We start from the raw sequence: 69,175 nt of genomic DNA on the forward strand, positions 1-69,175 counted from the left end.
TTAGAGATGCATTTTAGGGGAAAAAAAAGACAAGTGAAGCAAAGTTTTACTCTTCATGTAAACTGACAGTGCACTGGGAAACTTGGTGAAACTTCACCACGTGGGAGGTGTTGACAACTGAGCATATACCAAGGGAAGGATTTACAGGCACACAGTTCCACAAATATACCCCAGACTGGTATTTGTCAAGACAACCCATGAGCCTTCAGCACATTCTTTAAAGCCTTATTGAAGTGAGGTGTTATTTTCTCCAGCAGGGCCCTGGTGACAAATGCACTCTCCTCTGGTCAGGCCACCCTTGTGACCTCCTGCTAAACACTAAAACTCCCACTAGTTTGATATTTGCAGGTGAAGAGCGAGGGGTTATGGCTCAGGAGGCTGCCGAGATCCAACATAAACCAGGCAGAATTTCCCCTGCAAAGTAAATTAACCCACCAGTCACCGAGCCACTGTCAGATTCTGAGCATCTATCGAGCACCCAGGCAGCCCTCAGACAGAGAGGGGCCCCAGTGCAGAGAGGTGACAGGTTCAGGAGGCTGCGTGTCACCTGAGAGCCCAGGCTGGCAGCTGGGAGCCTTTGTCGCCACGAAATTATTATTTTGCCCCACACACATTTCTCTGGCTGTACCACAACGTGTGAAATAACAGGCAAAGTCAAGCCGACTCCAATGTGTTTTCTCATTTCTCTCTCCATTTTTAGCAGTGTCAGTAGGGGCATCCCATGAACGGAAAGGAAAAGGAATCTGCATGAGATAAATCACATTTAAAATGACTGAGGGAGCGAGCAGCTGGGAAAGGGAAAGAAGAGAACTCTGTGTTTTTAGGTTAAATAGCACAGACTAGAATCCCACGCCCAGGGTGGTTTGGGTTGTGAGGGACCTTACAGCTCATCCCATTCCCCACCATGGACAGGGACATCTCCACTCTGTTGGGGTGACCCAAGCCTCGTCCTGCCCGGCCCTGGGCACTGCCAGGGGCTGGTTCCCCATGGGGACAGACTGGTTCCACAGAGGACAGCACTGCCAGGGGCTGGTTCCACAGAGGACAGCACTGCCAGGGGCTGGTTATCCCGGAGGACAGCACTGCCATGGGCCGGTTATCCCAGAGGACAGCACTGCCAGGGGCTGGTTATCCCGGAGGACAGCACTGCCAGGGGCCAGTTATCCCGGAGGACAGCGCTGCCATGGGCTGGTTCCCCATGGGGACAGCACTGCCAGGGGCTGGTTATCCCAGAGGACAGCACTGCCATGGGCTGGTTCCCCATGGGGACAGCACTGCCATGGGCTGGTTCCCCATGGGGACAGCACTGCCATGGGCTGGTTCCCCATGGGGACAGCACTGCCATGGGCTGGTTCCCCAGGGGGACAGCACTGCCAGGGGCTGGTTATCCCAGAGGACAGCACTGCCAGGGGCTGGTTCCCCATGGGGACAGCACTGCCAGGGGCTGGTTCCCAGAGGACAGCACTGCCAGGGGCTGGTTATCCCAGAGGACAGCACTGCCAGGGGCTGCTTCCCCATGGGGACAGCACTGCCAGGGGCTGGTTATCCCAGAGGACAGCACTGCCAGGGGCTGGTTCCCCATGGGGACAGCACTGCCAGGGGCTGGTTATCCCAGAGGACAGCACTGCCATGGGCTGGTTATCCCAGAGGACAGCACTGCCAGGGGCTGGTTATCCCAGAGGACAGCACTGCCAGGGGCTGCTTCCCCATGGGGACAGCACTGCCAGGGGCTGGCTCCACAGAGGACAGCACTGCCAGGGGCTGGTTATCCCAGAGGACAGCACTGCCAGGGGCTGGTTATCCCAGAGGACAGCACTGCCATGGGCTGCTTCCCCATGGGGACAGCACTGCCATGGGCTGCTTCCCCATGGGGACAGCACTGCCAGGGGCTGGTTATCCCAGAGGACAGCACTGCCAGGGGCTGGTTATCCCAGAGGACAGCACTGCCATGGGCTGGTTATCCCAGAGGACAGCACTGCCATGGGCTGGTTCCCCATGGGGACAGCACTGCCATGGGCTGGTTCCCCATGGGGACAGCACTGCCAGGGGCTGGTTATCCCAGAGGACAGCGCTGCCAGGGGCTGGTTATCCCGGAGGACAGCACTGCCAGGGGCTGGTTATCCCGGAGGACAGCACTGCCAGGGGCTGGTTCCCCATGGGGACAGCACTGCCAGGGGCTGGTTATCCCAGAGGACAGCGCTGCCAGGGGCTGGTTATCCCAGAGGACAGCACTGCCAGGGGCTGGTTATCCCAGAGGACAGCGCTGCCAGGGGCTGGTTATCCCAGAGGACAGCGCTGCCAGGGGCTGGTTATCCCAGAGGACAGCACTGCCATGGGAAGCAGATCAGAGGCACACACTGCACAGGGTTCAGCGAACAGGAAACGCCCCGATCAGTTCCTCGGTGAGCAGTGACACGGATTATTTGTCACAGCAGCTCCTCGGGGCGGGCATTGCCCCAAACATCAGCATCCCCGGGTGCAGAGGAGAGCCAGCAGCGGCCACTGGGGCCATGGCACACGGCACGGAGCCATAAACCCCCAGGAACAGAGGGCAGGAAGGGCCCCAGCGGCAGGCAGAGCCATCCCCTCCCTGGCATCCAGAGCAATCCCTGCCAACCACTGCCATGGCTGTACCCACCCCGCGGGGAGCACGGGGAAAGGACCTCAAAGGCAGGATAAACCCCGGCTGAAAATGGAGCCTGCAGAGGCAGCAGCCGGCTCCTGCACAGCAAACCCGTCTGTCTGTCTGTCAGCGCACATTCTGCCCCTATTTATATACATCACCCAGGTAAGCACTGATGAATAGGCCCAGGCAGGCGCTAATTAAGGAGCATAGCCCGGCACTCATTAGCAAGCACAGGTAGACGCTAATTAGGGAGCACAGGTAGGCAGCAGCCTCTCCCCTGCTGCCGCACACCGAGGCAGCCCCTGCCTGCGCTGCGCTCCGGATAAAACCTCTCGGCTGCTCGAGCAGGCACAGTTAAAGCGATTTTTACCATCCACACTGCAAAAGGCTAAAAAAGGATAACCCATCCCCGCTGCTTCTGCTTCTGTTTCCCCCTGTGCGCCCTGAACAGCGGCATCAGCCGAGGCGTGATGCATCGATCGGGCCAGGGAAGCACCGAGAGGACAGGGAAGGAAAACAAAATGAAAAAACACCGAAACCCCCCCAAAGGCAGGGTGAGATGTGCTCACCACGTCTCCCCGGCGGCTGCAGCAGTCGCAGGAGCTAAGGACAGCGTTCCCCGGCGGGCTGCGGGCTCCGGGCGCTCGGCGGCGGGATGAGCTCAGCGCCGGCAGCCTCAGCCATTGCGGAGGGACTGCAGCTCCCTCCGGCAGGGAGCGCGTCAGCTCCAGAGCCCTCCCTTCAGCGGGGTCTGGGCTGTCCTGGGCTCCAGAGCCCTCCCTTCAGTGATACCAGCCCTGTCCTGGGCTCCAGAGCCCTCCCTTCAGCGGGGTCTGGGCTGTCCTGGGCTCCAGAGCCCTCCCTTCAGCGGGGTCTGGGCTGTCCTGGGCTCCAGAGCCCTCCCTTCAGCGGGGTCTGGGCTGTCCTGGGCTCCAGAGCCCTCCCTTTACTGATACCTGCCCTGTCCTGGGCTCCAGAGCCCTCCCTTCACTGATACCTGCCCTGTCTGGGCTCCAGAGCCCTCCCTTCAGTGATACCAGCCCTGTCCTGGGCTCCAGAGCCCTCCCTTCACTGTCCCCAGCCCTGTCTGGGCTCCAGAGCCCTCCCTTCAGTGATACCAGCCCTGTCCTGGGCTCCAGAGCCCTCCCTTTACTGATACCTGCCCTGTCTGGGCTCCAGAGCCCTCCCTACACTGAGATCTGGGCTGCTTCTAGGCTCCAGAGCCCTCCCTTCACTGATACCAGCCCCGTCTGGGCTCCAGAGCCCTCCCTTTACTGATACCTGCCCTGCTCCAGGCTCCAGAGCCCTCCCTTCCCGAGATTAGACCTGCTTCTAGGGTCCAGAGCCCTCCCTTCACTGTCCCAGGCTCCAGAGCCCTCCCTTCACTGTCCCCAGCCCTGTCCCAGGCTCCAGAGCCCTCCCTTCACTGTCCCCAGCCCTGTCCTGGGCTCCAGAGCCCTCCCTTCACTGTCCCCAGCCCTGTCTGGGCTCCAGAGCCCTCCCTTCACTGTCCCCAGCCCTGTCCTGGGCTCCAGAGCCCTCCCTTCACTGTCCCCAGCCCTGTCCCAGGCTCCAGAGCCCTCCCTTCACTGTCCCCAGCCCTGTCCCAGGCTCCAGAGCCCTCCCTCCCATCCCCAGCCCTCCCAGGATGCTCCCCCGTGCTCAGGGCACTGTCCCTGCCAGGAGCAGCATTTCCATCCGTTTCCAGCTCCTGAGGAAGCCAAAGCTCCACATCCAGCCCAGCTGGGACCCGCAGGAGCTGCTCCTTGGGCAGGGCTGCCTTGTTGAAAATGGCAGGGGGGATTGAAGGATGTTTGGATTTAAAAACTGTTACCAGGCTTTGCACTTGCTCCTAGCAAAGGGGATGGGATCAAGTTATAGAATCGTGGAATCACAGGCTCTTCTGGGTTGGAAGGGACCTTAAATCCCTCCAGTGCCACCCCTGCCATGGCAGGGACACCTCCCACTGTCCCAGGCTGCTCCAACCCCAGTGTCCAGCCTGGCCTTGGGCACTGCAGGGATCCAGGGACAGCCACAGCTGCTCTGGGAATCCCATCCCCACCCTGCCAGGGAACAATTCCTGCCCCAGATCCCATCCAGCCCTGCCCTGGGCACTGGGAACCCATTCCCTGGGTCCTGTCCCTGCAGCCCTTGTCCCCAGCCCCTCTGCAGCTCTCCTGGAGCCCCTCCAGGCAGGAGTTGTTCCAAGGCCCTGTAAGGTTCGATTTGAGGACTAAACCACACGGATATAAAGCAGGTCTGTAGCCCCCAGTGTGCTGTGTCCCACTAACTCCTCATACCTGAGGAAATAGCCATCATCAATATCCACTCACCCACTGAAAATTCCCCTTTCCATCAGAAATCGATCACAGATATGCATAAAATAAATGTATTTGGGTACAAGACACTTCTAACAGCCCCACACCACAAAGTTCTCTACAAGCCAGTAGGATATAGGGCACAGTTTGACTTTGTGTCTTCCCGACATGAGAGACCAAAGTCTGGGAAGAAGACTGGGAACTGTTCCCGGTGTGTATCCCTGAACTGCTGACAGGAATGACACAGTGATCTGAGTGCAGGGCTGGGGAGCAGAAACCCACCCTGGAGCACAGTTTCACTTTTAGAAAGGAGAGTCTGGGCTTTGGGGGTTTTTTCCCCCTTAAACAATAGCTAAGTAGCTGGAATTTTCCATTGAAACTCTTCATTTTCCCCCCATCCAAAGCTGACAACTGTGCAGGACAAGAAACATGTAACTGGATTCCTCAGAAACTTGTTCCTATTTTTGTGGCTCCCCAATGCTGTGTTCCTCCTGCCTGTTCCCTGCTCAGTGGTTCAGTTATCCTTTGCCAAAGAGACATGGAGTGGCACTTGGAGAGAACAGGACTGGCTGTGGCTCTGAGAGCTGTGGCAACAACGGCTCCGGGATAAATACAGCTGGTTTCTATTTTTAGGGCTGAATTGCAACACTTTGTGGGGGTTTGTAAACAAAACAAGTCATGTCACAGGCGGTGTTGTAAGTGACCTGCAGCAAGAGCCCAGCAGTGGCTTGCATCACTCAAAGAATTGGGGTTTGTTTTTCAGCTGGCGAGTGCCCAGGGGAAGCATTCCTCTGGCAGCTTCCATGGGCTGAGCTGTACAGGAATGGGAATGGATTTAAACAACTCAGAGTCAGTAAGTAAAGAAGAACTGAAAGGGTTTTCATGCTCTGCTGGTCTGATGGACACTGGAAGTAGTCAGTTTTTTCCACGGCAAGACTGGAAAGCAAAGCAGCAGCACTCTGGGCTCGGTTTAAGTGCCCTGTCCTGCTGTGCCAGCACACGGGTCTGAGCTCCCTGTGACACCGAGCACAGGTCAGGCAGGGATCAGCCACCCTGTGCAGCCACCACAGAAACAGCACCCAGAGCGTGGGGACTGCTGAGAATGGGACAGACACGGCCCAGGACACCAGCACAGCCCTGCACACACGCCACACACAGGGCTCCTTTCTTAGCTCTCCAAATGGAACAAAAGCCGAGAACCACAAAATCACAGGCGGCTTTGGGCTGCAGGGGACCTTCAGGCTCATGTGTCCCACCCGTGCCGTGGGCAGGGACACCTTGCACTGTCCCACCTCCACTCCACAGCCTGGGCCAGCAGCAGCAGCTCGGGAAGGACACAAGAGCAGCTGGGTGGTTAATGATGAACCTCATTCCAAGCAAGGCTCAGCATAAAATACACACAGGTTTGATTTCCAGAGGCAGCCAGGGAGGTTAATGACCAACCCCTCGGTGGGATGGAGACAGGGAGTGCTCCGATTTCAGTGGGGTTTGAGCCTTGGAAAAGTCACAGGATCACCGAATCATTTGGGTTGGAAAATCCCTCCCAGCCCAGGGAGTCCCCCTGTGACTGTCCCCACCCTGTCCCCAGCCCAGAGCTCTGAGTGCCACCCCAGGAATTCCTGGGACACTCCAGGGATGGGATCCAAACCTCCCTGGGCACTGCCAAGGCCTGAGCTCCCTTTCCCTGGGGAAATTCCTGCTGCTGCCCACCCTGAGCCTGCCCTGGCCCAGCCTGAGGCCGTTCCCTCTGCTCCTGTCCCTGTGCCCTGGGAGCACAGCCCGACCTGTCCCCTCCTGGCAGGGACTTTAGGCACATTTTCTCAAGTCAGTCCTGCAATTCCCACTCTCTCACACTGTACTGCCAGGAAGTGGGTGGATTACTTCAATTTTTATTAGTAAGAAACCAAAGAAACATCAGTGCATATTATCAATCTCTAAACTAATGCAATTTGTCAGCACTTTGGGATTACAAACAGCTTCTGAGCAATGCCTGAAATATCTGTCCCTCCTGGCTGGGCTGAGCCTGCATGTCTGACCCAAGCCACAGGCTGAAAACCAAACACAAAGTTGAAGCTGTCTGAGCAGTGAGTGTGACTCTGTACCCAAATCATCGCCTTTATTAGTCTGTGGAGGAGATGGGTCACTGTCTCTGGCTTAAATGGGATTGATCAATACAGGACTGGTCTGTGAAATGCAAGTAAATAAGATGAGAGCAAGGCCCAGCTGTGCAGAGGATCACAGTGTAACAAATCAATAACCTTTCAAATGCTTCATCCAACAACAGGAACGTTCACTATTTATCCTGATCACAGCACTGTGGACTTCTGTCAATAACCCAAAAGTTTTTGCCATCAAATTTTACGTGAAAATAAACGCATTCACCCAATGACTGATGAAAGAGAGGCTGTGGCAGTGCCCAAGGCCAGGTTAGACATCAGCCTGGGACAGGGGAAGGTGTCCCTGCCGTGGCAGGGGTGACACTGGGCGGCCTTTGAGGTGCCTCCCAACCCAGACCCTTCTGCGGTTCTGTGATTCCGTGATGGCTGTGTCCCTCCTGTGCCAGGCAGCCTTTGGTGTGCGACCGCAGTGCTGAGCCCGGCTCCTCACACGGCCGGAGCACCGCTGACAGGAGCACATTGCCGGATAACCGGGGTCTGTGCCCGGCTCCTCACACGGCCGGAGCACCGTTGACAGGAGCACATTCCCGGAGAACCGGGGTCTGTGCCCGGCTCCTCACACGGCCGGAGCACCGCTGACAGGAGCACATTCCCGGAGAACCGGGGTCTGAGCCCGGCTCCTCACACGGCCGGAGCACCGCTGGCAGGAGCACATTCCCGGATAACCGGGGGTCCGTGCCCGGCTCCTCACACGGCTAGAGCACTGCTGACAGCAGCACATTCCCGGATAACCGGAGTCCCGGGAGCGGTGTCCGTGGCCGGCGGGCAGCAGGGAGCAGCAGAGCGCCGCGCCATCGGCACGGAGCGCACACACACACACACACTGACACAGGAACCCGCTCCTCCGGGGTTATCCGATAACACTGCTCTCTTCTGCCACGGACAGCTCTTCCCCGAGCTCCTCAGCAGAACAGAACTGGTTCCATTCCTCCCTGTCCATCCACACGGGGTGTGATGCCCGCATCCATCACAGCCCGACCTTCGGGGAACGCCGTAAGGAGATACTCCTCACCAGTGTGTAACTCGCCATTTACTGCTGTATTTCACTGGGGCTTTGGCTCAGCTGCAGAAAGGCGCAAGTGAAAACTATTCCATACAAGACAAAAAAAGCCTGCACGCTTTAATCGAGTTAATACTTTGGCTAAATCAAATCAGGCTTTATGCGTTTGTCTTTACAGAGTCCCAGCAGTAAATCAGTATCCGCTTTCAAATGACAACACGAGTTAAGCGCTGCCGAGAGCCCTGATGGCATCGCGTCAATTAAAGACCAAAAGGAGAAGATTTATTATTTATTATTCTTTATTTGTTATTATTGATTCATTTTCTTGGGGCTGTTCCGGACTCGATGATGCTTGCGGGTCCCTTCCAACTCCACCACTCTGAGATTACCAGTTTGAAGGCCAGATACCGTTCGCTGTCAAGCTGCGATTTCACACCCGGAGGTGAATCCTTTGAAATCCCCTCCGTGGCCGCCGTGAAATCCGCGACGTGCGGGAGAGGCCGGCCGGCGGGCGGGCCGTGCGGAGCACCCAGGGGGCAGAGAGCGGGAGGGCGAGGGACGTGCTGCAGGAACCGGCCTCGTTATCCTGCTTTTCCCCGTTATCCCGGTTTTCCCCGTTTTTCTCCGTTTTTCTCCGTTTTACCCCGTTTTCCCCCGTTCCCCCGCCAGCCCCTCTCCCTCCGCCATCATGGCGGCCTGAGGGGGCACGCGCCCTCCCGCCCCGCCCCTCCGCCCCGCCCCGCCCCTCCCGAGCGGCCAATGGGCGGGCGGCGCGGCGCTGACGTCACGGGGCGGGGCGGCGGGCGCTGCGGCGGGCGCGGCGCGGTCAGTGCGTGTCCCGCCGCCCGCCGGCCATGTCGCGGCAGAGCCCCGCCGAGGAGAACCTGCAGGGTAAGGCCGCGGGCAGCGGGCAGCGAGGGCCGCGGGCGGCTCGGGGCTCCGCGGGGACCCGCCGGGCAGCGCTGGGCGCCGTGTGCCCGCCGCAGTGCGTGTCCGGGCCCCCTTGTCCCCGGGAAGAGGCCGGGGGGATGTGGCTCTGAGCTGGGCTCGGGTCGGGCGTGGGGATCGGCTCTTGGGTGGCGCTGAATTCGCCGGGAAAGGGGAAAATCCCGGTGCGGTTGACACCGTGGTTGTAGTGATTTAAGGGGACATTCTCGTCGCTCTGTGGAATCCTGTTTCCTAATCTTCAGCGTTGGAAGCTGTATGTTAAGAAAACGAAGCGTTCCGGGGCTGATCGGTAGTTGGCAGAGCTGGCCTGTGCTGGGCTGGGATATCGTGACAGACCCCTCTGTCCCGACCCCGTGCCGACCCCGAATGCTGCATCGCCTCTCGTGGGCTTTGGTCTATTTGCATTTCCAGCTCCATAAAAACACAGCTGCTTTTACCTTTAAATGCCGATATCACAGCCTGTTCCGTGCTCCAGCACAGCCTTGGCTCTGAGGAGTGACCAAAAGGAGAAGGAAAAAAAAGGGGAAATTGTAAACCACATCCAGTGTCCTCTTGCTGCCGCAGTCGCAGTCCTCTCCCTGCTTTATCCTGCATTCCCAGCGCCGTACCCAGTAGGATTTCAGCAGATAAACTCTTAATTTGAGCCCTAGTGGTTATGGTCGTTCTTTGGTAACAACTTGAGCTTCCATAAATTTCGGGGGAAAGGGTAGGGAAGGGTTTAACACACTCCCCGCCACATGCCAGGCACTGTCACATGGAGGGAAAATTCCAAACAAACCCAAACAGCAACAAACCGGCTGTGAAGGAAAAGGGCTTTTGGGGAGAAGCGTGTTTCCAACCCCAGTGGCCTGGAATGTTTTTATCCAGGCTGATTTGTGGTGCTTTGGCCAGTGCTGGTCTCTGGATTTAGAAGGGAGTTGGTGCCCATGAGGCAGTTTGGCTTTGTGCTGTTGCCGTTTGGTTTGGGAGCCCTCAGTCTCCTCCCAGCCAGGATATCTGGGGTCTCTTTGCTGCTCTGACATTCCTGCTGATCCCCTGCCCTGGTTTCTCCCCACCCGCATCCCTGTGAGGCCGCTCTGAGCTGTGCAGGGCTGGCAGGGACCTGCAGCCCCAGCTGAGCCCTGAGCTGTGCCCAGCCAGTCTCTGCCTGTCCCTGCTGCTTCCCATCCTGCCCCTGAATTCGGGGAGTTCCCCCTGTCCTCACTGCTCTGTTCCCTGGGCACTGCTGTGGCTGGGAATCCCACGTCTGTCCCGCACTGGGATTCCTCTGGCGTTGGTGTAATTCAGGTATTTTCTGTTCCCTGAGCTCATTTCTGGGGGGCTGGAGGGGCAGGACACAGGGAATGGCTCCCAGTCCCCAAAGGGCAGGGCTGGATGGGATTTGGGGCAGGAATTGTTCCCTGGCAGGGTGGGCAGGGCTGGCACAGGGTGCCCAGAGCAGATCCCTGGCAGTGCCCAAGGCCAGGCTGGACACTGGGGCTGGACACTGGGACAGTGGGAGGTGTCCCTGCCATGGCAGGGGTGGCACTGGGGGGGCTTTGGGATCCTTTCCAGCCCAAAGCATTCCAGGATTCCGTGGGGAGGGACCGGCTGCAGGCCTGCAGTGAGCTGGCCCTGCCCAGGAGGAGTTGTTATTCCCTCCCGTAGGAAAACAAAGCCCATGTGACCGTGTTAAATATACTGCGAGGAGCGAACCCATGACAGCCATTGCCACACTGCCGCTGTTGCCTAACAGCAACACCTACAAACGGGACTGAAAAAACTGCACAGAGCAGTCCCCGGGCCCTGGAGCCCGAAATAGTGGCAATGAACGAATAACTGAACTTTGGCAGCAAAACTCCTTGAGATTATTTTGACTGCCACCTATGGTGAACAATAAAAATCGAGTCTATCCCAAAATAAAAGATCTGGATGTGCAGAGAGAAACACCATGTACTGAGCAGCTGCTTCCCGGGCCTGTGAGCCTTCCCAGCTCAGCCGCCTGCACTTGGCATTCCGTCGTGTTTATGAGCTGGGAGGCAGGGCTGGCTCGGTGTGCCTGCGGTGTCACTCGGGGCAAGGCAGGGTCCGTGTCACTGCACTGTCACTCGGGGCAGGGCTGGCTCTGTGTCCCTGCGGTGTCACCCGGGGCAGGGCTGGCTCCGTGTCCCTGCGGTGTCACTGGAGGCAGGGCTGGCTCTGTGTCCCTGTGGTGTCACTTGGGGCAAGGCAGGGTCCGTGTCCCTGCGGTGTCACTTGGGGCAGAGCTGGCTCTGTGTCCCTGTGGTGTCACTCTGTGTCCCTGCGGTGTCAATCGGGGTAGAGCTGGCTCTGTGTCCCTGCGGTGTCACTGGGGCCAGCAGCCCAGGGTCCTCGTGTCCCTCATGGCTGTAGCAGCCCCTGAGGCCCTGGGCTGACTGTGCCTTGTGCCCAGCAGGGTCCTGGGTGGAGCTGCACTTCAGCAGCAATGGCAGTGGCAGTGGCAGTGGCAGTGGCAGCTCGGTGTCTGGGGGCAGCCAGGAGCAGGTGCCAGCCTCCATCCACAACGGGGACATGGAGAAGATCCTGCTGGACGCCCAGCACGAGTCGGGCAGGAGCAGCTCCAGGGAGAGCTCCCACTGTGACAGGTGAGCAGGGGCTCAGCCAGGGTCACCACGGGGCGTCCCAGGGCAGGGACAAATGTCCCAGGGCTGTGTGGGGTATTCACATACATGAACACACATCTACACAGAGGTGTATTGTGTGTGTGCTCTGTGTTCCCATGTGTGCAGGTGTGTGCAGAAAGCAGAGCACATCTCCAGCAGTGGCACACCACAGCTCAGCCCTGGGCAGGGGCTCAGGAGTGCCAGTAATGCACTGGCTGGACTTGGATGGGCTGGGGGGTCTCCAGCCTAAACTGTGTTTGGAAAGACCCAAACTCACAGCAGGACCTGGAACTGCCAGGCCTGGCCTGGCCTGTGGGGATTCAAACAAACCAAGCCCCACTTCACTCCTGTGGTTTCTGTGGAAGTGCCAGGGCGCAGCAGGAGTGTGTGCAGAGGGAGCAGAGCTGTGGCTGGGCTGTGCCCCTGCGGCCCCTGGGCCATGGTCAGGGCAGCTGTGGGCAGAGGTGCCCAGCCCCAGGGTGTCCCAACAGCTTCACCTCCTTCCCTGTGTTCTGTGTGTGCAGCCCTCCTCGCTCCCAGACGCCCCAGGACAGCCACCGAGCCCTGGAGGTAGAGAGCCACAGCAGTGGGGAGAAGAACAGCTTCCAGGTAAGGGCCTCACCTCTGCCTCCTGTGCCCGGGGGGGACAGGGCCCTGGGGCAGACACTTCACACCTCACAGTGACCCTGGCAGACCCGGGCTGGCTGTGTTTGTTCTGACACGTGGGCTTGGTTTGGTCTCTCCAATCTGTGACTTTTCCAGAAGGGTTTCACCCTCTCCCTTTGGCTGCTGACGGGGTTCATTTCCTACATCCCCCACCAATGCTGAAACGCCCCTCCAGCAATTTAGTAGGAATTTTAAAAGTTATTTTGACAGCAACAAGAGTTTCTAGAGTCACTTAAATATGGCAGCCAAAAATACACAATTCCCAGGCCCTGTCATAGCTTTGATTCAGGTATTTTAACAACTAGTGCCAAGCCTGAATACAAGCTGCTCTGGAAAACTCCCTGTTCTTTCTGATTTCCCTTTGGAGGTTTGTTTACCTTGCAAGGAAAATGGATAAACACATTTGCAACGAGAGTGGAGGAAAGGTTGTACATTGACCATATTTAATCAATACAGGGCTTATTGCAGGATGACAGGCTGAAATCTGGAGCCTTCACTGTAATAAATCAGCTTTTAATATGAAAAATAATAACTTACGAAACATTATGAGGAAGGAAGTAATTCAAGGAAGTGAATTTTTCTGCATCATTTCTACAGCTGCTGCCAGACTCTGGGGGCTCAGCTTTAGGTTAGCTAAACGTAGTACTGCAAGTTAATTATTACTGGAAATTATTCTTTTTGTATAGTCAGAAACACCCTTCAGCTGTTTACGGATCATTATTTAGACTTTGAGAACAAATAACCCCAAGTCAGAAAGCCATCAGGATGCCTGGACAGTTTTATTTCCATCCTGTGTGTGTGTGTGTGTGCATGGAGAGCTGCTGGAATTCTGGGAGCAGGATCTATTTTTATCCCAAGGCCTGGGCTGTGTGGAATGGAGCCCAGCTGAGCCAGGAGCTGTGCCCTGACTCAGCGTTTGTGCTGTCACTGCACCAGGGCCGGGGGCTTGTGCTGTCAGCACACACACCACCACGGCCCAGGGACTGCAACTGTCCCCTGCCAGGACCTGCCCAAGGACTGCCAGTGACATCTGCCAGCTCTGGGCCTGGGCACCCCTGTGCCAGTGTCCTTCGGGGCAGGGATCCCTGTGCCAGTGTCCATCTGAACTGGGACAGGACAGGGATCCCTGTGCCAGTGTCCATCTGAACTGGGAACTGGGATGGGGCAGGGATCTCTGTGCCCAGTGTCCATCTGAACTGGGATGGGGCAGGGATCCCTGTGCCCAGTGTCCATCTGAACTGGGATCCCTGTGCCAGTGTCCATCTGAACTGGGATGGGGCATAGATCCCTGTGCCCAGTGTCCATCTGAACTGGGATGGGGCATAGATCCCTGTGCCCAGTGTCCATCTGAACTGGGATCCCTGTGCCCAGTGTCCATCTGAACTGGGATGGGGCAGGGATCCCTGTGCCAGTGTCCATCTGAACTGGGATAGGGCAGGGATCCCTGTGCCCAGTGTCCATCTGAACTGGGATAGGGCATAGATCCCTGTGCCCAGTGTCCATCTGAACTGGGATCCCTGTGCCCAGTGTCCATCTGAACTGGGATGGGGCAGGGATCCCTGTGCCAGTGTCCATCTGAACTGGGATAGGGCAGGGATCCCTGTGCCCAGTGTCCATCTGAACTGGGATAGGGCATAGATCCCTGTGCCCAGTGTCCATCTGAACTGGGAACTGGGATGGGGCAGGGATCCCTGTGCCAGTGTCCTTTGGGGCAGGGATCCCTGTGCCAGTGTCCATCTGAACTGGGAACTGGGATGGGGCAGGGATCCCTGTGCCCAGTGTCCATCTGAACTGGGATGGGGCAGGGATCCCTGTGCCCAGTGTCCATCTGAACTGGGAACTGGGATGGGGCAGGGATCTCTGTGCCAGTGTTCTTTGGGGCAGGGATCCCTGTGCCCAGTGTCCATCTGAACTGGGATAGGGCATAGATCCTTGTGCCCAGTGTCCATCTGAACTGGGAACTGGGATGGGGCAGGGATCCCTGTGCCAGTGTCCTTTGGGGCAGGGATCCCTGTGCCAGTGTCCATCTGAACTGGGAACTGGGATGGGGCAGGGATCCCTGTGCCCAGTGTCCATCTGAACTGGGATGGGGCAGGGATCCCTGTGCCAGTGTCCATCTGAACTGGGAACTGGGATGGGGCAGGGATCCCTGTGCCCAGTGTCCATCTGAACTGGGATGGGGCAGGGATCTCTGTGCCCAGTGTCCATCTGAACTGGGATGGGGCAGGGATCCCTGTGCCAGTGTCCATCTGAACTGGGATCCCTGTGCCAGTGTCCATCTGAACTGGGATGGGGCAGGGATCCCTGTGCCAGTGTCCATCTGAACTGGGATCCCTGTGCCCAGTGTCCATCTGAACTGGGATCCCTGTGCCCAGTGTCCATCTGAACTGGGATAGGGCAGGGATCCCTGTGCCCAGTGTCCATCAGGACTGGGAACTGGGGATATTTGGGATCTGTGCATGAGGATTAAAGGCTGGACTCTGTGATTTCACTGCCAGGGCAGCCTTGTCTCAGGCACACAGGGGATATGGGACATGGGACATGGGACATGAGGTGTGGGCTATGGGACATGGGATGTGGGGTTTGGGTTATGGGACATGGGCTATGGGACGTGGGCTATGGGCTATGGGACATGGGTTATGGGACATGGGCCATGGGACATGGGACATGGGACGTGGGCTATGGGACATGGGACGTGGGCCATGGGGCATGGGCTATGGGGTGTGGGCTATGGGGTTTGGGCTGTGGGACATGGGCTGTGGGCCACGGGCTATGGGACATGGGACGTGGGCTATAGGACTTGGGACATGGGCCATGGGACGTGGGCTATAGGACATGGTCTCTGCCATTGTCACCCCACTCTGAGGATGGATCCCGGCTCCCCGCCTTGCTCTGGCAGTGAACACTCCGGAAGGGGCACGGGGAGGTGTCAGGGCTGGCTGGGGGTGTCCCTGCTGCAGGGCAGGAGCTCTCCCAGCCCTGCAGGCTCCCGCTGAGCCCTGCCTCCTGGTTGCAGTCTGAGGAGGATTTCCTGGAGAGGAGGAGGGAGGTGGAGCGGCTGCTGAGGAGGAACGCCGATTGGATCTGGGACTGGTCCAGCCGGCCCGAGAACATCCCCCCCAAGTGAGTGCTGGCCCTGCGGGGGGAGCTCCTGCTGCAGGCTGCACCCAGCCCTCACACTCCTTCCCCAAATCCAGGGAATTCCTCTTCAAACACCCGCGGCGCACCGCCACGCTCAGCATGAGGAACACCAGTGTCATGAAGAAAGGGGGGATATTCTCTGCCGAATTCCTGAAGGTTTTCCTCCCATCCCTGCTGCTCTCTCACCTGCTGGCCATTGGACTGGGGTAAGGTTCCACTGGAAAAAAACAGATGTTTTTACCTGCTTTCATTGTGGTCTGATTGTGATTCCCAATTCTCTCTTTGTCCGAGAGAAGAGTAACTTTTCTCCATGAACGGGGGAGGTGGTGCTTCCTGCCTGTGGTATTGCTGGATGCTGGAAGTTTTCTGCTTTTCTCTCTGGCTGAGAATTTCTCAGAATAATTAAGGAGCAGGGAAATGAGGAATTCTGTACATTGGAACTGTAGTCATACATCACTTGGCTCCACTGGAGATGAGACTCTTAATCTCACAAGTAGGAGACCAGCGAAGAGAAAACCTAATATTGAATAGATTTTAAAATTCCATAGACATAGATTTAAAAATATTTAATACAATTTTCAATTACTCGATATATTATTAAATTCCTTCCTGGGAGGGATGGGGGGGGCCCTGTGACTGTCTGAGGCCATTAAACAATGGAAATTTCCTTCCCACATCGGCGTGGGGGCAGTGCTGGGGCTGGGGAGGGGTCCCAGGGCAGGGGCACTCCCTGGGGCTGGTCCCGGGGCAGGAGCACTCCCTGGGGCTGGGGCTGGGGCTGGTCCCAGGGGCTGGTCCCGGGGCAGCTCCGTCCTGCTGGCTGCAGTGGACATTGCAGAGGCAGTGAGCCGGCAGGGAGTGTTCCCTGCACAGCAGCACGGCCTGGCTGAGCCCTGCCCTGGCTGAGCCCTGCCCTGGCTGAGCCCTGCCCTGGCTGAGCCGTGCCCTGGCTGAGCCGTGCCCTGGCTGAGCCCTGCCCTGGCTGAGCCCTGCCCTGGCTGAGCTGTGCCCTGGCTGAGCCGTGCCCTGGCTGAGCCGTGCCCTGGCTGAGCCGTGCCCTGGCTGAGCCGTGCCCTGGCTGAGCCCTGCCCTGGCTGAGCCCTGCCCTGGCTGAGCCGTGCCCTGGCTGAGCCGTGCCATGGCTGAGCCGTGCCCTGGCTGAGCCCTGCCCTGGCTGAGCCGTGCCCTGGCTGAGCCGTGCCCTGGCTGAGCCCTGCCCTGGCTGAGCCCTGCCCTGGCTGAGCCGTGCCCTGGCTGAGCCCTGCCCTGGCTGAGCCGTGCCATGGCTGAGCCGTGCCCTGGCTGAGCCGTGCCCTGGCTGAGCCCTGCCCTGGCTGAGCCGTGCCCTGGCTGAGCCCTGCCCTGGCTGAGCCCTGCCCTGGCTGAGCCCTGCCCTGGCTGAGCCGTGCCCTGGCTGAGCCGTGCCATGGCTGAGCCCTGCCCTGGCTGAGCCCTGCCCTGGCTGAGCCGTGCCCTGGCTGAGCTGTGCCCTGGCTGAGCCGTGCCATGGCTGAGCCCTGCCCTGGCTGAGCCCTGCCCTGGCTGAGCCGTGCCCTGGCTGAGCCGTGCCCTGGCTGAGCCGTGCCCTGGCTGAGCCCTGCCCTGGCTGAGCCGTGCCCTGGCTGAGCTGTGCCCTGGCTGAGCCGTGCCATGGCTGAGCCGTGCCCTGGCTGAGCCGTGCCATGGCTGAGCCGTGCCCCATCCCGCAGGATTTACATCGGGAGGCGCCTGACCACCACGGCGTCCAGCAGCACCTTCTGAGGCCCGTGGGATGGTGGAGCCGGAGCAGAGCAGGCTGAGCTGGAGAGCAGGAGGTGCCGAGGAGGGGAGCTGGTCGTGGCGCCGTCGTGTGTGTGTCCTGTCCGTGTCCTGTTTTAGTTTAGTCTAAAAATGGGAAGGGAGACGCTGGAGCTCCCGTGTCACATAGAGCCTTCTGGATCAACCCCTGCTGGATCAATCCCAGAGCACGTGGCAGATGCTGTGATGTCCCTTAGTGCTTTGTAGTGAAGTACCTGAGAATTAGAGCAGCCCCGTGTTTGAAGCAGTGCCAGCTTTCAGCAGCCCTTGTGCTGGGCCGTCCATGCCGCCGCTCCTGTGCCTGTGGAGGCAATGTCCCTGCCCCTGCAGTCCCCACAGGGACGGGGAGCCCAGGCTGTGGTGGCCTTACAGATCCATCCGGGGATTCCAGGGGCTGGCACCGCCCCGGGGCACGTTTTCCTCTGGTAGGTGTTGCTTAGTTCACTTCGGTGGGAGGTGGAAAGTGTTGAGACACAGTGGGAAGAGATGAGCACGTGGGTAAAACTCCATCAGTTTGTCCTAGTTCAGAGGTAGAATTTGGATTTAGTGCCTACTAAAAGCTGCTTTTGCCAGGACATTTATTTAACCCCTAGCAGTTACTGCAAGTTCTCTGCTGTACCTACTGCAGGCTGTCGCTTCACAGGCTTTACCCGTCCCACATAAACCCGCACCCGACCCCAGCCCTGGGCAGATGCACCACAGGGTGGCTTCTCCTTGGTTTTTACTGATGCAATGCCTTTCCCCTCAGTGATTTTACCTTATTTAATGAGAAAATGAATGTTTGCCAAAATATCATGTTTTATATATTTAAATAAAAAGGTTCCTGGTGAACTCAGAGTTTCCTCATTCCTTTTTCTCCAGTAATGGTTGACAGACTGAGGCTCTTGGCCTCCACCTGCCCCTTTCCCTCTGCTCACTTCCTGACCTGGAATGGAGAAGTTTCCATGGGAACAGCATCAGACAGCCCTCGGCAGGCCCTGGGTGCCCTGCACACACACACACACACACACACACACACACACACACACACACACAGGGCTGTGATGCTCCTGGGGAGCTGGAAACCATGGAATTGAGGCTGGAAAAAGCCTTGTCAGGCCACGGAGTCCAACCAGCCCAGTGCTGTCCGTGTCCCCAAGTGCCACATCCCCAGGGCTGGGAAATGCTGCCAGGGCTGCCCTGGGCAGCTGTGCCAGGGCTGGGAGCCCTTTCCAGGAAGGAATTTCTCCTAATCCCCAATCCAAACCTCTCCCCCGAGGCTGGAGCCAAGGCAGAGGTGGGATCAGAACCCCCGAATGCTGCGGTGCCACTTCCATTTCCTGCGGGCTGGGAGCAGCAGGTCACTGCTGAGCAAACCTTTGGGCTTTGCCTGGGCAGGGTTAAACCACAGTGTCCCCTTTTCCCTGCCCTTGTCCCCCAGCTCCTCCCTGGAGCCCTGGCTCCCTGTGGGAGCCCAACGCCTCGGGCAGAGACACAAGCCCTCAAGGCTTTGGGCTGGGAGGCACCTTAAAGCCCCCCCAGTTCTGCCCCGTCCCGTTGCCCCCCTTGCCATGGGGGCACAACCTTTCACTAGCCCAGGCTGCTCCACGGGCAGCAGTTTTATCAAACTTGACATGAAAATCTGGTTTTAGAGAAAAGGATAAAAATTCCATGACAACAGTCAAAAGCTAATTGGAAGTGGCACAAGCAAACAGGGCTGTAGAATAGGAGACTCCATCCTCTCCTTTTTACTGATACTTCCATGAAATCCAGCTCCACAGCAGGATCTGGGGCAGGGGCAGCAGCCCTGGCCACTCCAACCATCCCAACTGGGAGCACTCCCCCGGGCTGCCCCATCCAGCCAATTCCCACCCCCAGGAAAGGCAATGTCAAAACACAGGGAGCACGGCCAGGTAAACATTTAAAATTTATTAAACTTTTTGGTCAAAAGAACTGAACAATTATGTACAACCCCACGGATCGGCTCGAGCGGGCATTGGGAACACGGTCGGGTCAGCGACCCCCCCCCCAGTTCCACATCTCCAGAGTTCCAAAGTGTCACAACCAACGGGGCGGGAGTGGCCGAGCCGACCCTTTCCTGGGGACCCTCGGCCTCGGTGCTTCCCTCCGTGCGGGGACTCGGGGGCGGCGCCGGGAGGGGCGGGACGGCCACGGTTTGCTCTTGGGGCTGGAACACGCTTTGTTCCAGGGAAAACGGAGTGTAACCACGCTTGGGACTTGCTGGGGGAAAGCCTGGGGCTCTGGGAAGGAGTTCCCAGGCTGCAGGCACCTGGCAGAGGGCAGCCTCTGGCTGCGAGGGCTGCTGGCTGTGCCCTTTTGGCCCCGGGCTCATCCGGGGGAAGGGGATGTCATTTAGGCCTCTTTGGAAGAAAAAAAGAAAAAAAAAAACCAACCAACCAAAAAAAAAAACCAAACGAAGAAAGAACCAAGTACCTAAGGCTTAAAACAAGTGAGCAAGAGCGCTCCAGCAGCTGCCGTCCTGCCAGCCTGGGCTGGGCCTGGCCCTGCTGCAGCACAGCCCGGGCTGCCCCTGGAACTGCAGTGGGACGTACAAGACACTACGCCAAAGACTTAAAAGAAACTATTCCCTTCGTGACAAATACTAAAAAGGTTAAAAACCGTAATGCACGTCAGGTCTGTCTCTGGCTGAGGGTGAGATGCATTTTTTACCCTCAGGGCAGAGAAGGTGTCGATGTTTTGGTTCCCTCCGTGCAAGGCCGACACTTGGTTAAGGCTGTGGATGTTTCTAGGACCCTTTCCATCTCCTACTTGGCACACACAGAGCCTTTGACAACAAATCCAGTGCAACTCCAACTCTATGACAATGCCATGGAAACTCTAAAGTTAGAATCTGAAATACTACACAAAAAAGTTCGGATTAGTCTGCCAAAAACTCGGTGTTTTGGGGCAAACCCTGTCAGAGGTGCCACCAGAACTGTTCTGCACCAGCTCAGGACATGCAATACAAAAAGAAGACTGAATACATCCCTCCAGCTCTAAGAACACGTTTGATAGGCTGTTATTTATTAAGTGGTTTCCACCAGAAGGTGTGGTTATAGGTACAGTTGGTGAGTAAATAGCCATGGACACCTGCCTAGACCCCACCTGAAGCCCCGCAGTGCTCCGAGGTCAGAGCTGGCCCCGGGCTGGGGAGGAATGTACAGGCATCAAGCACGAGAAATGTTCTGAAAGGCCCAAATATTACAGCAGAGAGAGCGAGAGAGAGCGAGAGAGAAATTACACTTTTATGACAACTTTTTCTTCTCAGGTGTTAAATTTGTTTTTGGTCTATAAACTGGAAAGGAAGGCTCAGACATCAATAAATACATTTGTTTTTGAGTGTTGGCCTCATTGAGCACTGTCCTCCACCGGTGCCTCCCCGAGGGGCGCGGGCGCTCCCACCCAGCACGGCAGAACCACGCCGGGAACTCCAGGCCAGGCCGGATGCTCTCCGACAGCTCAAGGGAAGTTAAGTGCATCAATGTTCCTCACGGATGGGACAACAAGGCCTTCTGTTACAGATAAACAACTGAGCTGAACTACGCGAGACCAGACGCCGTCCGCGGGCAGCCAGCCTTAGTTAACCTTCTCCTGGAATAAATACAAGTTATTGGTGGCAGCCACGGCGATGATGTTCTCCATGGGGTGCCACGCCGTGTGCAGAATCTTCTTGTTGAAGTCCAGACTGTCAACGGTGATTTCGTCCTTCTTCCTCTTGCCGCTGGTGCAGACTTTGCGGGGCTTGAGCACGGCGCGGGGCTTGCTGCTCTCCCGGGACGCCTCCAGGGTCACGTCCCGCTGCGCCTCCCGCTCAAACGTCCGGAAGAAGTTGTTGTAGGATCCAGTCATGATTGTACTGGTTCGAGGGAAAGGAAGGCACATCTTGTGAGAAATATAATCCACTCCCTCCTCTCTCTTACACCTCCACGTTCAGCACCAGGCCGTGCACTCCATGGCACTCCGTTCCTCTCCTCTCACGGGACACCTGCCCTGTCCCTCTGGGACTCAGCACTGCTTCTGTTAGCAGCTGTCCCCTCCTGCCACGGGCACTCAGCTGCAGGTACACTTGGTTCATCTGCACATCACCAAAGCAGGTTTTCCTGGTGCTCCTCTAGCCCTCTGTCCCTTGTCAACAGAAGTCACTGACTGCTCTGGAAGGGAGCTCAAATCCCCCCCAGTGCCACCCCTGCCATGGCAGGGACACCTCCCACTGTCCCAGGCTGCTCCAACCCCAGTGTCCAGCCTGGCCTTGGGCACTGCCAGGGATCCAGGGGCTGCTCTGGGCACCCTGTGCCAGCCCTGCCCACCCTGCCAGGGAACAATTCCTGCCCCAGATCCCATCCAGCCCTGCCCTCTGGCAGTGTAAGCCTTCTCTTTGTCCTGTTCCTCCAGCCCTTGTACACTGCCTCTCTCCAGTTTCTTGTTGGCTCCTTCGGGCACTCTGAGGCCACACTGAGGCCACCCTGGAGCCTCCCCTCTGCAGCTGAGCACCCCCAGCTCTCCCAGCAGAGCTGCTCCATCCTCGGATCATTTGGGGCCTCCTCTGGGTTCTCTCCAGCAGCTCCAGGTCCCTGCTGTGCTGGGGCAGCTCTGCAGTGGGGTGTCACCTGGGCACAGGGGCAGAAGAGCCCAGGCAGTGCTGCTGGTGCAGGGGCTCTGTGCCCCAGTGGGAGCCCCCAGCCCCTCACCTGTCGGAGCCGTTCCAGCAGCACTCGAACTTGTCGAAGATGCAGTCGTTCTCGTAGAGGGAGCACAGCTTGCTGCGCAGGTACTCGTGCACCTGGGGACAGGGACACGTATTGGACACGGCCACGGGGACACAGGGGACACGGGGGACAGAGGGGTGCTGTACCTGGTAGGTCTCCACGGGCCTGTTCTCCATGTTGAGGTCCCACACCTTGACTGACAGGTAGTCTCTTGTCATCATGTAGCGCCCGCTGTGGCTGAATTTCACATCAGATATCGAGGATATTATTTCTGAAAAAAATGATCTGCTGCTAGGATCTTCAGGTTCCTCAAAAACTGCAGAGAGAACACACAGTTCCACATGAAACCAATGCCAGCTCTTACGGCTTCCAATGTTTTCAGCACTGGAAAACTTTAAATCAGTGACTAGTTTCTTTTTGAAGAAAGTTGCCGTTAGACGCTTCTCAGAAATAATCTCTTTCAGCACTGTGGTGCTCCAGGTCACCAGACTGTCAGATGTCCATCTCCAACACTCAACTGGAGCACAGCACCAGCCAACCACAACTCACAGGTCTTGGGGATCCAGAGCAGCAACACTGAAACCATCACACCTGATCTACACATCCCCCAGAGCAGGTGGGAACAGCAGCGACCCAAACACGAGGAGACCACTGCACCATGTTCTTTTCTTTAGCTCTGAACCACAGCTGTGCTAAACACACCACTGAAAAGTGAACAACTACATCTGCAACACAGTTTATGTGATTTTTAGAGAACAGATCAACCTGTGTTGTTTAAATCCACAAGCCAGCCTCTGAAATCAGAGATTCCTGACCCAGGCTACCCAGATCTTGCTCATCTTTGATGAGCAGGGTGTGATTCTGTCACGAGCAGTTAAAAATGAAGTGCTTTTAAGTGATTTAATGCAACACTGAACCAGATCAGTGGGGTGGCCTTACACTGGTCACTTCCCATTGCACAGGTATTCCCTTCTAGCTCCTTCTAGCTGTGTGCAAGGCCAGCCAGGGTCCTCAGGGCTGCCCCTGCAAAGCCTGCTCTCCTCACCTGTCACTGCTCGTGCTTTGGTGGCTCAGCAGCCAAAGGAGCAGCCACCTGCACCCCTGGAAACTTCCAGGGCCTATTCCTAAGGATTCCTCCTGTCCTAGCAGCTGCACTGGTCCCAGGGGACAGGGATTCTGGCAGCATCAGCCCAGTTTGCAATGCAGAGGTCAAAGAGCTGCCCTGAAATGGCACAGGGTGAGCAGATACCTTGAGAGGCACCCAACAGACAGGTGTCACTGGTGCCCAAAGCACCTGTTCCCAACAGGTTATGAGACAAAAATGGGCAAACAGGAGCGGCCAGGTGCCTCATGCCACACCTGTGCTCACTGCTGGCCTACAACACAACTGAGACGTGCCCAGCACTGCAGCCCTGCCACCCCCAGGGAGGTCGGGTCTCCCACACCCAGAGCAGTATGGCCAGGGGGCAGGAAGGATGGAGGGATGGAAGGACAGACGGGAGGAAGGCAGGAGGGCAGACAGACAGGCAGCAGGGCAGGGAGCAGGGCAGCCAGGGAGGCAGCAGGGGGTAGGGAGGCAGCGGGGCAGGGGGGCAGAGGGGCAGAGGGGCAGGGGGGCAGAGGGGCAGGGGGGCAGCGGGGAGCAGGGAGGCAGAGGGGAGCAGGGAGGCAGCGGGGAGCAGGGAGGCAGCGGGGAGCAGGGAGGCAGCGGGGCAGGGAGGCAGCGGGGCAGGGAGGCAGAGGGGCAGGGAGGCAGAGGGGCAGGGGGGCAGAGGGGCAGGGGGGCAGCGGGGAGCAGGGAGGCAGAGGGGAGCAGGGAGGCAGCGGGGAGCAGGGAGGCAGAGGGGAGCAGGGAGGCAGCGGGGAGCAGGGAGGCAGCGGGGAGCAGGGAGGCAGCGGGGAGCAGGGAGGCAGCGGGGAGCAGGGAGGAAGGCAGCAGGGCAGACAGACAGGCAGGAGGGCAGGGAGGCAGAGGGGCAGGGAGGCAGCGGGGAGCAGGGAGGCAGCGGGGCAGGGAGGCAGCGGGGCAGGGAGGCAGAGGGGCAGGGAGGAAGGCAGGAGGGCAGGGAGGAAGGCAGGAGGGCAGGGAGGAAGGCAGCGGGGCAGGGAGGAAGGCAGCGGGGCAGGGAGGAAGGCAGAGGGGCAGGGAGGCAGAGGGGCAGGGAGGCAGAGGGGCAGGGAGGCAGGGCAGGAAGCCAGGAGGGCAGGGAATAGGGCACTCACACTTGGAGTGCTGGTCACACAGCGCCGATGAGCGCATGTCGCACAGGCGGATGGTGCCCTTGCTGCTGCTGTAGACGAAGACGTTGCAGTGGTGGGGGTGGAACTCGGCTGCTGTGATCACCTCTGTCAGCTCCTCCATGTTGGCTGGTTTGATGTCCACGATGTCTGCCACAGCTGGTCAAGGCTGCAACGCTTCACCCCCGAGCCCCTCCGGCAGCTCCTCAGTGCCAGAGCTTACAAATGCTGGGTAGGAAACTGGGGCAGGAGCTTCCTTTGCACCCTGTGAGGTACCAGAGTGGGGGAGAGCCTGGAGAACTCTGGATTTGACAAGTCACAGAATGGGCTGGGTTGGAAGGGACCAGGCTGCTCCAACCCCAGCGTCCAGCCTGGCCTTGGGCACTGCCAGGGATCCAGGGATAGCCACAGCTGCTCTGGGAATTCCATCCCCACCCTCCCAGGGAACAATTCCTGCCCAATCTCCCATCCAACCCTGCCCTCTGGCACTGGGAAGCCATTCCCCTTTGGCCTGTCATTACATGCTCTTTGAAGAAGTGCCTCTCCAGCTTTCTCCGTCTCAAATCCACAGATGCTGGGCAATTTCAGACTCCTGGAGTGAAAGATTATCTCACAAGAATCAAAGTCCAGCAAGTCTCCTCAAGCCTCCTTCTTAATGCTTCCCATTGCACAGCAAATAAACCTCACCTGTTTGCCTAAAGCTTTGGAAAACCTGACCTAAAACTTCAGAAAATGACCTGTTTAGGCGTCACTACTCCTGCAACTCCTATTTTACTGCAGATTTGTCAATGTAAAACATGGTTAGTTTTAGATGCACAGGTTTGCAAAAAAATCTGAAAATTACTTCTGCAACTAATGGTATCATTTGACATGAAAAAATATTGAGAATTAGTTTCAAGAGAAACGTCAATTGGTTAAGAGACCACAAACTTTGAAAGAAGTATCCACAGTAACAAATGATTTACTGTTCATACCAACAATTCTTATTTAAGCTGATCGAACTCCACAGGTTAGGGATGCTCCCACAATTCCTCCATTTCTCCTTGGAAATCAAACCCTCTGTGATGTTTGTACTGACAGCTTTCCACCGGAGGCACGCTTGCCCTCGGGAACGACTGGGCATCCCAGAGCCTGCTTTCACTGCTCTCCACCCCCAGACTTCAGGATCCTCCCCTAATCCCCGGCTTCCAACGCCCACTCTCATTAGCGACATTAAAGGGACTCCCTCAAGCACAGGCAGCCGTGCAGGGCGCCCCAAAGGATACTGAAGCTCCTGTTGGTGACCTCCAGGTGCCAGAGGTTGATGCGCAGGTCGTCGGCAGACAGGTACGTGGCGTAGTCGCTGTTGACGGAGATGGAGTTGATGTGGTAGGTGTGAGCGTTGGCGAACGTCCTGCGGGGGCTGGCCTCCACCATCAGGTCCATGGGCTTCAGCGTGGGCACCTGCGGGGGCACGGGCACTGCTGACCCACACCGGGCACTGCTGACCCCATGGGGCACTGCTGACCCACACGAGGCACTGCTGACCCCATGGGGCACTGCTGACCCCACCGGGCACTGCTGACCCCACACTGGGCACTGCTGACCCCACACTGGGCACTGCTGACCCCATGGGGCACTGCTGACCCACACGGGGCACTGCTGACCCCACACATCCCGGGCACTGCTGACCCCACACATCCCGGGCACTGCTGACCCCATGGGGCACTGCTGACCCACACCGGGCACTGCTGACCCCACCGGGCACTGCTGACCCCACGGGGCACTGCTGACCCCACCGGGCACTGCTGACCCACACGGGGCACTGCTGACCCCACACATCCCGGGCACTGCTGACCCCCACCGGGCACTGCTGACCCCACACCGAGCACTGCTGACCCCATGGGGCACTGCTGACCCCCACGGGGCACTGCTGACCCACACCGGGCACTGCTGACCCCCACCGGGCACTGCTGACCCCACACAGGGCACTGCTGACCCCACACCGGGCACTGCTGACCCACACGGGGCACTGCTGACCCCACGGGGCACTGCTGACCCCACCGGGCACTGCTGACCCACACGGGGCACTGCTGACCCCACACATCCCGGGCACTGCTGACCCCCACCGGGCACTGCTGACCCCACACCGAGCACTGCTGACCCCATGGGGCACTGCTGACCCCCACGGGGCACTGCTGACCCCACACCGGGCACTGCTGACCCACACCGGGCACTGCTGACCCCACGGGGCACTGCTGACCCACACGGGGCACTGCTGACCCACACCGGGCACTGCTGACCCACATGGGGCACTGCTGACCCACACCGGGCACTGCTGACCCACACCGGGCACTGCTGACCCCATGGGGCACTGCTGACCCCACACTGGGCACTGCTGACCCCACGGGGCACTGCTGACCCCACGGGGCACTGCTGACCCCACACTGGGCACTGCTGACCCCACACTGGGCACTGCTGACCCCACACATCACGGGCACTGCTGACCCCACCCATCACGGGCACTGCTGACCCCACCCCGGGCACTGCTGACCCCACACCGGGCACTGCTGACCCACACGGGGCACTGCTGACCCACACCGAGCACTGCTGACCCACACCGAGCACTGCTGACCCACACCGGGCACTGCTGACCCACACCGGGCACTGCTGACCCACACCGGGCACTGCTGACCCACACTGGGCACTGCTGACCCCATGGGGCACTGCTGACCCACACGGGGCACTGCTGACCCCACACCGGGCACTGCTGACCCACACCGGGCACTGCTGACCCACACCGAGCACTGCTGACCCACACCGGGCACTGCTGACCCCACACAGGGCACTGCTGACCCCACACATCACGGGCACTGCTGACCCCATGGGGCACTGCTGACCCACACCGGGCACTGCTGACCCACACGGGGCACTGCTGACCCCATGGGGCACTGCTGACCCACACGGGGCACTGCTGACCCCATGGGGCACTGCTGACCCACACTGGGCACTGCTGACCCCATGGGGCACTGCTGACCCCATGGGGCACTGCTGACCCACACCGGGCACTGCTGACCCCACACGGGGCACTGCTGACCCCACACCGGGCACTGCTGACCCCACACCGGGCACTGCTGACCCACACAGGGCACTGCTGACCCACACCGGGCACTGCTGACCCCATGGGGCACTGCTGACCCACACCGGGCACTGCTGATCCCACAGGACACTGCTGACCCCCACCAGGCACTGCTGACCCCACACATCATGGGCACTGCTGACCCCATGGGGCACTGCTGACCCCACACCGAGCACTGCTGACCCCACACTGGGCACTGCTGACCCCACACCGGGCACTGCTGACCCCACAGGACACTGCTGACCCACACCGAGCACTGCTGACCCACACCGAGCACTGCTGACCCACACCGGGCACTGCTGACCCCACACATCACAGTCACTGCTGACCCCACACATCACAGTCACTGCTGACCCCACACTGAGCACTGCTGACCCCACACACACATCACCCTGTACAGTCACTGCTGACCCCACAGGACACTGCTGACCCCACACACACATCGCCCTGTACAGTCACTGCTGACCCCACACCAGGCACTGCTGACCCCATGGACACATCACCCAGTACACGGTCACTGGCTTAACAAAGACCCTCTGGCTTGAGTCCATTTTCCTGGCACTGCTGAGGCCACCACTGTCCCCTGTCCCCAGGTGCCACACACAGCTGTGGGAGCCCTCCATGGGACTCTGCCCACGCCCTGGCACAGGACTCCAGCCTGTCCCGTTTCCCCTGCAGAGCTTCCTGCCCTGCAGCAGAGGCACATCCCACTCCCACCCATCCTCCGTCACCTCAGAGGCTGCCCTCCATCTCCTCAGCCACATCATCAATAAAGACCTTAAACAGAACTGGCGCCAGCACTGAGCCCTGAACCCCACAGCTTGTTTAATGCAATTAATTAATGGCACTGCACAGATTTCTATATTGATTCGGTGACTAAACACTTCTGAAATCCACTGAGCACGAAAAATACTGAGAGAGCACATGGATGCTGACTTTGGACACTGCTAACAGGAAACCTCCCAGTCAAAGCCAGCCCTTGGTGCCTCACCCAACAGCACATGGGCTGTGTTTGCACTGGCACCCCAAGGTTATAGAAACAAGTCCTTAAAACTGTCCCCAGACCTCAGAGAGGTACTCAGGAAACTGGCAAGAACAGTCTCCAAGAAAATTCCCAAGTTCATGAACAGTCAGCAGGCATTTGGGCACACCTGGATGTCCTGCTCCCACAAGCAGCTGAGCTCAGGGGTGCCAAGATAATCTTCCTGCAACGAGGCCTCATCCATCCCAGAGCTCCCTAGCTGCTTTGTATCTCCCAGGCTGTTTACATCCACCTAACGATGACAATTAATCCATTACTTTTTATCAGCCATGTCCTGTCTGAGCACAGAGTGCTCCCAGCCTGGCTGTGGCTGCACACGTGCACTGACGGGAGAGATCAGGAATGGGCCTTGGAAATGCCGTGGTCTCTGTGCAAAGTGCTGCTTCCCCTCCACGTCCCCACCAACATGGGCACGGTGTTTCTGTAACACAACCTGCCAACAGAGCCCCAAAGCTCCTGGCACACTCTGCCTCTCCAAACCCTGAGCATTTTAACACATGGAGGTACCTCCAGGTGAGGTTTTTCCTGCAGCCAGCTCTTGTTCAGATTTGGCTCGTCCATCAGCCCTTCTCCCAGGCTGCAGCCCAGAGCAGCAGCAAGTGCAGGGACTGAGTGGAGAGGCTCCTGCTGCTGCTCCCCCTGGGAGGACAGAGCCTTAAGGAGCCCAAGGGACCCCTCCAGTGCCCCAACTGGTGCCTGCTCTCACCAACTCCCTGGAAACAGCAAGACAAACCCCCAAGAAATGCCTCCAGCTGAAGTCCCTGCCATGGAGGGATGGCTCTGAGAGCAGCAAAAAGCCACAGTTCTGTTCCTGCTGATGGTAGAGCAACATGAAACCCCAGGAAAAACCCCAACCCAACCTTTCATTTCTTGGGCTTCTGCTCCAAACGATCCCAAGCTTGGAGCACTAACCCTACCACTACAGCATGACGTCCAAGACTGTTCCAGTGCACATCAGGTTATCCAAATGTTTGGAATCTGTTCTAACAAACACACCTGTTTGTTAGAATACCCTACTCCAATTTTTCAGTCATCCTCTTAGAAATACAGTTTTATAGTGATAGAAGTTTCCCTCGAGCTTTCCAGAGGAACATTTTTTAATAGTTTTTATATATAAAAAAATGAAGTGTCTCCATTTTTCTCAGGAAGTTTTCAGTGACCCTGACCCAACCACCATCTCTGATTTGCACATTTCAGTTTGGTAGCACCAGGACAGAGAAGAGCATGCAGAGAGACACGTGAGGCCAAGGAGCAGAGACCTACCCGCAGTTCTGTGACTCGGAAAGGCTCCCTGAGTCTTCCATCTTCATCTTTTAGATTATAACCTTCGGCTCGTTTATCCCGTTCGCTTATTTTCCATAGTTTAATAGTTTTATCTAAAACCAAAAAATTCACAGGCTTGAGAATGAATTGAATACAAACCCAAAACACTAACTATGGACTCAGCAGCGTGGACCTGTCTGTGTTTGCACTGCTTGCAGCAGAGGGACCCTGAGGAGTTCTTTACCCACAACATTGTTAAAAATGGGCGATGTGCAGTTTGAAGAAATCCCAACCTGTGCCTGAGGCCCTGTGCCTCCCCCTCACCCAAAAGCCACTGCCTGGGGGGAGTTTCACACACAAATACCCAAATTGCCACTGAGCCCTGGAGGATTGTCTGAAGTGCATTAACAGAGCACTGCCAGGGCCCAAACCCAACAAACACACAAACTCCTTACACCAGCTTTGTCCCAGGTCTGTGCTCAGAGCCAGTAAAGGCAGAGATCAGGACCTGCCCCAGAGTTTGGGGTTCCAAAGGCACTTCCCAGGTGTTACCAGGGAAGTGTTCCACACTTGTCTCACCCAGTGGTGAGATCCTTGGCTAACTGGAGCCAAGCCTCTCCTCCCCAGACTCCTGCAGAGCATTTCAGATGACACAGTTTAAAGAATGCTTTATTTCATTTAAGACTTCTATCAGAGGAAATTATTTTAATTGCACAGACCAGCAGACAGAAGCCATTCCTGCTTTTAGAATTCCACCATGACCTCACAAAGTGATCCAAACCGTTAGGAATAATGTATTCCTCTGATAACAGGAGCAAGTTTTTTTCCACAGAATAGTTTAGGTTGGAAACTACCTTTAAGACATGAGTCTGCTCCCACTAACCCACATCCCCAGTTCTACAATTTCATTTACAGATGCTCCATGATGCACCAAAACTAAACAGACCCAATATTCACACGGCCAACATTACAATCAAAACATATTTTGCATGTAATTAGAGAAGACATTAAAACAACCCCAAAACATGTCAGAAAAAACCCCAAGTGTGTGACAGGTGAGACAACATTCCAATGACAAACTTCTTTGGCCCTTACCATTTGTAGACAGCAGGAAGTGAGCAGCATTCTGTTGTGGTAACCACCTAATTTTATTAATTTTTTCCTCAATTTCTAGACTTTTCAAGTAGTCAAACTCAGGCTCGTGACTCTGGAAGGTACTGTAAACATTGTATTCTCCCCGAGAGAGAGGACGGCTTTTAGTCTGCAAGAAAAAGAGCATTTCTTGAGGCTGATGTCACTGAGTCCCTCAGAAATGGCTCACACAAATCAATCGCTAGAAACTGTCAACCACAACATCAGCTTTTACAACAGCTCTGGCACTGTGACTCTTCAGTCTGTGATACTGTACCCAGCTTAGGAGCAATACACTGCACACAGCCTTCCTCTTCAGAAATGCAGCTTCATGGACAAATCCCCATGCACCCTTCAGGCTTTGCCATCCTCCTGTGGTGGTGTGGGAGCAAGGAACAGAGAGCCAAGCCCCAAGGTTCCCCAGATGTGCATTATCAGATTTGAGGCAGATTGTTATCAGGCCTCCCAAGTCAGCTGGTGTCAGTGGTTTGTGGTGCAGACCAGCCCCAGGGGTGAGTGTGCCCTGCAGCGTCTCATGGCTCTGCAGTTGCCACACTCTCCCTTTACATGATTTTACTCCCTCCACAGCGTTGACCTGTAAGATTTTGGGCAGGTTCCTCTCACCTGACCCCATCTAGAAGCTCCCTGCAGTCAGAGTGAGTTGAGTGAGTACTGCTGCTCTCCCTCTCTACTCCCACATTTGGTTGGAGTAATTGCTGCTTGCAAGTGAAGTCAAGTCCTGGGAGCCCAGGGCATGGTGCTGAACTTTTCCAGGGTGCCTTCCCAAATCCAAGTGTCTGGGGAACTGCAGAACCACCCTGACCTAGTTAACCTAGTCTTAAATCCAATCTGGGTTAAAAATATCATTATTATTTTAAGGTTCCAGTATTAGACACTTATTTTAGATTCTTTCCTGCACTTTTGCACACGACAAAAGAAATGTCTCTCATTCCCAACTCTTCCTTTGTTTCCATGTGTTCCCAAGGAGACAGCTGAACATTCCTGTGTGAACAGTCTGACTTGGGGTTTGTTTTTCCCCACCCTTTGGAGGATGTGCTGTGACTGGTGGGTTTTGCCTTAGGAACAACTGAGAGCCAACCCATAACAGTACCCCTCCACGTCAGGCAAGTCTGAGATCCTGAAGTTCGGGATGCTCCTGAGGCACTTCTGCCCTTACCTCAGGCCTTGGTTAAGTCTCTGGGCACTGTGAGTAAATGATGGGTGAGCCCAGAGCTGTGTGGGTGCAGCTGTGCTGGCACCTCCCTGCTCCACAGCCTCCCACAGCGACCTGGGGGACAGGGCTGGGAGCAGAAACCAAAATACTGGCCAGGGGTTCATGAACTGAGCATCACCTGAGCCCCACAAGGACAGCAGAGGGCTTCTGCTGGAGAAATCCCACTGCATCTCAGGATTTGTAATATTCACGTACAGACAAGCTGAACTAAAGTTCCATGATCAATTCTGCTATTTCTGACCCAGCAGAATGCTCAGACCCTCAGATTCCCCTCAACTCCTCAAAGGACAGGGGAAGCAGACATTTTGGTGAGAGCTGCCATGTGGAATCCTGCCTTTTTAAAGAACACAATCCCAGATTCCTCCCAGACAGGACAATTACCTTTCAGCACTTGGTGCACGTGTCCCATCCCCAGTGCAGCTCAGGGGTATCCCAGGTCGGGGATGAGGCTCAGGGTGAACACACAGGGATGTTTCAGCACTGTCACACAGCTGAGCTCCATGAAGAGGAGCTGTGAAGTGCAGGAGGGACAGTGCTCCCACCCTCCTGACAGGAAACACTCAAGTGCTTCTGAAGAAGTTCCCACTGGTTTGAAATCCTCAATTTTTAACCACCTCATCCTGTAGTCCTTGCAGCTTATTTCCTGAACTTCTTTTACATTCTCTCCCAAAGCATTGTGATTTATCTCAGATCAGCCTGACCCAGTGGAAAAATTCAAGAGAAAGTCCAAATTCTGCAAAGAGGCACTGAGGACACCACGTACACATAAAGAGCTCACTTGGATTTTGGGGACTTATTTTTTTTGGAGGGAGGAGAACCCTCCCCAGAACAACTTACCAAGTACAGCACAGGGCAGATATTTAGAAACTTGGCTAACCTGGGGTTTTCTGAGAAAACTCTCCCTTTCAACCTCAAGCATGAACAGATAAAGTGAGACTGTGCAACACAAGAACAGCGTAGTAACAACACTTTTGTTTTTTCAAGTCACTGACCTCTTGTTCCCTTTGAAATATAACCACTCTGCCACCTTTGTCTCCTGTTGCAAGAAGATCACCAGTGTAATTAAATTCAACTGTTGAAATTATATCAGCTGTAAAGAGAACAGAAATAAACCAGCACTGTAATGTGGAAAGCAAATCAAGGAGTTCCAAGACTCGAGCATAAAAAAAGCATTACAACTGGTATTAATGCAATGACACAATTCTCCATTTACATCCCCAAATGCAGGCATGCTTCAAAGCCTGACACACTTGTACTGACAAGCTAAAACACTTATTCATTCCTCAGTGCAGGCCTCTAGTCACCAGAGGCACATTGGCTTAGGAACCTGAGGTGTGTGTGCTGCCTGTGGGCAATATCCATGGGATATCCCTGCCCTGGGCTTCCCAAGGTGTGGGCAGTGACAGTGCCATATCCATGGGCTATCCCTGCCCTGGGCTTCCCAAGGTGTGGGCAGTGACAGTGCCATATCCATGGGCTATCCCTGCCCTGGGCTCCCCAAGGTGTGGGCAGTGACAGTGCCATATCCATGGGACATCCCTGCCCTGGGCTCCCCAAGGTGTGGGCAGTGACAGTGCCATATCCATGGGCTATCCCTGCCCTGGGCTTCCCAAGGTGTGGGCAGTGACAGTGCCATATCCATGGGATATCCCTGCCCTGGGCTTCCCAAGGTGTGGGCAGTGACAGTGCAGTGTCCATGGGATATCCCTGCCTTTCCCAAGGTGTGGGCAGTGACAGTGCCACATCCATGGGATATCCCTGCCTTTCCCAAGGTGTGGGCAGTGACAGTGCCATATCCATGGGATATCCCTGCCCTGGGCTTCCCAAGGTGTGGGCTGTCACAGTGCCATATCCATGGGATATCCCTGCCCTGGGCTTCCCAAGGTGTGGGCAGTGACAGTGCCATACCCATGGGACATCCCTGCCCTGGGCTTCCCAAGGTGTGGGCAGTGACAGTGCCATATCCATGGGATATCCCTGCCCTGGGCTCCCCAAGGTGTGGGCAGTGACAGTGCCATATCCATGGGACATCCCTGCCCTGGGCTTCCCAAGGTGTGGGCAGTGACAGTGCCATATCCATGGGATATACCTGCCCTGGGCTTCCCAAGGTGTGGGCTGTCACAGTGCCATATCCATGGGATATACCTGCCCTGGGCTTCCCAAGGTGTGGGCTGTCACAGTGCCATATCCATGGGATATCCCTGCCCTGGGCTTCCCAAGGTGTGGGCAGTGACAGTGCCATATCCATGGGATATCCCTGCCCTGGGCTTCCCAAGGTGTGGGCAGTGACAGTGCCATATCCATGGGATATCCCTGCCCTGGGCTTCCCAAGGTGTGGGCAGTGACAGTGCCATATCCATGGGATATCCCTGCCCTGGGCTTCCCAAGGTGTGGGCTGTCACAGTGCCATATCCATGGGCTATTCCTGCCCTGGGCTTCCCAAGGTGTGGGCTGTCACAGTGCCATATCCATGGGACATCCCTGCCCTGGGCTCCCCAAGGTGTGGGCAGTGACAGTGCCATATCCATGGGATATCCCTGCCCTGGGCTTCCCAAGGTGTGGGCAGTGACAGTGCCATATCCATGGGACATCCCTGCCCTGCCTTTCCCAAACCAAGCATATTCAGGAGCCTGGAACAGGCAGCTCCCCTCGGCCAAAGGGGGAAAATAAAGCAAATTCTTCCAGCTGAACTTCCCGAAGCTGCAGAATCCTCAGCAAGGCCAATGGAAGCAGGAGAGCAAAGGGAAAGGCCCGAGGAGCTGCAGTGCCCCAGGGCCCAGGGAGAGGCCTGTGCTCATCCCCCAGGACAGCCCCAGGCCCTCTGGGAGGTGGCAATAAAGAAATAATTGCCACTGCACGAGGCCAGCCAAGGGCAGGTGAGATAAGGAGCTGGAAATGTGTGTCCCGGGGCCGGGGCAGATGGTAACAAACCCAACAAAGCACTCAGCAAACACTGCTCCTGCCGGGCCTGCTCATATCAAATATTGCATTTATGATGCAGACAGCAAAATTCTGAGGTTTGAAGTGTACGGTATCAATTAGTTCCAGAGTGTGCAATTGGAGACTCCCTGGAAACTCCTTCCCTGTATTGATTTTGATGTGCTACCTTTGAAATTCCTTTCAATAGTGCCCCACTCTCACGAGGAAGGTGATTAGAAACCCTAACCAGTTTTCTCTCAATATAAATTCATTTTTCACCTTTTATCAATGATGCTTTTGAAAGTTTTTCCCTAGTATGCAGAGATAATGATTTACCTTCTTAGATTAAAAAAAATATTATTTAGAACAACTAAATAAATGAGTAAATATCATCTTTCTACAGATTTATGCCAACCTTCAATATCAGATTACTAACCAGCTTTTGGACATATCCAGTTTTGTAGTCACCTTTCTTTAAAGGGAATTACTAGTCAATTATCAGCTATTATTAATTATACACAGGGATTTCAGAAGACACCCTGGAAAAGCAGCAAATGAAGGAAAAAGATATAAACTGAGAAGGTAAGCAAATCAGTGAAGTGACTTCAACGAGAATTTTATGACATTTTCAGTACTCAGATATGAAGAAGCCCTTGAGGTATGAAAGTTTCTAAGTAGCAAAACCAATATTCCACTACCACCACCATGTGCAAGGCCTTCTAGCAAGGATCACTTTGACCCTGGGAGACTCAGGAATTACAGCAGGAACAAATGCCTCCTTAACACATCCAATTCTTTCAAAGTCACAAAAACGACTTTTCCATGTTGTTTTACACAGGGAAAAAGGCTATTATTAGCTTCTCCCATTTTCTACTGGAGCATTCACACGATTATTTGCTCAAAATAATCTGCGCATCATTTTTGTTTCCCAAAAATGCCCAAAGCAGCTGCTGACACAGCCATTATTTGCCAGCAGTGCTATCCAGACAATCAGAACCTGGGGTGGAAACACACCAAACACAGACACTGCCCAAACTCCAGCCTGAAACAACAAGTGCAGGGAGAGGATGGTAAAGAACATGCACTGAAACAGTCTGTCACCAACATGCTCTAGGAACAGGCAACTGGGGGGGCACAGCAGGACAAAAATAGAGAGGCTTCCTTCAAATATTTTCTAAGTTACAAAATTTGGAATATGAGCAATCACCTGTTTTAATAGCATTGTACTTGTTTTATCCATAAATGTATGAATTATAAAGTTTTCCCTACAGGCGTATTTAATTGAAGAAGATCAATCCCCTAAATCATTCCACCCACTATCCTCAACACTCTACCATCTCAAAGCAGGTGAAATAAAAAAAACAACATTCCAAGACTCCAAGTAAAGCACAGAATGAATTCCAAACCATCCCTGTTCTGCTCAACACTTCACCCACCTACATTTGCTCTTCACTTCCAAGTCAGCTTAAAACTTTTAGGAGAGAACAAAGCAAACCTCTGCAGGTTCTTCACCACTGCGTGAACTCTGGGATTTCTAAGCTTTTTTATTAGATGTCATAACTGCTTCTTGGATCTCCAAGCACCAGCCTTATTCCCCTGCCTTTCTTTCAGCCTCTTCTCCATGCCAGCAGGGTAACTCCCAGTGGAACGTGGGGGAGGCCAAAGCAGTGTGCTCTTTGCTCATGGACAGCACCCCAAGGCTCTCTTCTCAGGTGCTGCTCTTTAGGGACAGAGGCTTGTGCAGCTGTCCTGCAGTTCTGTCCCTGTGGGGCTGGGATTGCTCTGCATCCATGTAAAGCCTCTTCCTGGAACCAGGGAGGGCAGCAATCCCTGGCCCTTCACAGTAACACACAAGGCTGGCAATATTTCTTTCCAGACATGAAAAATTCATGTTTAGCCTCACTTCTGGAAATGAGTTCCAAATGGTTACTGCATCCAGAGGAGAAACTCTGAGCTGTTTTCACAGCTGCTGTATTAAAAGGATTGCTGGCAACTACACTGGGATTCTGCAGTACCCCCAAATTTCAGAGCACTGATCACTTCCATGGGTAGGAAACACCATCCCAACACATCAGAGGCCACAAACAGCAGCTCCACAGAAACGTGGTGGAGCCCAGCCCTGCCTCAGGCCAGCCCTGTGAGCCCTGAGAGACGTGTCAAAGCTTAGTTTAGTGCTCTGAGCCTTCCACCATCTCTGCTGAGTACAAACCTCCCTACAAACATCTCCTGCCACAATTCTGGGATGCTGACAGCCTCCAGAGCCTCCTGGGCAAGCTCTGCTGGGAGTGAAGGGGGCAGAGAGCAGCCTTTGCTAGGATTTGGAGATGACAGCAAGCTTACACCTGCAAACTAACTTAATCCCCCCAGGATTCGTCGCGGGGATTTCTGACACCGGTATCAACGCCCGGCCTCTCAGCTGAGGTAATGGAGAATGCAAAGAGATCCACAACATCTACATCAGGTGCCTAAAATTAGCTCCTGTGAACTTTTCCTCTCTAAGCTGCCTGTGCGCTGCTGCTCTGGTTAAAACCCAAACCTGAAAACACGGAATTACCTGACGGCTCACCCAGGAGAGAAGGAATTTGCAGCTGCAGGACCAAAGCTAAGGAGACATGGTCAGCACCAGTGCCTCTCATCCTCCTGAGCTGCTCAGAGCCTTCTGCCACAAACACACTCCTCAGACACGAAGGGAAAAGGAACCAAACACTCACAGCTCTCTAACAGCACCTCAAAAGGAGGCTGCTCCAGCTTCCAGGGCATTTTAACTCACACTTTTCCAAGGATGTAATGGACAAGGTGCCACTTCAGCACACAGGCTGAACAGTGCCTGCCTGCAAAGCTGGCTCCTGTCCTGCTCTCTGGAGAGGAGTCTGAATGCACAGCCCCATTTTCCATGACCCATCCTGGGACCAAGCAGGAACTGCTGGAAGGCCCCAGGAAAGCTCTGCAGAGGTTTGAGAGGAACTGGCTGGATGGGCCTGCAGGCAGATGGTTGGTGTGGCCTGCCAGGGGGAATATTTCTGAGGCTGTGATCAAGCTCAAAGGTGACACACCTTTCCCTCCAATACTGTTACCTACAAAGCTGGAGTTACCCTGTGGCTGGACAAAGCTGTGGGAGGCACTGGGTGGTTGCCCACTGATGATGGGAAGCAAGCAGAGTGTGCAGAAGGGATCAGAGCAGGTTCTGTGCTCCTCAATCAGCCCAGAGAGCAGACACTGGGATCTCCCTGGAACGCTGTGCTGAACTGTGTGACACGACATCAGAAGGAACACAAGCCTCTCTGCAGCAGACAGGGACAACAGCCCATTCTGAGGGACCACAGGTGACCAACGTGGGCAGTGAGAACAGCAAGGAACCATCGCTTCAGAGCAACTCAGGAAAGACTCCTCCGATAAAAATACAATAGGAGCAAATAAGATCAGTGGAAAAAACAGAGAGCCCTTTAGAGGGAAGAGATTATCAAAGGAAATGAAGCAATTTAGAGACCAGCACCTGCTAAAGAGCAGATCACAAAAAAAACCGTTTAAAAACCAAAATCCTGTTGGAGCTTAACGAGTTGCAGACACGGGGGGCCTCAGAATTGCCTGTCACTGATCTGCAGCAATTGCACTTCCCCAGCATTCCCAGGGATTTGCAGCTGCCCTGAAGGGCCTGGGGTGGGCAGAGGGAAGCAGGGCTGTGAAGTCAGAGGTGTGAAGTCAGGCTGAGATGGCTGCAGGGGAAGCAGGAGGCACAGGGAGCTGCTCCCAGCAGAGCCTTCCCCACCCTGCTCCTGCTGGGCAGGCACTGCTGCCATCTCGGCCTGTCCCTTGTCCCTGCCCGTGGCCCTGCCTTGCTCCAGGGGAAGGAGGGCTGTCCCCTGCAGCTGCCAGGACAGGCACTGCAAGAGAAGGTCACCCTGCAGTGGGGAGGGACCGACTGCTCTGGCTGCCAGTGCTCCTCAAGTGCTGCTTCCTAAGAGCTGATAGAAATCACAACTGCACTGAAACATGAGCCAAACGTCCCAGCTGCCAATACACGAATACATCCAATCACTGAATCACCTGGTTTTCAGAATATGCCTCCTTTTACACTCAATTGTTACATTTCCACTTCTAGGAGTCCTTTGAAGAGCTAACACAGGACTGAGGTGTACCAGAAATAAGCCAAAGGGGTACAGTTTTGCCCAGATCAAACTTCTCTCAGCTTACACCACTGAACACTCTGCCAACCTAAAACATCCCGAAGCTCTAACCATTTTCTAATGCCCTAATACTCAAATCACTTGTGAAACGCCTTGAATTGCCTTTAGGCACCTGGCAGGGCCTAACTCAGTCCAAAATAACTCTGCTTTTGGGACTAACTGAAACCCTTGGAGAGAGTGGAGGTAAAGCACGAGCAGGGCAGCGGCCAGGAGGGCAGCAGGAGCTGTCTGAGGTCAGAGCTGCTGCTGCCAGGCCGTGGCAAACTCCAAACGTCTTGTCTGGAGCTGGGTGGGAAAAGCTGCCAGCCCCTGTGTGTCCTGGACGCCTGGAGCCCAGCCACCTGGCTCCTGGAGGGGCAGCAGGGTGCCCTGCCCGAGTGCTGGGCACTGGGGGCACACAGCAGCCCTGGGGGGCACACAGCAGCCCTGGGGGGCACACAGCAGCACTGGGGGGCACACAGCAGAACCTGGGGGGCACACAGCAGAACCTGGGGGGCACACAGCAGCCCCGGGGGGCACACAGCAACCCCGGGGGGCACACAGCAGAACCTGGGGGGCACAGGGGGGGCACACAGCAGCCCTGGGGGGCACACAGCAGCCCCGGGGGGCACTGGGGACACACAGCAGCACTGGGGGGCACACAGCAGCCCTGGGGGGCACTGGGGGCACACAGCAGCTCCGGGGGGCACACAGCAGCCCCGGGGGGCACTGGGGACACACAGCAGCACTGGGGGGCACAGGGGGAGCACAAACAGCCCCGGGGGGCACAGAGCAGCACCAAGTACCCCCTTCCCCAGCCAGCAGCCCCAGGCAGCCTCAGGGATGGCACAGCAGCCCAGAGCCCAGCCCGTGGCAGGCACCGAGTGCCATTCCCTCCTTTAGCTCAGCCTGTGTTTTGCTGTCAATGGAGCCAGGCTGTGACCTGATACTGAAGCCCTGTGAATGACACCCCAAAAAAGCTGTGTCCTCTGAGCCTGGGGTGCCCAGAGCTGTCTGCGTGTGCCAGGCAAGGCGAGGGACACCAGCATGGCACAAGGGGGAGCAGCAAGGCCAGAGGTACACAGATGTGCCCCTCTCCTGCCTGCAGAGAGGGCCCTGCCTTCCCTGTGAGCCACGGGAAATGATGGAGGCTGTTCCTCACATTCGTGACATAATCCTGCATTCTTTGTGCAAATCCACTGCCTCGGAATTATTTTTCAACCTTTGGAAGACTAATTCCAATAAGCTTTCTCCTACTAGAAGTGTCTCTAATTAATTCAGGCTATTGTTAGTTTTTTCTAAGTAGCTCATTGTGATGGTTTTGGGTGTACTTCTATCAGGAGTTCATAAAAGTCTTAACATGATAAGAAAATCAAATTTTTCTTTCAGTTGAAGCTTTTGCACCTTCCCATCCTTTAAAAAACCAGTGGGTTCTGTCATTTTTCATTAGGCTCTTCCCTCTGCACCCAGCCTGCCCTTCTGCAGGGACAAATCCAGTGGCTCCCACTGCTCACACAGGAACACTTGCACTAATTCCTGTATTCCCACTACTCCAATTGCTCTGCTCTGCATTCCCACTTACAACTCTGCCACTGATACTCACTGCTTATTCAAACTCTTCACCATTCATAAACTATATCTTACCAAAGCTTCGTATTTCATCTAAACGTGATGGAACCCCAGGCTGGATTGGGTTGGAAGGGACCCCAAAGCCCCCCCAGTGCCACCCCTGCCATGGCAGGGACACCTCCCACTGTCCCAATGTCCAGCCTGGCCTTGGGCACTGCAGGGATCCAGGGGCAGCTGCTCTGGGTAACCCAAAGGTTTCAGGGAGGGCAAAGAGGCACCTGAGCTCCTGCTCATGGCAAAGCACTGGCTTTTGAGGAGAAACCCAGGCCAAAGGCAGCTGACAGCCCACCTGCTGCCCCTCTGCACACAGGTCACCTCCAGGCACAACCAGTGACAGCAAACAGCACGCGGCTCTGCACTCCCCACTCCCGTTTTCCAGTTTGGACAGAAAAGGGACATCATCGAAGTTTACAACCCATTCTGCAACTCCTTTCATGCAACTGAACCAGACATCACAGAGCTGCACCTCTGCTGCAAGAGGATTTTTTTTAAAGCCATGAATCATGCCAGAACTTCCTTTAAGAACAGAACAGGCCAAGTGAATTTCTGAACTACACACGAGAGAACACCTTGAACCACTCATTTGTAAAGACAATTTCTAAACAACATTTCTAAACCACTTGTAGCTGCACTCAGGATCACAGGCTAATCTATTTTTATTAGATTGTGGTTATCTTTGCCCCTTGTGCTCTGCTTCCTGACAAACTGCTGAGGTGTCTGAGGCAGCACCTAACAGACAGCAAGAGCAGGAGGAGGGTTGGCTGAAGTGATGGTGACAAGGGATGTCCTAGTTTGGCAGGGCAGTCAACACCAGCCAGTAGCTGGAGAATTTTAAAAAAAAAAGTTTCTTTCTTGGATCGTTAACTGGAGATACAGAACTGCAGCCAGAAGTGGTCATGGATTAGATGCAGAACATCTGGCCCATAGGAATTTGCCCATATCTGTATATTATTTAATGAACAGATTTACATTTCACTTGCCCAGAAAAAAAGAGCCTCCCAAAACAGGACAATTCTGAACACGCAAAACAAACTCAACACTGAAATCATGGAAGTGCTAAAGTCTCTGGCAGCATTTGTAGTCTCTATCTGTAAAGGTCTTTCCACAAAAACAAGCAACCCAAGAATTACAGGTTCCATGGGCAATCAGTGCAAGTTGTGGAGTCACGTGGTTAACACTAACAACAAAATTACAACACAATCTTTAATCAGCTTTGTTTTCAAATTACGATTGCTGCCATGCCCAACATTAAAAATTTCAATCTCTGTTTTATCCTCCAGTCCTCTGCCCTGAACCCAACGAAACTTTTCTGCTGTAGAAAAAGTCATCTCCAAGCCTTTACAAGATCCATCTCCAGTAAGTGATGGGTGACCCTGGTCCCTCAGAAATGGTCAGGCTGAACAGTGCCCTTCTCTTCCCTGACACAGAGCCCGAGAGAGGCGGGGATTAGTCACCGAGGGAAGGCAAGGCACGGACAAGACAAAGGGGAGACAGTCATTTTCTGCATTAATGGCCCAGTCAGGAAAATCCAGCTGCCCATCTCATACAGACACTTGTCCCAGTGTTTGTGCTGAGGCCAGACACCTGAGAAACAGCTCTGGAATATAAAATGTGTGTTAGAGCTGCACTGCCAAAGGAAGGATGTTCTGCTGAAGTTGCCTGGCTGAGCAGATTCCACTCCTGAATAAACCTCTAAGAAAACCCAGCAAAACACTCTGCATGGAATAGGCTGGACAGCAACTTCATGGTGTCCTCTTCCTCTAAAGAGATGATTTTTCACAAAGTAGACCAAAAATTGACAGCAGTAGCAAAAGTTTGCACTGTCACAAAAATGTATGTGCAATTTGAAGGCTATTTCAAGGCAACAGTTGTCCATCAAGCAGGTTCAGATGTGCTGTTTGGTGAGAGAGGATTTAAAAGATGCTAATGAGTATGTCACTAACTGAGGCAGGAAATCTAGCATGTACCTGTACTCTTACTGAATTAAATTTGGGCAATTATTAGCAAATAAATAGCGTATTTTTTTTATATTTAATTCCAATTTCAAGGCAAAATGCAACAGGAGGGCAAAGGCCACAAATCCAAACCAGACCAAAAAGTCACAAAGCCTGTAAATAGTTCTGGTGTTCCCACAGCAAAATGAAACTTTAGTGGCAGTTTTGCCAACCCAGGTGCTGAATGACCCCTGGAGCTTTCCTGCTCTGTGCAGATCCACGCTGCTCAGGAGTTACCTGGGAAGCAAGGTGGCCCCAGGAGCCAGATGTCCCCAGGATGACACCCTTTACTCGTGGAGAACTGACTTTTAGTCACACAGGTGACAGATCTGAGAAGAAAGAACCATTTAAAAAACGTAAAAGCTACTTTATATACATTTCTGCAAGATTTCTGGGAACTTCAGAGCAAGCTACAAAATATATAGAAGGCAGAAAAAGGAAGAAAACAACTGAGTGAGTCTAGTTTCTGGAGCAGCTTCCAGTCTGTCCCTCCCATGGCCATTATTTTAAATGGAATGCCAAACAAGTGGCATGAAAATGAAAACACTGTCAGCACAATTTCCCCGTAGCAGGCAGCAAGGAAAAATATTTACTGCATCCAGTAACAAAAATAAAATCCCAAACCCAGGCTGAGCACACACGGCCCTGCAAGTCAATTCACACTCTGGAGAGGAGTGCTGCCAGCCCGGACAGTTAGAACACATTCAGGGGAAATTTAGGGGCAAAAAAAGAACTTTCTCATCAGAGTTGAGCAAAACTCCACCCAGGTTCTGCACACTGCAGAAAGCACTTTTCCCAGTTAAAACATTTCTTGTTTTCTCCTCTGTCCAAAACACGAAGCGCTTGGAAAGTTGCAGAGAAATGTGAAGGTGTGCCCTTTTTCCCTGCTTAATATCCCTATTTATAGCTCCCAAACGTTAACAAGTGGGAATCAAATCTCTCCACAGCTGCAGGAACCCTTTAAACTGCACTTTTCAATGCAGTACAAATGACAGAGCTGCACTCTCTGTGCGTCAGAGCGAAACTTGACAAGCCTGACAGACTCCACCGGTGTTTCTTTTTTTCCTCTCCCTGTATGGTATCGCTGTTGTTACCTTTTATCCCAAGCCCAGAACTGGAGACAGTTATCCTAAGCCCAGAACCGGGCACAGTTATCCTCAGGACAAGAAAGTCAAGGAGCCCCTGGAGAGGGTCCAGCGGAGGCCACCGAGGTCATTTTGGGGCTGGAGCTGCCCCGGGATGAGGAGAGCCTGTGGGAGCTGGGCCTGGCCGGGCTGGGGAAGGCTCGGCTCCGGGGGATCCCAGCAATGCACACCAGTGTCCCCAAGGGCTGCCAGAGGACGGTGCCACAGACGGGACAAGGAGCAACGGGCACGAACCAAACCACGGCGAGTTCCAGCCCCGGGTGAGACACAACTTCTCCCCACGGAGGGGCAGAGCCCTGGGACAGCTGCCCGGGGAGGGGCTGGGCTCTCCCTCCCCAGAGCCGTTCCAAACCCTCCCGGACACGTTCCCGTGTCACCTGCCGCAGGTGCCCCTGCCTGGGCACGGGCCTGGGCTGGGGCATCTCCAGAGGTCCCCTCCAGCCCCGGCGATCTGGGGATTCTGGGATTCGCACTAAAGACCCGGAGGAAGGCGCCGTGACCGCTCCGCGATGCTCCAGGGGTGGGAGCTCGCTTAGTCATGGCACACACCCCCCGGCCCGGCCGGCGATGCTGCGGCGCTGCCCCGGGCGGGCTCGGCGTGCCGGGGCTGCCCTCACCTTCCGCCACGTCCTCGTCGATCGCCCCCTTCACCTGCAAGAAGCACCACTGCACCTCGTTGCTGCCGCCGCCGTCGCCTCCAGCTCTCGCCACTACTGCGGAGGGAGAAAGGGCGGTGAGAGAGGGGCCGAGAGCGGAGAGCCGCGCCGACCCCCGGCCCTCGGAGCCCTCGGAGCCCTCGCGGCCGCCGCGCTCCCGCATCACCCGCCGGTGCCGCCCGGCGCGGCCCGGCCTGCGGCCGGCTCCCGCGGCCGCACGGAGCCGAGGCGCGGCCCGTCCCGGCGCGAAGGCGGAGCGGGGCGCGGAGCGCGGACACAGACCTGCCATGGCGGGGGGAGCCGCGGGAGCGGGGCCGGGAGCGGGGCCGGGAGCGGGACGGAGCCGCCCGGAGCCGCGGGAGGGTTCGCGGTTTCAAAATGGCGCCCATTGCCGGGCGGCCCGGCCGTGACGTCACCGCCGGCTCCCCTCAGGGAGGGCGGGCCGGGCGGCGAGCGGGGCGGTGATCCCGGCGGCGGGCGCATCCCGGCCCGGCTCTGCTCGGCTCCGGCCCCGTGCCCGCGGGGTGCGGGCCCGCCGGGGCAGCGGCACGGCCACCATCAGCACGAGGACGAAGTGGCGGTCTCGGTGCTGCGGCTGCCGAGGCGCTCCCCAGGCGGCAGCGGGGGCTCCACACGCGCCGCTCCAAACGCGGCTCTACGTGAGGGGACGGGGCGGGACCGCCACAGCGGCACGGAGATAGATAGCGCTCTGCCTGCCCGCTTCTTGCTGCTCGCTCCCGGAGGGGTTAACCATGATGAGGGGGAAAAAACCCCAAACAACAAAAATCCCAAACGTGGCTCTGACTCGTTTCCGCCTTCGGCGAGCACGGAGCCGGGGCGAGGGGAGGGAGCGTAGCGGGGCTTCAGGCGGCCAGCGCTGCTCTGGGACAGATTTGTCACAGAATCACAAAGTCACCGAGGTTAGAAAAGACCTCCGGGACCATCGAGCCCAAGCTGTGCCCGCTGCCCGCCTTGTCCCCAGCCCAGGGCACTGAGTGCCCCCTCCAGGAGCCCCTCGGAGCCCTGCAGGGTGGGTACCGCAGCGCTGCCCGGGCGGCCGCAGCCGGGGCCCGGCCATCCGCTCGGGGAACCGTTCCCTAAGGGCTGCCCGGGCTCCGTGCCAGCGCAGGCCGCTCCGCTCCCCTCGCCGCGGGCAGGGCTCGAGCGAGCCGGCTTCGGGCACAGGGCAGGAGCGATCTGGGACCGGGTCTGGCCGGCTTCGGGCACGGGGCACGAGTGAGCTGGAGCCGGGTCTGGCCGGCTTCGGGCACGGGGCACGAGTGAGCTGGAGCCGGCTCTGGTCGGCTTCGGGCACGGGGCAGGAGCGAGCTGGGCCGGGCCGGGTTCGGGTCGGGTTCGGGCACAGGGCAGGAGTGATCTGGAGCTAGGCCCGGTTCGGGCACGGGGCAGGAGCGAGCTGGAGCCGGGTTCGGGCACGGAGCAAGAGTGATCTGGGGCCGGGCCGGGTTCGGGCACAGGGCAGGAGGAATCTGGGGCCGGGCCGGGTTCGGACACGGAGCAGGAGCGATCTGGGGCCGGGTTCGGGCACAGGGCAGGAACGATCCGGGTTCGGGCACGGGGCAGGAGCGATCTGGGGCCCGGTTCGGGCACAGGGCAGGAGCGATCCGGGACTGGGCCCGGTTCGGGCACAGGGCAGGAGCGATCCGGGTTCGGGCACGGGGCAGGAGCGATCTGGGGCCAGGCCCGGTTCGGGCACGGGGCAGGAGCGAGCTGGGCCGGGTTCGGGCACAGGGCAGGAGAGAGCTGGGGCCGGGTTCGGACACGGAGCAGGAGTGATCTGGGGCCAGGCCCGGTTCGGACACGGAGCAGGAGCGAGCTGGTTCGGGCCGGGTTCGGGCACAGGGCAGGAGTGATCTGGAGCCGGGTCTGGTCGGGTTCGGGCACGGGGCAGGAGCGATCCGGGACTGGGCCCGGTTCGGGCACAGGACTGCCATCGGGACACGGGCATCCCTCGGGAGCCGCGCCCTGCGGCTCCGGCCGTGCAGGTGTCCGAGCAGGGACTGCCCCTTGCCGCACATATGCCTCAGAAGTGGAGTGTCCCTGGTGCCCCGTGGAGTTCGGGCCTCGCACACTGCTTCTATTCCAAGCACGGGTACTGGAAGCTGCAAAGATGCAGTTTCTGCCCCTATGTCCGAAAGAGCAGAAAGAAATGAAAATGAATTTTGTGTTTCCCCCAAAAGCCTTGTGTTAATGTATTTCTGGTTTCGAAGTCCCTTGTAAAGTGGTACAACTTTAAAGCCCAGCTGGTTCTAGGGAAAGGCTGGGAAAGGGGACAGGTCAGCGCTGTTGTATCTCAGCCTGTTTGTTGTAGGAAACACAAGGAAGTGGTTGATGAACAGACATGGTTAATTGTGGTCTTGAACACATATGGATGAAGAACATCCTTTTATGGAGTGAGAGTTTTGTTAAGGACAAGTAAATCTCTCTGCTGGGAGTCGTTATCATACTGAACTGAATTTTACCTGGAGGTTCTTCAGGATTTTCCTGTGAAAGGAGTGAAGTCTAGAAGTTGCCTGAGTTCAGGATGGTTCCCCTTAGAGACATTTCTGCTCGGGGCTTGCAGCCTGTTCTTGGTAATTTAGATACAGAAATGCATTTGACTCAAGTTCTCCTTATTTAATTTCTTGGTATGACATCTATTCCCATTTATAAATTCATTACTTGATTTGTGTTTATTCCTTATGCAGTGTGTTATTTATCAAGTGTTTAAATAAAACAATTTTTTACTTAGTCTCTTGGCTGTCTCCTTGGCTGTATGAAAGTCATCTTTAAGGGCAAAGAGTGCCTCTCAACCCTGCCCTTTGGCAGTGGGAAGTCCTTCCTCCGTGTCCTGGCACTCCTGGCCCTTGGAAATTGCCTCTCTCCAGTTTCTTGTTGGCTCCTTCATGCTCTGTGAGGCCACACTGGGCTCACCCCAAACTTCTCCCCTGCAGGTGAGCACCCCCAGCTCTCCCAGCAGAGCTGCTCCATCCTCAGATCATCTGGTGCCTCCTCTGGGTTCTCTCCATCAGCTCCAGGCCCCTGCTGTGCTGGGACAGCTCTGGGCACAGGGGCACAATTCCCCCTTTCCTGCTTTCCCTGGACTGTTGGGAAAGGTTTCGCTGCTCAGCTCGGGGTTTTTCTGGCTCAGTGGGGCCAGGCTTGCACAACAGGGGCCGGGGTTGTGTTTGGTGCTTTTGCAGAATTCCCAGAAGTAAGGCACAGGGTGTCAGCAGCGGCTGTTCCCAGTCACTGGGTCACTGCTGTGTACTCAGGGCTTGTGCTCACGAGAAGGTGACGTTCTGCCCTGGCCACACTGGCAAGAAAAGCTCCTGAGAGCAAAGTTTCCAAGTGTGCTCTGGAAATAGGATCGTGCTGGGCCAGCTGCCCCGTGTGCTGTGAGAGGTGCTGCCAGCCCCTCAGCCGTGTCCCTCAGCCTGTTTTCCATCCTCTGCTTAGGACCAACAGAGCCCTGAGCTCTGCCAAGGCTCTCACTGCTCTGAAAACAGAGGGGCTGGAAGCGTCATTGCAAAAAACACTGGGCAGGCCATGGAAAGAGCATTTGTCCTAAAGGGAAGTACAGCTGGTGGGCACAGAGAGTCAGATTTTATTAATAGATGGAAACCACACACATATCACATGCTAATGAGAGCAAAACATCTGATTATTCTTAGGTGAGAAGCGCAACAGATTTTTTTTCCCATGGAATTTTTGTCAGTGTTCCAAAGTTTGGAGCAAACCTGTGGTTTGGCAGTTGGTTGGCTGCCTTGTGAGCCCTGTGTTTAGCAATTTTACCCGTGTTTTTTTACACTGTATTTATCCCTGTGGTATATAAAGGTACCCTGGGCTTCAGTCCTTACCCTGGGGTCGGTCCTGGTTAACCTCTGGTGGCTCCTGCCCCGGTCCCTGCTCCCACAGCTGAGCACAGACCTTGTTGTCCCTGAAATACTGTCATTGTACGAGGTTTGCGAGGCACTCAGGCTCTTTTCCTGCTCCCTTGCATCCAAGCCCCACAGGAAATCCCTTTGTCACATCCAGGTAAATGTCCTAAACCTGGAGGTTCAGCTTTTCCCTCCCTGCTCTCGCGGGTGTCATCACCTTCCTGGCTGTCACCAGCCTGTCCCGTGCAGAGCTGCTGTGACTGCAGAATGTCCCTCTGCCCGCCTGGCACCAGCTGAGCCGTGGCCTGGGGAGGAGAGCTCTTCCAGGGAGGAGAGCTCTTCCAGGAAGGAGCAGCACAGCCTTTTCCTGGCTCTGTGTGTGTGTCCTCGCTGGCCCCGGGTGAGGGGACAGAAGGGACCGTGTGCTGTGCTCTCTATTTCTGGCTGCAGAGGCACAGTGTGCCCTGTGAGTCACTGGCCGTGTCCTGCTCACCCTCAGGTAGCGTTCCCAGGTGTTCCACAGAGGCTGGAGTGTGAGCAGAAGGGATCACAGAGCCCTTCTCAGCTGCTGACAGCCCTGAAGAACCCTGGCAACATCAGCTTTAGACATCTGAATGCAGTGATGGGGTTTTTTTCCCCCCAAAATAGAAACAAAAGAATCTCTTTGATAGCTGAATCACCTCCTGACTGAAGAAAGTGTCTGTTCTATTGTGTTCTTCGTGCTGTGATGCAGTAATTGCTCTCTGGCTTTATAAGGAAAGTTCTAGAGCTAACCCAAGGCTTCAGGCAGCTTCTCCACACTCTGGGAGCACTTCTACAGGAGTCGCTTTTGGAGCCGTGTGACAAATGTCGCTGCCTGCAGAGGGTGTTGGCAGTGTGTGCTCTGTGCCCCTGGCTGAGGAGCCACACTGGCACTGCTGTGGTTTGGGACAGGCTTTGCCTGCTGCTCAGCCCCAAGCCAGGGATCACATCTCCTTTGGTGCCTGACTTGCTGCTCACAGAGCAGGAGCTGGGAGCAGCTGAGAACTGTGCAGATCATCTCCTGGGTGCTGGCCTGAGAGCTGGGAATCCATCCTGTTCCCAGGCAGACTTCCAGTCAGCCTTTCAGGTCATCACTGTGACACAAGGGCTTGGTGCCTCTGTCCTGCCCAGTCCAGTCCCTGCCAGTTTGCTCCAGGGCTGGATCATTGCACAGGTCCTGGGCACTTGTGTCCCAACGGGAATCGCTGTTGGAAGGAACCAGGTGTACCACTGTGGTGTTTCAGGTTGAATTGGGAGCCAGATGTTTGTCATCTCATCACTGTGATGAAAACCAAAGAAATCTCTGCCTTGCCGCATGCTGCGTTATCTGATGTTGGTCTCTCCCAGCGTCTCCCAGCTTCCCCCAGCACAAAGCGTCTCTCCCCTAAACAGGCTTTGCTCTGGGGGCAGTGGGTGTTGCCTCTCTGTGCCTGCTGTCCGTCCAAAGAGGGCCCTTTGTGCTGTTTTCGCACCTCTGCAGCCATGAACTGTGAACGTCCTCCCAAAATATTCATTTTCGAGTTACCTTTGAAGGGAGCCTGCATTATACATAAATGGAATTGCTCATCCCTCTGCTTCTCTCCGATTAAAGTGAAATTATCTTGATCTCAGGAGTCAGAGAAGACACCTGTCAGGCACAGCAGTGGGTGACTCATATCTGTGACAGCAACATTTCTCTCGGTGACACTTCCTTAAATGTCAAAATCTCATTCCCATTCCGCTGTAGCTGCTCCGCTCTCCGACTTCAATTAAACCTTCGGAATAATTCCAAACATTTCTGGGTTTGTCCAGCCTCACCCAGATTTTAATTGCTACCTGTGCGTTTTCCTCTGGAGAAGAGAAGTTGTGGACGTGTCCCGGCGGAGCCGTGAGTCACTGCCAGGGCAAGGTGTGGCTGCAGGTCCCGGCCTCTCGTCCTTCCCCACGGGGAGCTGGGGCACGGGCGGCCTGGATGGCACTCGTTCCTCAGGCGTTGCTTCCTGCAGGACACTGATGGGGATTCTGAAGGCAGGGTGGAAAGAAACCCACTTCAGTTTGAAAAGGAAGTGTTTGTGTTCCACTGTGAACACTCCTGTTGGGGAAGCACCTATTTATTTCTTAGAATTGGGGGATATCCTGGGCTGGAAGGGACCCACAAGGATCATCTAGTCCAACCCCTGGCCCTGCACAGACACTCCAACCATCCCAACAATCCCCCCTGTCCAGACCCCAACAATCCCAGATCCCAACAATCCCCCCCTGTACAGATCCCAACAATCCCAGACCCCAACAATCCCAGACCCCAACAATCCCCACCCTGTACAGACCCCAACAATCCCACCCCTGCTCAGAGCCCAACAATCCCAGACCCCACCAATCCCAGACCCCAGCAATCCCCCCGGCCATCCCTGGGTGTCCCAGCTCTCCTGGAGCTCTGGGGCTGTGCCCATTCCCTGGGCAGTGCCCGCACCCTCTGGGGGAAGGACCTTTCCCAAAATCCATCCCAAACCTCCCTGGCCCAGCTCCAGGGGCTCCCTGGGTGCTGTCCCTGTCACAGGGAGCAGAGATTGGAGCTGCCCCCCAGGAGGAGCTGCAGACCCCGGTGAGTGTCCCCTCAGTCTGGGTGGGCTGTGAGGAGAAGCTCCCAAACCGTTTATGGGGGATGACAGAAATGTAGGAAATCCATGAAGACTCCCCTTCCCCTCTTACCCTGCTGATGGCAGGGTGTGATTTCAAGAGGGTCAAAGGATCAAAGGGCCATATGGGCCAAACTCAGGAGTTAGAAATGAACAGGATTAGCAAGCCCTTCTATGTTGCATGTTGGCTGCTGCAGGAAATGCACATCCCAGCAGCAGTGCCTTAGCGAGCCCTTGGGGTGCTGTGCTCGCCAGGCTTTGGCACGGGAAAACTGTTCAGCAAAACTCGTAAAAAATGAGGGGGTTTTAAGGGAGGTGGGACTGAACAGGCCAAGGGGCAATGGCCTCAGGCTGAAGGAAGGCAGGTTTAGGTGGGATTTTGGGCAGGAATTGTTCCCTGGCAGGGTGGGCAGGGCTGGCACAAGGTGCCCAGAGCAGCCCCTGGATCCCTGGAGTGCCCAAGGCCAGGCTGGACACTGGGGCTGGAGCAGCCTGGGACAGTGGGAGGTGTCCCTGCCATGGCAGGGGTGGCACTGGGGGGGATTTGGGGTCCCTCTCAACCCAACCCACTCTGGGATTCTGTGATTCCATGGATGAAACATTGAATCTTTTCACAGCCAGGTGAGTGTGCTCACTACACTCTGTCAACAGGGTAATGATGAGTTTGTTTTGCTTCCAGACCCATCATCCTCTTAAACTGGTAGGATTTTTTTTTTTCTTTTTTTTTTTCAAATTATTCAGTTATTTTTTCCTTTCTTCATTTTATTCAGACTAACAGAGGAGTGTTTTAGCTGTAGTGAAATACTGGAGGAAATGCAGTGCTGAAGCAAGTAGCATTGACATATGGTGGAGCTAAATCGGGTTGGAAGTCTCGGGAAAAATCCTCGAGGAGTTGGTGGATGTTGGTAACAGAATATGTTACTATGGGCTCCATGGAGTGGAATTTTTAAAACTCTTCTGTCTCCAGCCTGTCTGCCCTGTGCACCTCGTAGTGCTCATGGTGAGTGAAGGGGAGGGAGCTCCAAACCAGTGACAGCGGGTTTGGGTATTTCATTGCCCCAGGACAGTCGTGGAGCCAAAGCCCTTGTCTCTGTGACTCCCAGAGCTGTGACACCGAGCCCTGGGGACAGAGGGCTCTGTGTCCCCCTGGAGCTGCTGTTCCCTGGGCAGGAGCTGTGCCCACAGGCTGATGCCATCGGGCTCCTCTGTTCCCAGGGCACGGCTGTGCCCACTGCCACAGCCCCACCAGCCCCTGTCATCCCAAACCTGGTGCCAGTCAGTGTGCTGAGAGCACCACCCACGTGTGGCACCTCTTCCACAACCTGAGACGTGGTTCTGTAAGAAGGAGAACAGGAATGTTGCTGCTCAGGATAGTGACAATTGGAGCTGGATGGAAGCCATGGAGGGAACAGGAGCCTTGAGCTGTGTGAGTGCTGTGGCCCTGAGTGTCCCTGGGGAGTGTGGTGGCTCCTGAGTGTCCCTGGGGAGTGTGGTGGCTCCTGAGTGTCCCTGGGGTGTGTGGTGGCCCCTGAGTGTCCCTGGGGTGTGTGGTGGCCCCTGAGTGTCCCTGGGGAGTGTGGTGGCTCCTGAGTGTCCCTGGGGAGTGTGGTGGCTCCTGAGTGTCCCTGGGGAGTGTGGTGGCCCCTGAGTGTCCCTGGGGAGTGTGGTGGCTCCTGAGTGTCCCTGGGGAGTGTGGTGGCCCCTGAGTGTCCCTGGGGTGTGTGGTGGCCCCTGAGTGTCCCTGGGGAGTGTGGTGGCTCCTGAGTGTCCCTGGGGAGTGCTGGTGGCCTGGGGCTGTGCCCAGGCTCACACAGAGGCAGGGATGGCAGCAGCAGCCCTGCTGACCCCAGCCTGGGACACCACAGCTTGTCACTGCCCTGAGCTGCACCCCGAAGGGCTGACCCTCAGAGAGCTGGAGGGCTCTCAGTGTGCCCTGTCACTGCTCCCAGGTCCTGCTGCCCTGCCAGCTGAGGAAGTGTCCCTTGGCCCGTGTCCTGGGTGCTGACGGGGCCGTGTCCCCGGGGACAGCACGAGCTGTGAACGCAGCCTGGCACCGGGACCGGGGCCAGGGCAAACACAGAACACCACCCAGGCACTGCAGCTCTTTGGTTCTGTCACTGGAGCTGCCCTGTTCGCTCACCACGAGCTCAGGAAGGGTTTGCAGCCACTTCCCGAGCCAGGGTTACTGCTGGAAGCGGAATATCCTGCTCATAAAGAATGCAACTTTTATTAGTAGTGCACCCTGGCTCAACTCCTGAACTCCTCAAAGTCATAATTCCAAAGTGAAGCCTTTTCCACTGATTCATTTCCATTTCAATGTCATAAAAGTTACCAGCTAGGGGCACACCCATCAAAAACACCCATGAGGGTGGTTCCTGTGTACCTGGGCAGGTCCTGTCAGGGAACTTGGCTGTGCCTGGAGTCCTGGGCTCCATTCCTCTCTCTCTTTGCAGCTCTGCTGTCACCCAGTCACACCCCAGGTACATTTTATCTGCACCTTCAACTCATTCTAGTGTTTCAGCACACATCATTTTGAGCTTTACTGATTTCTGCTCGGTGTTTCCAAAGTTTAACCTTTCCTCTTTATCCTCACACCAATATTTCTGTCAGCATTCTCTGGTGTCTGTCCTATTGGAGCTTCCCCCTGGGGGTGAGCAGGGCAAGAAAACAGCCCAGGTTCAGGTTCTTGGGGGGATGTGGGGCTGGTTTGGTGGTGTGAGGCACCATCAGTGTGATGGGATGAGCTGTGCATGTGCCAAAGCCCCGTCCTGCTGCTGGGCCTGGCTCAGGTGAGCCCCCTGACAGAGGTGTGCACGTGCCTTCACAGGCTCTCAGCACAGCAAACCAGGCACTGCACTCCTCAGTTTACTCATTTCTCTGTTCAGACCTTTTGTCTGAGGCCTGTTATACCCCTGACTTCTTGACTCATCCCATGAAAACCCCAAATCCCCGTGGGCAGCTCCAGCAGGGCCACAGGGAGCAGGGAGCCCTGGGTTCCCCAGATGTGAGAGCGATGAAGAGCCAGTGAAATGATGTCAGCTGGAAGGTCCTGGAGAAGCTGGAAAGCCCTGCCCTGAGCTCTGCTGAGAGCTGTCTGTCAGCCCAGTTGAATTTGGAGTTGTTCTTTGCTCCCACCCCGTCCTGTACAAACCTCTCCGTTACTTGCATGCACAAGTACCATGTTCCCATCCCAAATTCAGTGCTGGGTTTCTGATACAAACTGAAAGAGAAGATGTTTTCCCCTCTAATCAAAGCGAAGTTGTTCTCTCCAGGGATCCCAGAGACGTGGGAAACCGTGGAGAGAGCTGAGCTTACTAATGAGCCCTACACCAAAGGCTCTTTTATGGCAGAGGGTGTTGTATGGGAGGTTGAGCTGCTTAAAGTCAAGGGAAGGGATTTTGGAGAAGGAGGCCAGGTAATGCATTTCAGAACAGGGCTGATCTGGGGAGGAAGGTGTGCACACCCTGCAGGAACAGCTGCACCAAGGAGAGGCTTTTCTCCAGAAACCCAGAAGTTTCTGCCTGTGAAATCAGAAAGGAATTACTGTTCCTGCTGCAGGAGAGAGCTGCTGGGGTTGGAAAAGCGGCTGTCTCCGCTCCTGGCTGCTGAGAGCTCCTTGTGTCTGAGGAGCAGGCTGAGTTTCTGTCTGTCTCTGAACCTCCTCCTCCCAGCAGTTCCCGAGGAGGGGCTGCAGCTCCTCCAGCCCCTGGCGTGTGCTGGGCCGTGGGGATGTGGGCAACAGGACATCTGCCCTTCTTCAGCATCCCTGGGCTTGCAGGGATGGCTGAGACAGGGGAGCAGTTCCAGGAACACCAGGATCCAGGATAGGCCAGTCCCTGGAGCGCTGGGGTGAGCTCTGTTTGGTGTCACTGCACATCTGTCACAGCTGGTTGGGGCTGGAGCTCAGTGTGCTCACCTTGCCCCTGCACCTTTCCCACCCTGCTTCTCCCCGGCTCTCAGGTTTGCTCATGGAGATTGGTGCTTGTCCTTGCCGGGAGGGTTGGTAGTGATGCTCAAAGGGCTGTGGGAAGTGACAGAACACAGATGGATGCTGCATCCCCGAGCTGCTGTGCACTCAGACAGAAAATGAAGCTGCCTGCTGGCAGTGAGGCTGGAACACCAGCAGATCCCTCCTCATTTGGGCCCCTCTTTGGGCAGTTCATGGCACATTAATGCTGCTCGGGGTGCAGGAATTATGGGCAGCACGTTCTCAGGTGTTTTCTCCCACTGCACTGGGGCAAGAGCCTCGGCAGTGAGTGTCACCCTGTGGTGGCTGCACGGGCACAGGCCAGCGGGGTGAGGGTCAGCAGGGCTGAGTGCCAGGTCCTGCCCGTGGGTGACACCATGAGCCCTCCAGGCAGGGACAGAGGGGACAGCTGGGACAGGCCCTGGGAGCTGGACACGGGCCCAGGGGTGCCCAGGGGGGCAGGAGGCTGATGGCCCCTGGGCTGTGTCAGCCCCGGTGTGGGCACAGCCCCTGGGCAGGGATTGTCCCCCCAGGGCAGGGATTGTCCCCAGGGCAGGGGTTGTCCCCAGGGCAGGGGTTGTCCCCCAGGGCAGGGATTGTCCCCAGGGCAGGGATTGTCCCTAGGGCAGGGATTGTCCCCTAGGACAGGGATTGTCCCCCCAAAGCAGAGATTGTGCCCCCAGGGCATGGATTGTCCCCCAGAGCAGGGATTGTCCCCCAGGGCAGGGATTGTCCCCCCAGGGCAGGGATTGTTCTCAGGGCAGGGATTGTCCCCCAGGGCAGGGATTGTCCCCAGGGCAGGGATTGTCCCCTAGGACAGGGATTGTTCCCCCAGGGCAGGGATTGTCCCCAGGGCAGGGATTGTCCTCAGAGCAGGGATTGTCCCCCCAGGGCAGGGATTGTCCCCCCAAAGCAGAGATTGTCCCCCCAGAGGAGGGATTGTCCTCCTAGATCAGGGATTGTCCCCCAGGGCAGGGATTGTCCCCCAGGGGAGGGATTGTCCCTAGGGCAGGGATTGTCCCCCTGGACAGGAATTGTCCCCAGAGCAGGGATTGTCCCCAGGGCAGGGATTGTCCCTAGGGAAGGGATTGTCCCCAGGGCAGGGATTGTCCCCCAGGGCAGGGATTGTCCCCAGGGCAGGGATTGTCCCCTGTGCTGGCCCTGCTGAGGGACCCTCTGGGATCCTGGGTCAGCTCTGGAGAGCCCTGGAGGGGCTGAGTGTGTCCAGGGCAGGGAATGGAGCTGGGAAGGGGCTGGAGAATTCCTGAGGGAGCTGGGAAGGGGCTGGAGAGTTCCTGATGGAGCTGGGAAGGGGCTGGAGAATTCCTGAGGGAGCTGGGAAGGGGCTGGAGAATTCCTGAGGGAGCTGGGAAGGGGCTGGAGAATTCCTGAGGGAGCTGGGAAGGGGCTGGAGAATTCCTGAGGGAGCTGGAAAGGGCTGAACCTGGAGCAAAGGAGCTCAGGGGGGACCTGGTGGCTCTGCACAAGTCCCTGCCAGGAGGGGACAGGTCGGGCTGTGCTCCCAGGGCACAGGGACAGGAGCAGAGGGAACGGCCTCAGGCTGGGCCAGGGCAGGCTCAGGGTGGGCAGCAGCAGGAATTTCCCCAGGGAAAGGGAGCTCAGGCCTTGGCAGTGCCCAGGGAGGTTTGGATCCCATCCCTGGAGGCATTCCCCAGCCCTGGGGATGTGGCACCTGGGGACATGGGCAGTGGTGGCCTGGCAGTGCTGGGATGGTTGGACTGGATGATCTCAGAGGGATTTTGCACCCTGAACAAGTCTCTGAGGTTTTGGCTCTCAGGTTTTATGTTTGCATGGATAAGGAGGTCTGGTTCCCCACGTTTGGTGTTTTTACCAAAGGTGTTTTCAGTTGTGACCAGGGAGTTTTCAGTGTTGATAGAAGTTATGAAGATTCTATTTTGACTTATTTTGGGCTGGTCAGCACTCTGCCATTGGAGACTCACAGAAATATACTGTTACCCATCCAGCAAATTTAACAGTAGTACTTTAAAAAACTTCTGGCTTTCTTTAATTTCCTTTTCTGCTGTATTTTAATTTACAAGTTGCTGACTGTGGCCATTTGGCTTTCAGGTTCCTTTACCACTGCTGGGACATTTGTTAGAGCAAAGCCTCCTGCACCCAAGCCTCTCCCCATCTTCCTGGAATTAAACATTACAACAATTCCAAACACCAAACAAAGTTCTGTGAGAAGTCCAAGGTTTGGAATTTTAAAACATTCCTGCTTTAATTGCAAGTATTTGGATTATTACGTGACACCGTTCTTTGGTGCTCAGCTTCACCTGCTTCACCTTGTTTTTTTCTCTATGGAGGTGATTTCTCCTGTGAGCTGTCCTGCTCTCCCTGTGTGCCTGAAGGTGCTGGGAATGGCTGGGGTGTTTTCCATGTGCAGCAGTGCTCCCTGCTGTCCTGGGCTCGGGGACATCATCCCTCAGCTCAGCCTCTGCTCCTGCCTCCAGCTCCGGGGCTTTTGGCCTCTGTGCTCAGTTCTCCTCCGAGCTGGGCACAGAATTCCAGCCTGGAATTGGGCTGGAAACCTCAAATCCCCCCCAGTGCCACCCCAGCCATGGCAGGGACACTCCCACTGTCCCAGGCTGCTCCAGCCCCAACGTCCAACCTTGGCCGGGATCCAGGGGCAGCCACAGCTCCTCCGCGTGTGGAAAAAGAAAATGTTTGGAATGGGAAAGACTTTTCGAGCAGTTTTTGATTTTCCGACTTTTTTTTTCAACCTTATGGTGCTTCAAATTTTTAAATAAGAGATGTGGAAGCCGCGGGTCTGAGGGGGCAGGCAGTGAAATGACCTTCAGGGAGGTGGCTCTTTGTGCTGCTCTCTGAGTGTCCATCCCAAGGAGGAATCTCAGGAATCGCGGCGATTCCATCTGCAGCTCGTCCCCACTTGGTGGCACCATTGGTCCTTATTACACCGCACTTAGAACCGCGTTTTTCCTGAAAACCACCCCAACTTTGGGGCTCTTTCCGACACAGCTTCTACACATGAATGAAAAGAGGAACAAGTAGGATTTTTTTTTTTTTTTAATGACTACAAAATTATGGAGATTTATCCTAATGGACCGGCTTCTCTGGGTCATGGTTTTTCATCTTTCTTTAAAGGGAAAGATGTGTAAAACACAGGGAAATGATTCCGAACCCATTTCCGACGTTCACACACTCGGACTCCGTGGGTAGAATGTTGATGAAGGAGGAGAGCTTCGTATGGAAATGCTCTGTCACAAGGTAAAAATTTGAGGAGAGCTTCGTATGGAAATGCTCTGTCACAAGGTAAAATTTGAGGATTCATTTTTTATACCCTGTAAGAGTGAATGCATAATTGCCACCTACTAACTCAGAAGGTCCCGGGATGGAGGAATAACCACGGGGCCCAGCAGAGAGGATGGGCTGGTTTCAGGGTGGATTCCCTGGGATAGCTGCTGTTCGTGTTCTGTTTGTCCATCCTGGCCCTTCTCCTGGCAGTGCCCAAGGCCAGGTGGGACATTGGGCTTGGAGCAGCCTGGGACAGCGAGAGGTGTCCCTGCCATGGCAGGGGTGGCACTGGGAGGGCTTTGGGGTCCCTCCCAACCCAAGCATTCCATGATTTTCCCACTCCTCCTTGCTGCTGCTGGGCTGAGTTGGGGTGCAGAGCCCCAGACGGGCAGTGGAGGATGTTTGGGAGGTTGCCAGAGTCAGGATCAGCAGCAGAGGGGAGTCACTGATTTCTTCTCTTGGAACGTGTTACTGAGGAACAGCCTCCTCCCGCAATCCTGAGCAGGTAGCCGCAGGTCCCCCTGTTAATTGTGCTTAAACTGCATCAGTTTAACATTCCTCTTCCAGCCTGGCCGGAGTAAATTGGGTCCTCGCTGCCCTAATTAACTATCGAATGGGAAGTGTGTGATCTGCAGAGGCACAGAGCACTTGTTGCTGCGGGAGAGGCCGAGCTGGGTGATGGGTTTTGGTGGGGCTGGTTCCTGCAGAGACAGTCCATGAGCCTGGACTGACCGTGCTGGCCCGGTTCGGCCTGGGATGAGCGGCTGGAGAACACCCTATCCCTGCGCCTGCCTCGCCTCCTCCGCTGCTCCAGAGCTCCCAGCCCGGCCCCGGGGCTGTGCCCGGGAAAATCCACAGGGATACAAATGGGAATGATGGATGTGGCTGCAGAGAGGGCTGAGAGCAGCTGTGTGCCCACCCGGGATCGGGGAGCTCCTGGGAGCTCTCGGGGCGCTTTGCTCCTCCAGAGCTCTGCAAGGAGACGGGAGCTGCGCTTCGTGGTGCTGGGGCCGTTCCCAACACTGCCGTGGGGAAACGGAGATCACGGGAACGCAGCTGATGCCTTCGGATCCTACATCTCACACCCCGCATCCCGAACCGACCGAGTCTGTGTCCCGGATCCACCTCCCGGATCCTGCATCCCGGGTCCTGCAGCGATGAAGTCTGTGTCCCGCACCTTGGATCCTGCATCCCACTTCCCAGATTCCCCATTCCAGATCCCATATCCCACCTCTCCATCCCGCATCCCGAATCCCCCATCCCAGATTCCCCATTCCAGATCCCATATCCCGCCCCTCCATCCCTCATCCCGGATCCCCCATCCCAGATTCCACATTCCAGATCCCATATCCCACCCCTCCATCCTGCATCCTGGATCCCCCATCCCAGATTCCCACGTCTCACATCCCATATTCCCCATTCCAGATCCCATATCCCGCCCCTCCAGCCCTCATCCCGGATCCCCCATCCCAGATTCCCACGTCTCACATCCCACATCCCAGATTCCCCATTCCAGATCCCATGTCCCGCCTCTCCATCCCTCGTCCCGGATCCCCCATCCCAGATTCCACATTCCAGATCCCATATCCCACCCCTCCATCCTGCATCCCAGATCCCCCATCCCAGATTCCCACGTCTCACATCCCAGATTCCCCATTCCAGATCCCATATCCCGCCTCTCCATCCCTCGTCCCAGATCCCCCATCCCAGATTCCCCATGCCAGATCCCATATCCCGCCCCTCCATCCTGCATCCCGGATCCCCCATCCCAGATTCCCACGTCTCACATCCCAGATTCCCCATTCCAGATCCCATATCCCACTCCTCCATCCCTCATCCCGGATCCCCCATCCCAGATTCCCCATTCCAGATCCCATATCCCGCCCCTCCATCCCTCATCCCGGATCCCCCATCCCAGATTCCCACATCCCACATCCCAGATTCCCCATTCCAGATCCCATATCCCGCCCGTCCATCCCTCATCCCGGATCCCCCATCCCAGATTCCTACATCCTGCACTCTGTGTCCCGTCTCCTTATCCAGGACGTGCCTGTCGGGGTTTAACAAACCCACAAATGAACCCAAAAGGTCGTTTTCTGTTCACTGCTGAACTGTCGGGGCAGGTGAAATGCTCAGCTCTGGGCACAGCCACTGCCAGGCAGCTGGGATGGCTTTAATGTTTGCTCCTCACGCTGCAAAAAGCAATAAGAGGAAGAAGCCAATTGAGGAAAAAATATTTCCTTAAATTATTTTTTCTTAATTAGTACCTTCCAAAAAATTCATATGAAAAAGTAAAGGATTTACAACTGCACAAATGGGTTTTAGCTGCTTAGAATGAAACGACTGAGGGGTGACGAGTCTCTCCCAGGCAGCTGTAATGAAATATTAATTGGATAAAAGCTTTAATATAGATTTTTAAAGCAGCTTTTTTTTTCCTTTCGATGTAACGTATTATAGCTGGAAACTGCTCTCATCCGCTGCTGTAAGAGCAGATGAGGACCTGACTCTCTGCCACTGTGGACATTTCCTGCTGGTTCCTCAGTCATTTTTTATAGAGGGAATTAAGGAAGAATTAGGGATGGAACGGGAGAGGAAATGCAAAAGACAAATTGGAGGAGAGAGATCAGATCAGCGAGAGTTTGGGTGTGATAGAGCAGAAGTGTCGGATGAGGAAATGGGCTTGGGAGGGTTTGTACCCTCTGTTCTGGACAGGAAAGCGCATAAATCCTGTGCTTTTTTCAGCACAGGAACACACGAGAACCTTTGGCTCTGGATCCCTGCTCAGGGAGCTCTGGCTTTACCCCTGGGCTCTGCTGGACCCCTCCAGCCCCTCCTGCAGTGCTGGCACTCAGCTCCCGAATCCCAGAGAGGTGGATCAGGGCAGGCTTTTCCTAACGGGACAGGAGGGAACTGGGACAAGTGTCAGGTCTAAAGCAGGGGCTTTCTGGCAGTGTGTGTGTGCCCTGAGCAGGGTGCAGAGCTGCAGGGTGTGGGTGTGCAGGGGACCCAGGGCAGAGCCTGCAGCTGGGCTGGGCTGGAGCTGGGGCCCCTGAGCTGGGTCACACAATCCCAGACTGGTTTGGGTTGGAAGTGACCTTGAAAGCCACCCAGTGCCACCCCTGCCGTGGTCAGGGACACCTTCCACTGTGCCAGGCTGCTCCAAACCCTGTCCTTGATCGATTTTGTGCCTGATTGACCATGACATGTGCTCTGCTCATGATTTTTCCTGGCTGCTGGGGTGGCCTCAGTGGGGCTGTTCCCTGGCAGTGCAGCTGGCAGGGAACCCACGGGCTGGTTTTGCTCCTCATCCCTGGTGCCTTCACTTCCTTCTCATTCCCAGTGTGTTGGTATTTTGCACACACAACTCAAACCGTATTAGCAATCAAGATGCAGTGAGACATGAAACCCAATATTTTACTGCAACTCCAATGTATAATTTTTCTTTTCATCTTCCAGCTCTGTAACACTGTCAGAGAGTCGATCAAGTTTCTCTAGAAAGATTTCTCCTTTAGAAATTGGTGTTTATTGCATGCCAACACACGGCTTGATTGATTTGAGAGATTAGCGGTTCTTCCACTCTCCGAGCTGTCTCCAAATGGAGCATCCCCTCCTGAAAAACCCATCTGAGCATGTTGCCCACGGGGCTGGGGCTGCAAGAGCTGCTCCTGGAGAATTTAAGCAGAACTGTGGAAAAATCCTTGAGAAAACAAACCACTGGCTCATTAGGACAATCTTTAGCTCTGTGGCAGTTTCGTGAGCGAGAGGAAGAGGCATGTGGACATGACCTGGGTTTTCTCTGGGGAGAGGAGAGCTCGTGCATATCTGGGACAAACAGGGGCTGCTGCTGTGGATTCAGCCCCTGAGACTGGCAGAGGTGGTGATTTCCTTCTTGTCTTTGTCCCTAATGAGGATATGTTGAGGTGGCCTCGGTGACTCTGGGGATCATCTCTTTTAGAGACTGCATTGCCCCTTGGCGAGGTGGAGGGTATCAGCTCTTGTCTGTGTGTGGGGAGAGCCCAGGTGAGGAACCAGCACTGCCCCTGCCAGGTGATGCCACCTGGGCTGTCCTGGGTGCCCTGGGCACTGCTGCTGACACAAATGGGGAGCACTGTGTGTCCCTGGTGTGTCCCTGCTGTGTCCCTAGTGTGTCTCTGGCGTATCCCTGCTGTGTCCCTGCTGTGTCCTGGCTGTGCACTGTGGGGCAGCCCCTGACCCACATTCCTGAGCTGCTTTTCCCTGCTGGGCAGTGGCCATTCCATGGAAAATCCTGCTTTGGAGTTGCCATTCCCAGGCCCTCCCAGGACCCTCTGGGCTTCCTTTCCCCCAGGGGAGCACTGTTCTGTGCTCAGGCTGTGTGTGGGGCTGGGTGCCCAGGCTGTGTGTGGGGCTGGGGTGTCCAGGCTGTGTATGGGGCTGGGGTGTACAGGCTGTGTGTGGGGCTGGGTGTACAGGCTGTGTGTGGGGCTGGGTGTACAGGCTATGTGTGGGGCTGGGGTGTACAGGGTGTCTATGGGGCTGTTCCCAGTCCCCTGGCACTGTCCCAGGCCTGGGACATCCCACAGCGTGCAGTGCCCCAGGAGCTCCCCCTGAGCCCTGCTGGGATTGCTTTAGCCCTGCCTTGGGCACACACACCCGAGTGGGGCTCATTTCTCCTCCCAGGGGAGGGTTTAAGGGATGGATTAGCAGAGTCACGGTTTGGGCTGGAAGGGCCCTAAAGCCCGTGCAGCCTGTGCCATGGGCAGGGCTGTGGGTGCTCCGAGCCCCGTGCCAGCTGTGCTGTCCCCAGCAGTGCTGTCCCAGCTGTGGTGTCCCCAGCTGTGCAGTCCCCAGCTGTGCTGTCCCCAGCTGTGCTGTCCCCAGCAGTGCTGTCCCAGCTGTGGTGTCCCCAGCTGTGCAGTCCCCAGCTGTGCTGTCCCCAGCTGTGCTGTCCCCAGCAGTGCTGTCCCAGCTGTGCTGTCCCAGCTGTGCTGTCCCAGCAGTGCTGTCCCAGCTGTGCTGTCCCCAGCTGTGCTGTCCCCAGCTATGCAGTCCCCAGCAGTGCTGTTCCAGCTGTGCAGTCCCCAGCTGTGCTGTCCCCAGCTGTGCTGTCCCCAGCAGTGCAGTCCCCAGCAGTGCTGTCCCCAGCTGTGCTGTCCCCAGCAGTGCTGTCCCCAGCAGTGCAGTCCCCAGCTGTGCTGTCCCCAGCAGTGCTGTCCCCAGCTGTGGTGTCCCAGCAGTGCTGTCCCCAGCTGTGCAGTCCCCAGCTGTGCTGTCCCCAGCAGTGCTGTCCCCAGCAGTGCTGTCCCAGCTGTGCTGTCCCCAGCTGTGCTGTCCCCAGCTGTGCTGTCCCCAGCAGTGCTGTCCCCAGCAGTGCTGTCCCAGCTGTGCTGTCCCCAGCTGTGCTGTCCCCAGCTGTGCTGTCCCCAGCAGTGCTGTCCCAGCTGTGCTGTCCCCAGCTGTGCTGTCCCCAGCTGTGCTGTCCCCGGCAGTGCTGTCCCCAGCTGTGCTGTCCCCAGCTGTGCTGTCCCCAGCAGTGCTGTCCCAGCTGTGCTGTCCCCAGCTGTGCTGTCCCCAGCTGTGCTGTCCCAGCTGTGCAGTCCCCAGCAGTGCTGTCCCAGCAGTGCTGTCCCCAGCTGTGCTGCCCCCAGCAGTGCTGTCCCCAGCTGTGGTGTCCCCAGCAATGCTGTCCCAGCTGTGCTGTCCCCAGCTGTGCTGTCCCCAGCTGTGCTGTCCCAGCTGTGCTGTCCCAGCTGTTCTGTCCCCAGCTGTGGTGTCCCCAGCAATGCTGTCCCAGCTGTGCTGTCCCCAGCTGTGCAGTCCCCAGCTGTGCTGTCCCCAGCTGTGGTGTCCCCAGCAATGCTGTCCCCAGCTGTGCTGTCCCCAGCTGTGCTGTCCCCAGCTGTGCAGTCCCCAGCTGTGCTGTCCCAGCTGTGCTGTCCCCAGCTCTGCAGTCCCCAGCTGTGCTGTCCCAGCAGTGCAGTCCCCAGCTGTGCTGTCCCAGCTGTGCTGTCCCCAGCTGTGCTGTCCCCAGCAGTGCTGTCCCCAGCTGTGCTGTCCCTGGCAGTGCTGTCCCCAGCTGTGCAGTCCCCAGCAGTGCTGTCCCAGCTGTGCTGTCCCCAGCTCTGCAGTCCCCAGCTGTGCTGTCCCAGCTGTGCAGTCCCCAGCTGTGCTGTCCCCAGCTGTGCTGTCCCAGCTGTGCTGTCCCCAGCAGTGCTGTCCCAGCTGTGCTGTCCCCAGCTGTGCTGTCCCCAGCAGTGCTGTCCCCAGCTGTGCTGTCCCTGGCAGTGCTGTCCCAGCTGTGCAGTCCCCAGCTGTGCTGTCCCAGCAGTGCTGTCCCAGCTGTGCTGTCCCCAGCTGTGCTGTCCCCAGCTGTGCTGTCCCCAGCAGTGCTGTCCCAGCTGTGCTGTCCCCAGCAGTGCTGTCCCAGCAGTGCTGTCCCAGCTGTGCAGTCCCCAGCTGTGCTGTCCCAGCAGTGCTGTCCCCGGCTGTGCTGTCCCCAGCAGTGCTGTCCCAGCAGTGCTGTCCCAGCAGTGCTGTCCCAGCTGTGCTGTCCCCAGCAGTGCTGTCCCCAGCAGTGCTGTCCCCAGCTGTGCTGTCCCCAGCTGTGCTGTCCCCGGCTGTGCTGTCCCCAGCAGTGCTGTCCCAGCAGTGCTGTCCCCAGCTGTGCTGTCCCCAGCTGTGGTGCCCCAGCAGTGCTGTCCCCAGCAGTGCTGTCCCCAGCTGTGCTGTCCCAGCTGTGCTGTCCCCGGCTGTGCTGTCCCCAGCAGTGCTGTCCCAGCAGTGCTGTCCCAGCAGTGCTGTCCCAGCTGTGCTGTCCCCAGCAGTGCTGTCCCAGCAGTGCTGTCCCAGCAGTGCTGTCCCAGCTGTGCTGTCCCCAGCAGTGCTGTCCCAGCAGTGCTGTCCCCAGCTGTGCAGTCCCCAGCTGTGCAGTCCCCAGCAGTGCTGTCCCCAGCTGTGCTGTCCCCAGCAGTGCTGTCCCAGCAGTGCTGTCCCCAGCTGTGCTGTCCCCAGCTGTGCTGTCCCAGCTGTGCTGTCCCCAGCTGTGCTGTCCCCAGCAGTGCAGTCCCCAGCAGTGCTGTCCCCAGCTGTGCTGTCCCAGCTGTGCTGTCCCCAGCTGTGCTGTCCCCAGCTGTGCCAGGACCCGGGGCTGGCCCTGCTGTGGCTCCCAGCAGAGGAGCTTTAACAGCACTGACCTGTTCTGAGGACAGGCTTTGGCCACTTGCTCCCTTCAGGGAGGAGCAGGGTGATGTTTGTGGCCACAGCTGTTTGAGGCAGAGTGGGTAGAAGCCGCCACTTGTCCCGGTGGCATTTCCTTGGCACACAGCTCGGCTGCCCGGTTCGGTGCGGTTCTGCTGCATCTTTAAGCCAGTGCAAATTGGTGCTGCTTTTTCCCAGCCATATGTTCTGTCCGGGCTGCATCCTCCTCGCCCCGTTGAAATGCTCTTTCCCTGAGTGTTTTTTTGCCTTCTGCAAAAGCACTTTAATATTTCTGTTTACTCTTTCGGAGACAAAATCAATATTTGTTAGATGCAATTATGAAGAATGATGGATGCGCTGTCAGCGGCAGGAGAGTAGGAAAAATGATATTGTGGCACAGGGCTGTGCTTAGCAGCAGCAGAGAGGAGGCACAAACAGGCTGGCCAGGAGAGCCCAGGCCAGCTCTGGAATAAACAGGAACCGTGTCAAGTGCTGCTCTGAATTGGAGCTGATTGCCTGCTTTGGGCAGTGACTGAACATTTGCTTAAACAGGAGTTGGCTTTGTTTGTGTCCCCAGTGGTTGTTGGGGTGACAGTTCCGTGGCTGTCACATGTGGCTTTCACACCTGGGTGTCACACGTGGTCTCCCATGTGGCTGCCACACACAGGTGTCACACATGGTGTCACACAGTGTCACACACAGTGTCACACAGTGTCACACACAGTGTCAGTGTCACACACAGTGTCACAGTGTCACACACAGTGTCACCCGCGGTGTCACACGAGGCTCTGCAGGCCCCCAGCACCCCCAGCCTGGCTGGGGAGCTGCTCCTGCTGCCAGCACAGCCAAACCCTTCCCATCCTTCCCTTTCCTTCCACTCTGGTCTTGGCTTAATGCCACGGAGCTGGGGCTTGTGGCACTGTCCCACTGTGCCAGGCCAGGCTCCCCTCACTGCGCTTCTCCCAGGTGACAGGGACAGCATGGCAGGAAGGGACATCGGGGTGTGCCATGGGAGGGTCAGCTTGGAGATGAGGAAAAGTCTCCTGATGGAAAGGACAGGCTGTCAAACACAGGGCTGTGTCCCCATCCCTGGAGGGATCCCCCAGCCCTGTGGAGGTGGCACTTGGGGACATGGGGCACTGGTGGCCCTGGCAGTGCTGGGGATGGTTGGACCTGAAGGGCTCCTCAAAAATTCCGGGATTCCATGATTGCCAGGTTTTATGTTTACACTGGTGAGGGAAATGTGGCTCAACAGAACCAAAATCCTGGATTTCTTTAGGTTGGGAAAGCCCCTGAGCCCATGGAGTCCAACCAGTCCCGGCTGTGCCAAGGCCACCACTGTCCCTTGTCCCCATGTGGGCAGTGCCTGGCTCTGTCCCTGCCCTGAGCTGCACACAGGGTGTGAGCAGGGCCTGAGGCAGAGGAGGAATACTCCGTGTTCAGTGCCCAGTGTAGGGCTGGGAACTGGGCTGACAGACACAGCTCTGCTGGGGACTCCATCCCATCACAGCCACAGCCACATGTGTGACCCTCCCAGCTTTACCTCACAGGTAATTCTCCTCCCTGATTCTTTCCTGCCTGGGAGAGTTTACCCGGGAGTGGAGCTCAGAATGTTTTTCCTGCAGGAGTTTCCCCAGGATGGCTGAAGGAGGGATGGGGATGCTCACCCCAGCTGTGCCTTTGCTGATCCAAACCCTTCACAGAAGCAGTTTGCTTTGGCTTTGAGAGTTTTCCCTTCTCTGTGTTCAAGGTTAAACTTTGACTACAGAGAATTAGCTGGTAAGAGACAAAGAGCACTGCTCAGGAGGGGTAGGGAAGATAAATTTCACAAAAGATTTTCAGCTGCAGTACCTGAAGATAGATCAATATTTTCTATTTGCCTTAGCACTAAGCTTATTTTCCTTCATCACTGAAGAGATACTCACTTGTGCCTTCTACCAGAACATTAAACTGTTCTCTGCTGATAAATGGTTAAGAAAGACAAACAATAGCACTTTCCAGGAGCTGCTTTATCTTGCAGGACGACATCAGTCCTTTTGATAAACAGAAAACCCACACTTCTGTCTTAACTTGGAGAGTCCCTGGGGCCTCGCTGGATTCCTGCTGGCTCCAAGTCCCAAGTTTTCCCCATTTCTCGGAGCCTCTCAGCGTGGTGTCCCTGCAGGCTGCTGTCCCTGCCTCCCCAGGACACGGAGTTATGGACAGGGGACAGGGGACAGCGGTGGGGACAGCGCAGGTGTGTGCTGGTGCCTGCTGGGGATGGGCGTGGTGAGAGCTGTGCCTGTGGAGCAGCCCCAGAGCAGCTCAGCAAACACAGGAACCAGGGCTGGAACGAAGCCTTGTGTGTGCTGGCAAACTGAGAAGCTGGAGGCCAATTAACAGGCCAGGAGAGGCCAGAATTACTGAAATGATAAATGGGTTATTGGTGCCATGGATGAGGAAGGGGGAACGGCAGGGTGAGGATATTGAGGATACTGAGAAGGAATTCCTGCCTGGGAGCTGGAGCAGGGCACAGCTCCTGCCGTCCCCAGGCTGGTGGAGCAGAGCCTGGGTCACACTGTGAACACTCAGCATCACAAAGGGCAAACACCACCGAGTGTTGGTGGCCAAGTTGCTCCCCGCAAGGAGGTGAAAGATTAAATGAGGGCAGGATGGTAGTGGAGGGATTCCCATGAGTTCTGAAGGACACAGATATTCTGATTGCCACTGAATTTCTGGATTCTCCTCAATAAATCCATGTAAAGAGCCCCATGGTTTAACCCTAGAGGGAAATGTGGCCGTGGAGCAACCCACAGGAACCGCCTGGTTCAGGATGGAGCCAAAGTGAGGAATGTTGGTTTGCTCCTCGTGTTTAGGGCATGTTTGCCATCTGTTAAACCCAGGATTGACCTGCCTGGTGCAGGACCCGCTGAGGGCTCGGGGCAGGAACCCTCAGGGGCTCTGGAATTTGGGGTGTGGGATGAATTTCGGATCATCCCGTGTTTACACAGCTCCTAGTTCCAGGGCTGGTTAAACACCTGCATTGGCACTGGCTGATTGCAGCCAGGATTTATTGGTATGTGAGCTGTGCTTCCAGCTCCCGTACCAGCAAACATTGCAATTTCTTACTCAATTGTGTACATGTTTCAAACCCAAATCACATTGGTGTTTTCGAGCAGCTTTACGGCCCTGGCAGATGGAGGGCTGCACAGCCATAGGTCAGCTTTTGCAAAATAAAACTGTATTTTTTCCTGGGGAATGGCTCCTACCAGACAAGAGAGAGGATTTAGACATTTCCCAGTGACATTTGGCTCTGTAGAGCCAGTCTCGCCGTGGAGCTGTGGCTGGTGTTCAGGTGCAGGAGCAGCAGGTTGTGGGGAGGCAGAGCTGTGCTGGTGGCTCATCTCAGGGGCTGCAGGGGTGTGAAGGGACTGGGAGCTGCTTGTTCAGCTGTGGAGAAGGAGTGACACGTTTGCTGTCCCCTCCTACAACTTCCCACACCTGTAACTGCGGCACCAATTCATCAGAGTTATCGCTGTCACCAGCCTGTGCCAGCCGTGCCTCAGAGGGGTTGGGGCTTTGTGAGGAGCTCTCACCTCACAGGGGCAGCTCCACCTGGGCTGCCTCTGCAGGCTCTCCGTGCCTGTCTGCCGGGGCTGTGCTTTGTCACTGCGGGTGTCAGTTATGGGGCTGTGCTTTGTCACCCCCAGGGCTGTGCTTTCCCC

At 56.2% G+C, this 69,175-nt stretch overlaps 2 protein-coding genes across 4 annotated transcripts; one reads left to right on the top strand and one right to left on the bottom strand.

The window, feature by feature from the left end:
* The first annotated feature begins 8,920 nt into the window (after window positions 1–8,920).
* On the top strand, window positions 8,921–18,128 carry BNIP3 (BCL2 interacting protein 3). Its single transcript, XM_066323387.1, has 6 exons — window positions 8,921–9,012; window positions 11,486–11,675; window positions 12,218–12,302; window positions 15,376–15,482; window positions 15,557–15,706; window positions 17,210–18,128. The coding sequence occupies exons 1-6, from the start codon at window positions 8,976–8,978 to the stop codon at window positions 17,259–17,261; spliced, it is 621 nt and encodes a 206-aa protein (XP_066179484.1). The 5' UTR covers window positions 8,921–8,975; the 3' UTR covers window positions 17,262–18,128.
* Window positions 18,129–19,190: 1,062 nt separating this feature from the next.
* PPP2R2D (protein phosphatase 2 regulatory subunit Bdelta) lies at window positions 19,191–44,942 on the bottom strand. 3 transcript variants are annotated; one of them, XM_066323405.1, is made up of 10 exons: window positions 44,818–44,942; window positions 44,497–44,592; window positions 33,022–33,119; window positions 30,760–30,925; window positions 29,665–29,777; window positions 25,507–25,684; window positions 24,227–24,391; window positions 22,150–22,319; window positions 21,986–22,077; window positions 19,191–21,153 (listed from the first exon to the last, which is right to left on the bottom strand). In XM_066323405.1, exons 1-10 carry the CDS (start codon window positions 44,822–44,824, stop codon window positions 20,874–20,876), a joined length of 1,365 nt encoding a protein of 454 aa, XP_066179502.1. In that variant the 5' UTR covers window positions 44,825–44,942; the 3' UTR covers window positions 19,191–20,873. The 3 variants fall into 3 exon arrangements, with proteins under 3 accessions (XP_066179502.1, XP_066179503.1, XP_066179504.1); XM_066323406.1 differs by having other exon boundaries at window positions 44,497–44,589; window positions 44,818–44,924; XM_066323407.1 differs by lacking the exons at window positions 29,665–29,777; window positions 30,760–30,925; window positions 33,022–33,119; window positions 44,818–44,942 and having other exon boundaries at window positions 44,497–44,589.
* Between the last annotated feature and the right edge of the window lie 24,233 nt (window positions 44,943–69,175).

Source organism: Sylvia atricapilla, chromosome 8 (assembly GCF_009819655.1).
Source record: "Sylvia atricapilla isolate bSylAtr1 chromosome 8, bSylAtr1.pri, whole genome shotgun sequence".
NCBI lineage: Eukaryota > Metazoa > Chordata > Aves > Passeriformes > Sylviidae > Sylvia > Sylvia atricapilla.

What these genes read in the sequence shown, in the direction of transcription:
- BNIP3 (XM_066323387.1), top strand. Translation starts at nt 8,976, where the DNA reads ATGTCGCGGCAGAGCCCCGCCGAGGAGAACCTGCAGG. An exon ending in CGCCGAGGAGAACCTGCAGG is followed by an intron (nt 9,013 to 11,485) that starts GTAAGGCCGCGG and finishes TGTGCCCAGCAG; the next exon opens with GGTCCTGGGTGGAGCTGCAC. An exon ending in CCCGAGAACATCCCCCCCAA is followed by an intron (nt 15,483 to 15,556) that starts GTGAGTGCTGGC and finishes CCCCAAATCCAG; the next exon opens with GGAATTCCTCTTCAAACACC.
- PPP2R2D (XM_066323405.1), bottom strand. An exon ending in CGACGAGGACGTGGCGGAAG is followed by an intron (nt 33,120 to 44,496) that starts GTGAGGGCAGCC and finishes TTCTCTTTACAG; the next exon opens with CTGATATAATTTCAACAGTT. An exon ending in GGTCACCAACAGGAGCTTCA is followed by an intron (nt 24,392 to 25,506) that starts GTATCCTTTGGG and finishes CAGCTGTGGCAG; the next exon opens with ACATCGTGGACATCAAACCA.